The following is a 72,089-nucleotide window of genomic DNA, read 5'->3' as shown; positions in this document are numbered from 1 at the left end:
CAGGCTGCAAAAAAGACTGAGGATGAGTCTGATATCCTGCTTAATTTGAAACAGGTACCTTAATACAGGCTTCTGATTTTAAGTTTATCGTTTACTGTACTGATTGCTGAACATTCAAAGCCAATCTTTGTGTAGCCTCATTCAGTTTAAGAGAAATCATGCGCATGTACCTGATGACACAATAGAACTGATTCTTTTGCCAAATGAAAAACAGCTGATTTCACTGATCACACTAAAGTCCAAACAGTGAAAACATTTAAGTTATTGATGGTTGGTGTTTTCTACTAGGCCTAATATTAATATTTGGTACCGAGTTACTTCCTATGGTACAGGAACGAAACTCTCTTTGTGGCCAGTGAGAACGGTATGCACAGATCTGGAGAGGAGATGTGGAAATGAAAGCCTTATTATCTTAATTCTGTTTCTCATTTTTTACTTTTCTAAAAGTACTCAGAGAAAATTGAATTATGCTAAATAAACTTGCCTTTTCAATAAGGGAAGGTGTGCTTTCCATTGCTCTAGCTTGAGCTTTCCATTGCTCTAACTCAGAGAAAGGATCATTGCAGCTGTCAGTGGTCTTGAGACAACTCACTTCCTTAAGCTTTTGAAACTGTGATTCCACCTTCTTGAGACAGGAGACAAAAAAATCCAGTAGCTAATTGAAAATAGTCTTTTCCAAAACACTGAACAAGACCAGTTCTTTATTTCTTTTAAAGATATAGCTAATCTTTAAAAATATAAACATTCCAAAGACTCCAAGTCTCACAGTGGGTATTAGTCAAAGAGCCAAAAATAATTTCTACTCAAAGTTTAAGAACTTTTTTTGTATTTTTTGCCTTATTAATGTTTACATGTTCATCTCACAGATGTATTCATGTGGTCACCTCATTTGTAGGTTTGAATGGGTTTTACTTGTTCTTACTGTCCAAAGCCTTTGCAGTTCTATAGCAACAGGCACATCAGGTTGTGCACTGATTTAGTACTTGGAAACCTCCACTTGCCCTCAGTTGTAGCATTTATCCAAGTACAGCACCAAGTAGCAAATTAGCTTCCTGGCTAACATTGAGTAGTTTAGACAGTTCTAAGTAAATTGTTTTTGTTGAGCTGATTGTTTTAAAATTAAGCCTCCAAGCACCAAAAGAATCAGCAATGCCAAAGGAGACTCAGAGCCTGTCTTCAAAGTTATGACAAGTCAGGCAGTTGGCAGTTTTCACAATGACCTATATTTTAATATGGGCTATTGGATTATTTCTAAAGAGGCTTCTTAGCCATAAAAGAATTATGCTCATTGGCTGGGCTGTGGCAAAAATACAATTGAATTAAGGATTGAAATAATTTAGGATCCAGCTGGACAAGTTGTCCCTGCGGCTGAGCAGTAACAGATGTATTAAGCATTGGAAATTGCACAGAAAAAAAGGTATAATTGATCTAAGGTAACCTCACTACTTTATATTAAATAAATCAATGCTGATAAGCTGAAAGGTTAGAAGCAAGAGGCTGAATTGAAGGAAGGTGGACCTGGGAAAAAGCAACTCTAGGTAAAACAAGTTAACTTTTAGGTCCTAAATATGGTAGGGATTATGGACTTTTGATTTCTCTCAGTACAGTGGCTACAAGTTTCCAAAGCAGCAAAACCCTGGGGAGTGTTGGGGGAGGAGGAAGGAAGGGATGAATTTTCTAAGTGAGAAACAGATAATTATAATTAACCACCTCTGTATTAATTTGTGCATCTGCAGCCATTCATTACTGGAAGCCATAGGTGGCCCACAACACTTGCTCTCTCACCCATATGTAGTTGTACCTATCACTGATTTTCAGCTTAGGGATTCCAAGGGAAGGCTACGCTATAACAACCACTTTAACAAAGCAGCTGATGTTTTTGGAGTGCAGTCTGGGTGTACACGTATGTTAAAAGAAGCAGGTAAGCCCAAAATGTTGGCCAGTAATGTAGGAGACAGTAAATTCCTTCAGGAGATATCCAGTGCCTACACACTAGCAAATGGAGAGGTACTAGAGGGGGAGGCTATAAAATGAAGAAAAAAAATACTTTTCTATTTATATGTGTTCCTTGTAAAGTCAGGGTCAAACTTTACAAGGTGAGAGCAACTTCAAATAAACTTGCGTATGTATTTAAGGTAGCTGGAAATACTGCAGGGTAGTAGAAGACAAGATTTCCCTGTTGTTACTCCCTTCTAATTCCTCCTCTGCATTTCCAGACAAAGCACGAACAGTTTCATAGGAATTAACCCTGTTTTGCAAAGAATGAAATGATACATAAAAAACAAATATTTGCGGTATTGCTCTGAGTGTACCTGCAGTGAGGTTAAACCTGCCTGCCTGTCCCAGCTCTGGGCGTGCCTGTTGGAGCGAACACAAAGGGCTCTGCCGAGGCTGAGGAAGGGGACACACGAGCTGGCAGAGGCAGCGGTGCCCCGGGCCGGCTGCTGAGGCCGGGTGTGCTCCGTGTGTCCCGCCGGGCAGATGCAGCAGGTGCCCGGGTGGAGCTGTGTTCGTGCAGACTGTCCAGCTCCTTGGCGAGCTGGCCAGAAGGATGACAGCGCTCGGGCTTTGGCTCTGAGCGGCTCCGCTCCTCTGGCGTGGCCGGCTGGGGGGATGCGGTGAGGAGCAACTTTCTCATCAATGCTGTGTCTTTTTGGATAACACTGAAGCTCCACCTGCTGGCTGTCCTGTCCTCCAGCCTCGGGAATGAACGGGAGCTCCGGCCTGCGGGCAGCAGGGTGCGCAGCAGCTGGGCTTTGTCCGGCTGCTGGACGTGGGACTGCAGAGAAGTCCTTTAAGGGACGCTGGGTCTTGGCTTATGGTCCTCTTCTGTCATTCCTGTCTACTGTAGACCTCTGAACAGACTCGAGCTCGGTAGTTTTCTACAGAAATTAAAGATATAAGGAAGGTCCAAACTTCCTTAATGATGCAGCAAATATGCTGATTTAAAGCATGAATTTGAGACATTGTGAATGACAACGTTAAAAGCCAGTCCTGCATGCAAAGTCAAGCAATCAAAGTTTAGGAAATGTTTTTAAGATAATGTTTTATTTAAGATTTTGCTGTGACATAAACAAAAAGAAGAGCTGGTATTAGAGCGTGGCTGTGCCTTTGACGTTCCTCTGACCACCCCTCTCACATGCCAGACATCTTCTGCCATTTTGAGGAATTGAAATTTTTATGGAATTCTAATTCCATGGAGGTCTCCTGAAGCTAACACCAAATTTTGCTTGATTGTGCCTTGTCCTCAGCAGGCAAGAGTCTTTAATGTAAAAGCAAGGAGAGTGAAAATTCTGATTTTGAAGTCAGACATAGATTTGAAGAATCAGTTGTTTCTTACTTCATTTCAAATAAACGAGCTGAGATGTAACCAGCAGGTAAACATGTAGTCATCCCTCCTTGCTGTGATTATTTAGTTTTCAAAGTGCTCTTAATCAAAGTATGTTTCTTGCATCTCAGCAAAACATAAGCATAAAATGGTTAAACGTAAAATTATGTAATTAAAAATATAATGATTCCTTGCCAAGCTAAATCTTCAGTTTTTATTCATGTACTGAAACCAGTAGATTAACCAGAAGGTTAATCAACATGAGAGATTTTTGGTGAGACATTACACTCTGAAGGGAAGATGGAACACTCAGGTGTACCCTCAATATTGAACAATATCTCTTTGCTTTCTGAAGATTTGCATATTGCAATCTCTCAGTGTCCAAGTTATGACAAGAGAGTGTATAATTCCTTGTGGTCAAGGTCAAAAATTATCCTTCACTGGGAAAGTATGATTGAGAGGTTGAATATACTCAGCTCTATACTGTCATTAACAAATTTTGTACTGTTTCTGAGAGAATATTGTGACTTGTTTGAAAGTAGCATCTAGAACCCTGTTGTAATAGCAAATCTACAATGGACTTTATCCTGTGCTCATGCCCTGTTAGAGACAGGGACAGAAAACTATGGTGGCAACAGATTAGAGGAAGAGGAGAAGATATATATATATATAAATATATACAGTGCCTCAGACTATACTATAGAAAAGACCATCTGCCAGACGATGAACAGAATCAGACCCTCTCACTGTAAATTCTTATCTTTTCTCTAGACTGAGGATACATCTACAGGCTATACAGTCTCTATACTGCTGTTCTGCTGAAATGCACCTCCTGGGCAGTTTGATATTGGGATAACTTCTTTTCTGATACAGATTAGAATACACAGATTTTAGCATTCCCAGGAGGGATCATGGTGAAAGCATGGTAAAAGTGGGTGATTGCAGTCCCATTGCACTTCATGAGAACTCACCCTGATAAAAATAGCTGACAGTTATGCTCCTTTGCTTTCTTAGTGAATACCTGCATTTGCAGGCTCCCTATTCTCTGTCCCACTTGTGGTCACTCATATCCCTTCACAGATCATGGTGATTAGCTGATTAGTCCCTGTAGCATCAGCAAAAGAATATTCTTCCTACCTTCCCTGTGTTTGCAATATGGATTTTTCCAATTTGGGCATAGACAATGTGTCTGTGCACTGGGAAGGCAAACACAGCTTCTCTCCAAGCACGGCAGAACATTTTGCCGTGTACCCGCCTACCCTTCATCTGTGCTTTTGTCTCTGGTGAACAGTGGCCACTGCTCTTTTAGGATTTGGGTACAGAAAGGGAACCCAAATAGCACCATTTTACTCCTGTTTTAAGTGACACCATTCTTACACTAAGGGCAGTGCAGCAGGAGAGGGATGGGACCTGGGCCTGCTTTCACTGTGCAAGGGGAGAAACTGGATGATACAACAACAGTCACGCTTCCGAGCACAGAGATGAACCCAGACAAATGAGCACGGGGTGGAACAGCAGAGCATGCTCTGAAAGGATCTACAGCAGGAGGAAATCAGGAAATCTCTTTTAAAAGAGACTCTGAGAGAGTGCCAGCCTCAGGGAGTGCCTGGCAGCGAGACTGAGTTGGAACAGAGCTGGGGAGGGCTGGTAGATGGTGTGGCCTGGTGCAGATGGACAGCTATACCACAGCTCCCCAGGGATCCTCTGTCTTTGTGGGTGGCCCCAGGGCTGCCAAGGTGCCCAACCCTTACAATATTTAGGGTATTTTCATGAAGTCCCATCTTTTGTTTTCACGTGATTCTATCTAGCTTCCGTTTGAGGAAGAGAAGTTACGTTTCTAGCTCACATTTTCAGATGTGAACCATAAGGGCTCAAAAGTGAAAGGATAATAAAATTAAATGCCTCACTTTTTTTGTTGAAGAAAAACAAAGATTGATTTGTGAGGGTTTTTTACTATGATTTTTAATGGCACTTACCAGAGGGAGACCACTTGAACCTCTTTCTGTGCATTCAGGGAGACATCTCAGAACGTTTTTAAGATGCTTCTCATTCTGCAGGTCTGTCATAGAGATAGGAACAAAAATGGGATCAGGCCCCAAGTTCATAATGCTCCACTCAGTTGTGCTGTCATGCACATGTATAGTGCTGAAACTCTCTGCACAAGGGAGCACAAAGAGATTTTAAAAATAAAAATTTTAAAAAGGGAGGGGGAAGTGTGAGCTGAACGCGTGTGAAAGGATGTCAAACCAAAAGCAGACTACAGAAAATCAGGATACACTAGAATAAATGGTATGAGCTACTGAGCAGCATAAAACAATGAGTTATACACCATCACTCCTAATTCTTCAGAGAAGCTGTTAGGTTAATGGCAGGCTGCTGTTAAATATTAGTTTGGGCAATGATCGGCGTGAGCTTCCATGCGTACTGCAGAAGGAAATCAAAGGGCCTGTCTCATTCCCAGCTTCTGCATCTCATTAGTTTGTGGATTTTCTGGAGAAGGGAATGTTGTATTCAGTACCCCTTTATGAAAGGCTCAGACTCCTGCTGGGCCACACAACAGAGTGGTTTGCCTTGAGTTCAGCTCCAACCAGGAGCTGAGAGTCCTTCCAGCGAGGGCTCTGAGCTAAAGCAGTCTGATGCAGATCGGTTGAGTTAGACTCAAAACTTTCAGAGGAAGTTGAGAAATGTGGTTCTCCTTTTTTCTTTTTTTTTTTTTTTTCCCATTATAAAAGAGAAAAAAAAGGAAAAAATAAGATAGGGATAGGTACTGCTTGGCTAGGACTTGTATATGCTGGCAGCTAAGAGCTGGCTTGTTTATTTAGGCTGCAAGAAGGAATAGGCCAGTGTATTTGCTGGACTCTGATCCTCTGATCTCTGGTTAGCACAGGAGCCCTTTCAATAAATTAACAAGTAGGGAGGAAATTATGAGAGAGTTTGAGGATGGGAGGTTGAGTTGATTGAAAGAGGGAAGCTTCTTCCTACATCTTTTTTTTTTTCATCAGTGCTGTGTCCTAGTAGACCCTAGGTCAAATTTAAAGGCAAACTCTACATCAAAGAAATATTGTGTACGCAGTTATGCCTGTATATGCTGACTTAGAAAGACTAGAAGAGAAAAAAAAAAAAAGATAGAACCAAATGAAGTTGGTATAGTCAATAATTTCATTAAGGACAAGAGTACTGAAGGCAAAACTACCCATATTTTACTACATCTAGATCAGTTACTGGTTTCTCTGCTTTTTCTTTTGATACGAAATTGCTGCAGTTGTCTTCAACATCTCCCTTTCCTATGGGCTTCAACTCCTGAAACTCTTGATCTGTGTGTCTATAAGGAGGCATAAGCAGGGCTTAATGCAGCAACAGCATTTCATTATTCTCTTTCTCAATCAATTAATAATTAACATTGGCCACTGATGACTCCCATATTTCTTAATTTACACTTTTCTCTATTTTCTCTTACCCTCATTCTTTTTTTTCCTCTCCTCAGTTGATCTCAGTGAAACTTTGTTCCAGACCCTACAGGGAGAAGAAGAAAGTGGGTCAGAGCTATAGAGGCAGCAGCAGGGCACAGTCTTCTTACTGGAACGAGTCTGAGGCCAGGAACAGAGAAGTGCTGGAAGCTTCGTGCTGTGTTTCTGTGGTATAATAACACAGCTCTGATGGCAAACTAATTCAGTTTTTTTACTTTTAGGAACCACTAAGGCATTATTGATGCTTCCTTAACTGTGCTGGTTCATTATCATACAATGTAATTATCTGATTCTGGTATACAGTTTGTAGGATCTATTTTCTGGGTTCTGTTTCTTGGCAGATCTACCTGATAACGCAGTTTCCAAAAATGTTCATGAAAAGGTCAGATTTCTGGGCTGAATAAATTATTTGTGTTTTTGTGGTATTTTGGGCCCTATTGTTATAGGCTCTATAAAAAGCTTAACATAAAGGCCAGTCCAAACCCTAAAAAATTCAGGTTAAAAAAAATAATAAATCAGATAAGACTGTGTAATAAGCTCACTTCAAAATCCTAAGCTTTTGGGAGGAATTTGGATGTAAATGGGACCTTGGAAGCTCTGGATGATTTATAATTAATAATGCCAAATAAAGCTCTGGTAGAAGTCTTACCATGTCGCTGCTGGCATTAACACTGGGCTGCCTTACTGGGAGTGATAGACTCTTTCTTCTTTCTTGTTTATTAATATATTTCCTCTCGGAGGAAGACTGTGGTAGTAAAACTCAGCAAAGCCAACAATGTGTCTCATAAACAAATGAATTTCCTTCTTCAAACATTGTTTCATTCAAGAGCAATACATTCAAAATTCCTTTTAGTGCTGGGTCTTTAATTGGTTCCTTTTGTAGAGGAGTGAAGCAGTCATTCTTTGAATCTCCCTTGAAGTTTGTGGAATTTGTTAAAATCTGCTATGTTATCTCGTGTTGGGAATGCAGCCTTTACTGAATAGCAGTAAGGCAATGATCTTGATAACATACTTTATGTATGACTTTATTTGAAGCTTCTTAGGGAAAAGCCCACTTATCTCACATGGTGAGCATTTGCCTGTTGTACATAAAGAAAAAAAATCACCCTTAACTTTTCCTTCGAGGGATGCAGTTGAGTTTCAGGTTTGCTTAATGATATCTGAACCAAACAAATGAGGGATACCTGTTCCTGGAGCAACGAGATCTTGTTCCTTCTGTCTCTGAGAAAGCCTCAGTTGCTCTGTTTCTCCCAGAAACTTATTTAGTAAGGCCCAAGGAAGGGGTAATAGGGCACTCTCATGTGTTTAGTGTTAGGCATAGCTTTTGCTGCATTTCTTTATTCGTTCAGTGTTTGGTTGTCACACACTGCTGTGATGTACAGGTGTTATTTGAATACAGGGTTTTTTGTTGAGACTATAGAGTCTGTTTGCCTCCAGTTAGTAAGTGTACTTATTTGAAATGCAAATGTGTCTGTGTTACTTCCAATGTTTAATGTTCTGTACCAAAGACACAGGAAAGGAGAGAGGGAAGGTGAAGGAGAATCTATATGATCGAAGTTATTTTGTGGCTTAAAACTGAGTGCTGATTATATCTCGGAGGAATAAGCACCCATTTGGGAAAGTGTTTCAGCCATTAAAAGGAGTAAGTTCAGTTTATTTTATTTGGTAGGGACAAATTAAATTCAGATTACTAGTTGCCAGACGTTGATCGAAATAGTTATGCAAGTAAGGTTACCTTGATTTTAGCATTAATATTGCTGGAAGAGCATTAATATTTCCTGGAAGGTTGTGGTTTGGATTAGTGGTTTGTAGTTCCTCTTTTTTGGGAGGGGATGGTCTGGGATCTTTTAAAATATTTTTATCCAACCAAGGAGCAGGGGAAACAGCATGTGATTGCAGCTATGTAGCAAGGCTGGTAAGTAAGGCTTAAGCTGGGGAAGACTGTCTGTGGTGTGACCCAGGGCTGAATGTATTCAATTAAAGCTATTCATTAGATGTTCTCTCATGATGAGTGGATTCAGGGATCAGCAGCACTGGCTTTTGAACCATTTATCAATTAATGAGAATTTGTTGTAATGAGTACAGTGATGAACATGGACTAGTTACAGTAGAAGCCTGTAAGCAAGAGGTCAAAGCAAAATATGGCACAGTGGCACTGTTCCCTCACCCAGCCTTGAATAATGAAAGAATTGAACAGAAGTTGCTATTGTTGGAAAAAAAGCCAACACACACGGATCTGCTTCGTGAGCCAACATGGGCTTTCTGTAGCAATAACTAACTCTGTGCTGCTGTGCCATATGAACCAGAGGAGCTTCCTCCTGCCTGAATGAGGCTTTCAGCAAAGAAAATACACTGGGTGTGTTGCACCGGATGCCAGACACCTTCCATTATCCCCATAGCAGTGCTGACTGGAAATTACTGTAAGCCAAGAAGTCTGTGTTGTGCTGCTGCTGTGCCTCTGGTTTTAGCTGCCTAATTACCAGGATGAGAGTTGTTCTTCCACCACTACTGTGAGTGCTGCCCTGGCTTCTCATCAGTCTTTGTTTGCTCTAAGAAAGCAATGGAGGAAGAGTGGTTTGGACTTTTTTACCAGTCCTGTGCTTAGGTCCTCCAGAAAGCTTATTTTCCCAATTGAAATAGAGTTATTATGGAATTTCTTCTCTTCTATCCCCACCATCTTTGTGCCCTGTGCTTACCTGGGCTGTGTTTTCTGAAGAAAGACTGAAAATGTATGTTAATGATACTTAGTCCTCTAACTTTTGGAACATGGTACCTTAGGCACAGAGGCACCTTTGACCTTTAAGCAATACGACCTCCTGTCTCTGGATACTTCCACACAGCATTTGTCTAGAGATGGAGGTAAACTTTTACCTATCTGAGATGCTTCCTCTGAAGTAACTGCTTCTGAAAAAAAACAAAAATAAAAGCTCTTGATTTTTTTTTTAATCATTCCCCACTGTTTGAAAGTGGGTACCACCAGTGGGTTACTGGCATCTGTCCAGTGGCAAACTTCTAACCCAAAGTGAGTTTTCTCTTTTGTTGGTTCATTTCACCACTAAGAACCTGAGCTATGGAGTTCTAGTAACTGAATACTCCACAACTGTAGGTGTTTTGTTCCTTAGAGTTTGGGTGACCTGATTGCAAAGCACTCATTTTAGGAGAGAAGAGATGCTAACCTTATCATCCTGGCTTTATTACAGATAAGATTGCATCTGAAACAATGGCCAAGGCAGTTTCTTTACTTTTGTTTTTAGTTAGGAGGCATCAAAATAAATTGGGTTCAGTTTTGCTGTATCAGTATCATTTATTATGGAGAGCATGGTGAGCTGAAATATCCTGATGTAGGATCAGACTAGGATTAGCATATATTTTTCATCTAAGAAAAGTGTGGTAGTTTTCAATATTTTAAACAAAGGGGTGAAATACTTAATATTTATTGCACTTATAGAACAAATTACTTTCAGAGAAACATCCAGTGTTTAGGAATGATTCAGACTTGATGAATTACCCTGCCATATGAAGTGATATAGCTAAAGGACACTTCCAGCTGGCTTTGTTCTTTATGACCAGTGTGATATATTCCCAAGAGACTGAAGCACTTTCTAAGGAGGGAATACATTGTCCTGGTTGCATCAACAGTCCTTTCTTGGGTACATTGTGACATCCTTTTTGTGGGATGTGTTTTGTCACTGTGCTGTATGAGAGGTGTGTGCGTAATGAATCCACTGGAAATAAACAGTATTTTCCCCCCTATGAATATTTGATCTATGATTTATTTATCCACCCAGCCTTAGACTAATAACATGTCAAATGCTGCCTGTTTGTTTTCCTGTTGACATATTTCTATCAGCAGTGTCTTCTGTATTATGGATAGGAAGAATATTAGGAGACTTATAAAACAATGGCATAACGAGACCAGTTCTTTGATGTAAGCTAGATGGACTCCACTTGGGGACAATAATAAGAGATTAAGTGGTGGGGAGGGGTTTTTTGTCTACTGTGAAATTGTTTGCATTAAGCTGGAAGAAGAGTAATTGAGACTGACTGACTCCAGCAGAAGGTCAGACACTGCCCAGTGCTGGCAGGCTGGTGTCTGCTAGGGCAGAGCTTGCTGGTGTCCCCCTGTGTAACTGAATAGAGACCTGACATCTCTTCCTTTTTCACCTTGGCATGCACTGAGTCATGGTGGAAAGAATCAGACTTGGTGTCATGAAAATGCCTAGTGACAGCAAGCAAGACAGAGATAGCTGCAGGTAAGTATTTTGATAGGGGAAAAAGATGCTAGAAGAGTCTAAATGCACCATCTTGCCATAAATTACCAAATCTGTTCAATCTGTGCTTTTCATGGTATAATGCTGAGTTCTCCTTCTTGCATCTAAAAAAAAAAATAATTAGTGGGAGTGTTAAAGGAAAGAATGTCAAATTGGACTATGGGATTTGAGACACCACGAGTACCCATGGGTAATTCATGTAATCAGGAGCCAGAACTCTTGTATTTCTATGTCTGCTATGCTGGTACCCTCCTGGGTAATTTTTGGTGTGGTAGGTGCTTTCCTTTTGTCTTTCTCTTTATAAACTGTTAAATATCAGGAACAGTAGAAATTCCTACTATGCACTTCATAAAATACTTTGTTCAATGTTGTTTCTTCTCCTAGAGCCACAAAGTCCACTGTAATAAAATGAGTAATATTGGAGAGTTTTGTCAAAGGTATCTCCTAGTACTTGTTGTTGTCCAAGGGGCTGCTTCTCTTTGGTCCACAAAGTATATTTCTACTAAAAGAGAAATTTCCACTATATAAAGCATAGACTTTTCCCTCTAAAATTGGCAACAGCAAATCCTGCTTGTTTTATTTCAAAGGTTGTTTTAGGTTTAGTGCAGCTTTGAGTTAAACCTGCACTCAAACTGTAAAGGTGAAAATGCCACTGGTTTCTCTCTCCCTGGTGTACAGTAGCAGTAAAATTTTCTACTTACAAGAGATGGGCTGTCAAAGACATGCAATTAAACAACATTATGGAGGTTGGCATGCTTTCATTTGAAAGGCCAATGTACAAAATGTAAACATTTTAAATGATTTCTGCTTTGAATGGCTGCTGCAGTTCATGGCTGGTTATCTCCCGTTTCAAAGACTTCCGGCATTGAGGAAAACAGCTTTTCCAAAAGCTGCTGACAGTTCTGGTGTGACTCCTTCTAGTCTCCTACACTTTTTCCTGTTCGTTTCTTTTTTACGTTTTAAGAAAGCACTTTGAATTTTCCTGCAATCTTTGATATCAGGAGATATGAGCAGAAACACAGACTTGTGTATCTAATTGTGCACTTGGCCTTATCTTTGTCTGCAAGGCTGATGTTTACCTTTGAAAAGGAAATTATTCTTTTTGAACAATTATAGCCTCTAAGCTTTCATCATGTCTCTCTAATCTGTAGTGCTTTGCTTCTAGTGCACTGTCTGATGCTTAGTGAAGTTTTAGGAAGATAATATCCTTAACAAAAAGGATATAAAGGCATTCTTTTAAGTCAGAAAGCTCTTTTTAACAATAATTTAAGCTGATCAAAATGTTCTTGATAAATTGGTCTTTTAAATTCAGTAAGGATAAAGCTAAGATACTGTAGTAGGTAGGAATGAGCAGTTGTAGGAAGAGAGAAAGGGGGAAGCTGGTTACAGAACAGTTTTTTAGACTGGACATGTCTCTATAGTTGGCAATGCTGGGTGTGTATGAGCAGGAATATTGACTGCAAAAGAGTCTGCTGAGATTTGGAGCTGAAGTTCTCTCTCCAGAGAATCTAAGTGAAAACAACCAGTAGCATAGAAAGTACAACCTATGAGTAAAAAAAGAAACAGGTTTTGGTTTTTGACTTAAGAAAGGTAGGCTGGGAGATGCAAGAGTGAAACAGGTGTGATGATAAACTCTGGATAGAGGTATGTGCAGATATAAATAGTTACTCTGCAGAGAAATAGAAACAAATCAGTTCTCCTTGAGCAAGGTGAACACAAGACTTCAGCTGCAGAAGTATTCAGGCTAGACCAGGAGAAAAACTTTCTAACAGTAGAAATTGTTAAGCAATGGTCTGATTGTCTGGAAAGGCTGTGCAGTCTCTCTCTGCAGAGGCCTTTAATGGCAGGTTTAATCTAGTGAATTCTTACTGCTACAAACAAATGCTCTTCTTACCTATGCCCAGTTTGGAACAAAGCAATGCATGTGCAGGTGTAGCTTTAGAGATGAGCCTCACCAGAACCTCATTTTAACACACAAAAGAAGATTTTAAATAGACTATTTTCTAGAACAAAAAAGTTAACTGATGAAAAAATTTGTTTGATTTAGTATAAGTACAGTAAAACATGTAATAGCACGAAAACCTAGAATAATCATGATGTGAGAATGGGGGGGAAGGGGGCATATATTTACCTTTGACCTGTTGCAGCAGGAAGAGGCTTAAAAAGTAGTGCCTATCTAAGGTAATGAAGTATTTGCCATTACAACATTGTCATGTGTCTCTGAAGTCTTACCAGTCCAGTTGTTACAAAATATCCTAAAATAAGAAGATGGCACAATAAATAAAATTTAATCAGTTGTGATATTTTGTTTCTTGGTGAGGGTGATGCAATTCTTACCACTGTTCCAATAACCAGCCATGGAAATTTTTTCTGTTTTCTTATTATTAGTATTGTTGTCTGCTTTTAATAAGTACAAAGTATCTGGTTGATACCTACAGGATTAAGCATACACTTAAGTGCTTAGCAGAAGTTAGGTCCTTAAATGACCCTTCTGTATTTCCTTTGTCATGGCACTAAACCTGCTGTGCTTCTTGAACTTTATCTGAGTAAGTGCTGCATACTGTATTTATATCAGACACATTTTATTGTTTGCATTTTGGCTTTATGAAATGTCAGAATCAATCTTATACTAATGAAATGTTCAAATTTCATCTCAGCTATGAACATAGCTGCTAATCCTATAAGATGTTTACTTTCTGCCACTCTGGCTATGTATAGTAACAGAGAGTCTGCCAACTTAAGCACTGCTGACAAACGTCTCCCTACTGCTTCTCAGTCTAATAAATGTTATTTCATTGAGCAAAGATTTAAAATTCATTAATTCAATGTCATTAAAATCCCTTGCAACCTTTGACAAGTTTACTCTTACTGCAGGCCAGTACAAGTAGTTACCTGAATAAGCATGTGCCCCCAAAACCCACCCAATTCAGTAATTTTTATATTTTAATCTTACAATTTAACTTTAATCATTGTGGAATACAACTTCTAATGGCAGTAGCTATGTTTTAGGTGGAAATGTGGAAGGAGAAAGTAGAGAGAAAGGTAGGCTGTTCAAATGATGAAAAACTGATAGGGAAGAGGTAAGCCAAAGGGCACTCACCAGAGTCCAACCTTCCTAGGAAATGATAGAGCGTAGGAAGGGAAGTAAGAACTTCCCAAGCCCTTCTTTAAAATTAATTTTAAAATTTCTCCTATGGCATTCTCCAAGTGAGAGCTGTGTGATTCCCCCCATGAAATCTCAGGCTGCATTTCTTGTTGAAGGCTGTTGTCAAACAGTTCACAGCAGACTGTCCAGAGCGTTGGTGTGTTTGTGTGCACAGGGACATTTTTCACTTTTAGTTTCTAAGCTTCAGGCCCCGATTTTCCACATCCATGGCTCCTGAGTAGCTCTTGGCACCTATGCAAACACCACCAAAAGCGTGCTCAGGCAGAATGGTGTATTTATTTGCTCTGGCATAGTGCCCGAGGAATTACCCAAGAATAGGGCCCTGGTGTGCTGACCACCATAGAAAAAAGATCTCAACAAATGTTTCTCAGACTTCTGATGCCCAGGGAATACTTTGTTTTAGATGGGAATTGCTAGGGAGATGACAGATGGGGCCAAGCAGGCCTTACCCTGTGCAGCAGTCCTATGAATGGTCATTAGACCTGTCACAAAACATGATCCTTCATTGGACTCGCAGGGCTCTTAGTCCTGACAGGATCCTGAGTGGGATTGAACAGGTTGAACAGCACACAACTGCCTTGCAAAATTTCCCTTGCAAACCATTTAGGAATCACTGAACTTTCCCCCCCTCCCCATCCCCATGCTAGGGAGCACGTTGATGAGGAAGAGGATGTAACACTCACAGGAACATTGTGGGAATATGATTTGGCACCTATCTTGTCCTGATGCAGATGAGAACAAAAGCTCAGAAGCAGCAGCCACTACATGACTCGGTGCCTCTGACTGGTGCTGCACAGCTATTGACTGTGAAAAGAGGAGACCCATTTTCAGATGCTTTCCATAGAAGAGTCACTATTCCTCACAGTTCTACTGAGGGACAGCAACCAGCCAGGAATTATGTGATTTTTGCAGTTTAGGACCAGATTATAGCAGTATGATCTGATGTGAAACCTGGATGTGTTATATCTATTTCTGCACTTACTTAGGCAGTGACACTGACGCAGCAAAAGTACAAACATATTTTTAATTTTCTTGGATTTGAAGATCTTCGTCTCAGAAACCAACCTCTGGTGTGGCCAGTGGAGACCCTGTTAATTCACCTCCCTTAAACTGATCAGGATTTACAGTATTTGTGTCTTCCTTGTTCCAGGGTGAACAAGGAAGGTTCACTTTTCTAGGTGACCCTACACTGCCTTTCATGTTTTCAGAAAGAGGAGCCTAGATTTAAAAAATGTGAGATTTATTCATAGTGTATGTCCACAGTTATCAAACTCCATGAATAACAGCAGCCCATGGACCTGTGTTCCTGTGAATTAGTTGTGTTTTCCTCTTGTGATAGACTTGTCCTCATCTGATTCTCACCCCTGTTGAGACTGGTGGAGTTTCTATAAACTTTAAAGTGTCTTATTTTGGTATCCCTGAAGGATTTATCATCAAATCCATGTCAAAGCATGACAGAGAAGTGCTGATCAAGTAAATGATGTTTCCTGTGATGACATGGGACCAAATATACCTTTCTACTCTGCAGAACTCAAAATGATCCTTAAGCAGCCCGTAGACTTATGAACTCATACCTCAGGGTCTCAGGCAGAAAGGTGTCATCCCTCAATGCCCAATTGAGATCCATTTTCTGTTTAGCATTTTTAACCTTCTCCTTCTGTTTAGTTCCTGCTCTGCCACTTAATGTAATGCCTGTTTATTGCAGACTGCTTTTAGTTTGGTCCTTTTAAAAGCTCCCTGAGGCACGATGAAGCCTAGAAATTAATGTATTCCCTTCCTGCACATCAAGCAGATGTGTGTATATTGAGTTAGTGTCTCTAGTGTTTAGCTAATTCCTTTTCAGAGCATAGTTGAATCACTGCTACATACCAAACCCATTTGTGGCCTTTCCTCAAACTATTGGGCTAGGTAGATTTATGTACACAGTATTTTTAGCTTTAACCGCAAAGCACTTGTGTGACTTGCAGATTTTTATAAAATCACTAGTCCTAAATATGCTACAGTACTGGACAGCAGTGCTCCAGGTGCTGAATGTGGCTGGATTCAACAGGAGTGTGCATAAGGCAGCCTTTGCATTCCGAGACCTTGAAGGGGTTTTCTCTGTCATCTTTGCCCACCCATCTTTTTCTCACTTGTTAGAATGGAAGTTGTCTTTGAAAAGATTATTGCTGGTTGAAAAGCTGAGGACTTTGGTTAAGCATCCTTGCCAAGGAACTAACATGTATTCCAGCTAACTGTACAGCCAGGTTAGGGTAACTCTTCTTTCTCCTTCTCTAAGTGAAAGAAAATACTCTCCTAACGTTTACACTACACAAAGCCAAGATTGTTACTTCTAAACTGTGGTTGAGGTCACTCATTTTACCTCTAAATGGCAATGCCTTATTTTCCATCAGAAAATGGAAGTCTCTCTCCACATACCTGCAGATCTTCTTTGTATCAGATCCCCTTTTGCTGAGGCAGTCACCAGAAGTAACTCTTTGGAAGAGCATTAGTCATGTCCTACTCCTCCAGCCTTACCATAAAGCAAAGTGCCATCATATGCAGAACTTAAAACACCAACTTCAGGTTTCATTGTGTTTATCAAGGTAAGACATCACAAGCACAATTTCCTGAAAATCCCCCTTGTGGTAGACAAAGTACCCTTTCCTACTGTACCAAAAAGACTCAGCTGTTCAAGTAAAGTCTTTTAAAAAATATAGATTTATTTTAAGCACATGAAACATAAAGATAGGCACAATTATATACAGAGAAAGATTAAACATGGCAATGAGCTTATGGCCAGATAATGCAAGCAATACTTAGAGGCAGAGGTTATCATTTCACATATGAAAACCTGCTGAAAACTGGTTATTATTGGTACTGGACTCTCTAAGCTTTGCTCATCTCTGTTTTAATTTGAAAATATCTTGTCTTTTCATACCTTCCAAATTTTTATTTAGAAGTATTTGCAGAACTACCTATATATTTTAAATACTGTATAAAGTGCATTCAGATGAAGGATGGAAAAAGGTAAAGAAAGGCCCAATTTCCAGTGCACTAGAGATGACTGAGGCAAAACATACTCAAATCATTGACTGGAAAGAGCTTGGTTTTGAACCAAACCCTAAAAACACACTGAGTAATGGCACAGTAATGCAAACATGGTTTCTAGGAGACAACTTTAGAGTAGATACTAAGTAATAGAACTATGGCTTGACAGCATATTTGCCTTTTAAATTTTGCAGAGCAAGGTCACATTCCTCTCTTGATAATTGCTAGAAGAAAAAATATTCTGGAGTTTGAAATGTTCCTCCTACTGTGATCCTGAACAGTTGTTACTGTAAACAACATTCTATTTATTTTGAAATAGTCCATTAATTCTTAGGTCTTACTGTCTGCATTTTCCTGTAGACTGAGCTGCTATCTTGGAAATCCAATTAGTTTTCTGTTGTTAGAAGTGCAGCCATTTCCACCTTTACCTAGCCTTTAAGCCTAAAGTTGTTTCTGCTAACATCAGTGAATCAGCATGTCTCGTTCGGAAGCTTAAGTTTGCCGGTTCACAAGTAGTTAAGGGAAATCTAAGGACGGCCAAAACCCACCAGCTTCAGCTCTCAGCTTCCTGTAATTCATTTCTGTATCTCAGAAACCTGAGAAAGGCTAATGGATATTGCAAATTAAAACACTCTGGCATAATTTTTTTCCCTTAAGTCATACTGGGTACGTAGAGGAATTGAGCAGCACCAAAAATTCCACTTGTTTTTAGACAAGTGGACTCCTCAGTCTCCATTCTGAGAGGCCACTGCAGTGCTGGAGCTTCTTACCCCCCTTAGCACAGCTGTTACTTTTGTGGAAGTGTGAACTTGGAAGACACTGAACAACATTGCCAGTGTTGTGATATGGACATTAAGGATAGAACAGTGGTTTTTCCCTTACACTCAAACAGGAATAACTCCTCCTGATATGAAAGTAAAAAAAGAAACTTTTTTTTTTTTTTAAACTGTAACTTCCATCTCTATTTTACATCAATTGTGCTTATGAACAGCTAGGGAAAAAATCTTGTAGAATTCAAAAGCTGAATTCAGTCATCCTTTTTGTCAGAGGTACTTGAGCTATCCTCTTCATTGCCTTCAGGACAGACTTTATTTCTTGCAGTTGGTGTTATTTCTGAGACCAGGGTTGTGCTCCTGACTGGGTTGTGTTTGCTTTCGAGTGACTCACTGTCCTGCTCATCTGACAGATCTACCTGGTGTCTCTGTAGATCCAGGTATGTAGTAAACAATGAGGCATATTCTGGATGCTTGAGTGCAAAACTCTTGAACTCATCTGAAAAACATTTAAAAATTAGATCGTACAGTGTAGAATCAGAGAAAATTTCAGTGCCTGCTTCTTTTACTGAAGCTGATCTCCAGTTTGTTTCCTCTGAAGAATCTCATGAGTATCACACAAGTATCCAGGTCTGTGCTTCAACAGTTCTCCCCGGGAACAAGGTATGAGACCATCAGAGAATTCCAGGGAGGAAGAAAAGGAAACTCACTATCAAAGTATTCTCCATTACAAAAGGGCTTAACTTACCATAGGACAACTTCCCGGTTTCATCTGCATCTATCTCTTTAAAGAGCACAGAAACATCAAGCTCAGGCAGCCCCAGTGCTGACTGAATGATAGAAGCAAACTCCTTTTCCGTTATAGTGCCATCGTCATCCATGTCAAAGAGCTGGAAAAGACACAAGGTGTACAAATACTTCAGCATCAGTTTGCCTGTGCACATCAGCCACCCACACTGGCTTTCCAGTATTCAAGAGGTTATCTGTAAACAATGCCTGGGATTTCAGGAGACCTGCTGCATCCCTGCTACTTTCTCTTCCAAAAGATTTTACGTGTTTTCTCTGGAACAAGATTAAGCAGACACTTAGCAGAGCAATATTCATGCTACAGCTGGGATTTGAACATTCTGCAAAAACAAACAAACCTCACAGCATTAGTTCAGTGATAAAACTAATACAAAACTGATAAAAAATAAGCAAAGGTTTATGTTTATGGTCACCATGAGCTATGCTAAGGTTCCACTGGATTCAGCCTCTCTATACTGGAATATCTTGGGTTTTAGTCCTCATTTTCATTAGGTTATGGCACATCCCTTATCAGATTAAACTTACCATAGTTTATGTTCTGACATAAAATACCTAAAATTTACTATATGTGATTGGTCACCCACTAAGGAATTATTGTAGTTAACAAGGAATTTTGGTTCCTGGAATGCAGGCAGTGGATGCACGCTGATCATCCCATCCTTCCCAGCACAGTGACAGCAAACATCTGCTATGAATCACCCCTTGAGAAACACAAGGGATGGATGGCTGTAATTCTCAAGTACTTGCTACAGGCAAACTTCCCCATTGTGAAGGAAAGAACATTTAATGGCAAAGAAAAAAAAGTAGCAAAAGGAAACCCATAGTTCCATCTCAGACTGAAACAGGCTTTTACCAGCTGAACCAGTTGCTTCCTGCTGAAACTGGATATTAAAACAAATTACTAATTTTATAATCGGTGCACCTGTTAAGATACTGGACAGTATAGTCTGGAGTCTGGAAAACAAAACAATGAAACAGCAATAATAGCTGCTATTCCTGCAATAATTTCTTCTTCATAGGAATCTGTACTGATAAAACATCCCTAAAAAAGCATAAATCACTTTTAACAGTTGTAGTGCTTATCTAAAAAGAAGCCAGTGGATATAATGGATTGCCATAAAAATTCTAGTACTTCCCAAGTACACATCAATGCTAAAAAGTGCCCAGTTTAAGATGAACATGACCCATATCTCAATATATTGCTCCATATGGTTCATAAGACCAGATTAATGGGTAAAGTAATTGAATCTGTGTCAAAGAGCTACTAAAAAATAAGGCAAGGATGCACAGCCTGGCCATCCCTGGTCATGTATTGCCTCCCTGTACCTGAGATGTGAAAGGAGCTATTGCACCATGTCAAGACACCATAGTACAAGCCACCAGTTCTGAGATGCAGCTCAATTTTGGATGTGCCAGTCCCGAATTTTTTTTTTCCTTGATTTTTTTTCCCTCCTCTTTGTTAAGAATAACGACTCTAGTGAGGCTTGACCCACAAGAGGATATTACTCCATCTATTGTGACTTTGAAGAATCACAGGAGAAAAAAACCTCAGGCAAAAAAACCACAAGTGCTGCTGAATCATTTTTGGAGTTAGGCTGCCAAGTTACATATTCATTAGTGCCTTCACACGGCTTTTGAAACCCTTTTCTATGATGCCTGCAATTCTTCCCCTCTCCTTTACACTCTAAATGTCAATTGGTTTAAGAGTATTACTCACATTTGCATAACAGATTGAAGCTATAAACTTATGATTTGAAAGGTAACAGACTTACAGTCAGTCTTGATTTGTCAGGTTTGCAGATTTACACTAAATTGAACTTACCTTAAATGCCATCTGAATAGTCTCCTCTGTGTTGGCTGGGTTACAAAGAATAGACAAACCAATTACATATTCTCTGAAGTCAATGGTGCCATCTCCATTCTGTAACCAAAACATGCATGGCAGTAGTTACAGTTAATACTGCAAATCCCTTTGAAAGCTGTTGTGTAAATCAAATATACAACATGCACCAATACAGTTTACAACACCCACCAGAGGTATTTGCTCTTCCTGGAAAAAATACTAACAGCTCACTGAATACGTAATACTAAGGCTGGAGGGGCAATATATTTATTTTCAGTAGCTAGAAATTGGGTATCCATTTCTATCTTATAAACATACAAACAAAAAAAAAATGAAATCAACTCAAAAGTTTTTCTTCACCATATGACCCTTCAGGAAGGCTCTAGGATGAACTGGAATACATGTGTTTAAGGTGACTGTAAGAGTGCATGCAACACTTGCACTTGCTGAAGTTCAGAGACCAATGCAACGTCTCAGAATAAACAGGCCAACAGTGAGGCTGTTGTTTTGAGTTCAAACCTTCAGCAATAACATATATGCCAGTGAAAGGACAAACAAATCTACTTGGTCTACCTTAAACTTTTCTTTGAAGCAAATGCACTGCCCCACATGCTATTTTGAAGCCAATAAACTCTCCTACCTTTTAAGCCAGAAAGGCAAGGAATTCATTGGAACAGCTTCTCTGATAATTCCAGTTTTGATGTGGATGAACATTTCAATGTGATAACTACAAAGCTACATCAACAGAACATTTGAAGTTTGCTTTGATGGGATTTGTGAATAATTTTATGTAAGCTGCATTATATTTGCAAATAGGGAAAATGGCAGATGCCTGTTGAAATCTCTGCATATGTCAGTAGTGTTCCTGTCACCACACTGAAAGTTTCTTGAGTGTTTTGGGAAACATCTGTCTGGGGAAAAGCCATCTATAAGTGTTACATGGTGGGACACAGAGCAGTTAATGACAGCATAGCAGAGATGACTTGTAGCTCATCATTTGGAACCTTCACAATAAGGGCATTCATGAAAAACGTTTTAAAAGCAAACTGAAGTATAAAGCAGAGTTCCCTTTGTGGATAATGTGCTGTGCACTTCAAGAGGAAAAACATTTTTTTAAAAAGTGGAGTCCCTACGTCTGAGAACAGCACAGAACTTTTTTAGCCAAGTGAGAGAGGGGTGGTCTCCTGGGTAAATCTGTAGCAAACAGCCAGATCTGGATTCTATTTCTGGCTCTCCTACCAACTTCTAATGCCCACTTGAGCATACCAACCTTAACCTTTCTGTTCTGGGTTTCCTGCTGCTGGCAGTGCAATGTGCCAGGGGAGAATACTAAGGCTGCTCTGTAGAGTGCTTTGAAAATCCTGGGTGCTATGAAACAGGGATTTTAGTAATTGAATTTAGCTTTTAAGATAGTTCTTCATTAACAAAATACGTGTAATTTTCATCATCAAGCTGTACATTTAACAGGATTTAAAACTGCTAAGGTACAATTTTATTTAGTCTTCAAAACCAATGCAAGACTTTTGCACAGACAACTGTTATCTTCTTTATACTGATGATCTTACCAATCTTTGAACATCTTGTACTTTAAAAACCTCTGAATTTCAAGGAAACTTTTTAGCAAACATATGAATAAGATATGAACTTTTAAGTTACTTGCATATGTGTCTACAGGATATAATTTTGACAGTTTTTAATCATTAGAAAGGACAATGTTCTCTCATAAATGCCATTTTATTTACAGATCTGCTGTCATTGTGGTGCAGAGCTGGACTTTAAGTATTTTGGCTACATTGTAGTTCTCAGAGATAACAGATCTAACTTTAAAGTGTAACATTACAAACATAAACTTTTAAAACAACTGAAGAAAGAGTGTAAATAATAATTGTTCAGAGTTCCATAGAATATTATTTTTGGACAGTTTTGTAGAATGTATTCTTAGCAAAGGATTGTTTGATGTGACTAGAATTTTTTTTGAAATTTATTTTTAAAGTTAAGGATATGTATCACAGGAAAAGAATGGGGAAGTAGACTTTAACTAAAATAATCTAATTAAAAACAACTTCTGAAAGAAATTAGCACAGCTGTGGCTCTACATGGAAAAATGACATGAAAAATGACAAAATAAGGATTATATTACTTTCATTAAAGTGCTAAAACCCAATAATCAAAACTGAGTGCAGTTTGACGCATAGAACTCAGCCATTTTAGTAGGAAATAAAGTTACTACGCTTGCAAGATCATGTTGTGACTAGCTTTACTAAGCCCTAGGATGCTGGCTAACTCCCAAATGCTCTGGCATTTTGGTTAAGGAGAAATGATGGGGTTGTAGCTCGTAAAAAGGGATGGGAGTTGAACTGAAAATGCAGGAAAACCTTCAGTGCTTGTGGAACACCACAGCAAAAAAGCACTTGCAACTGTCTTTCTACACACATCTAGTAGCTGTGTTTGCAGCCTATGTACCCAAGAATATGTTAAGGAAGCAACACGAGAGCTGAGCTCCAATTCTCTGAATGGCAAAGTGGAACATCAGAATTTAGGTATTTGTATTTATGTTACATAAAATAATCAAAACATAGAGTAATCTTAACAACTCTTGTTTTTTTTAAGTAAACTAGTTTCCTGCTACTCTTTTCACTATAGCATGCTATGGTAACTAGGATTTTGTTGTTGTGTTTTTATATAATACAGTAAATCTAAGAAAAACAAGGAAGTTGCATTGTCATAAGCATATTCCACTTAGTTCTGCACAAGGACTGCAAGACAGATACAGTACAAAGTACTACTGCATCAATACTTTTTTCTCTCCTGTGTAAGGCAACAGGAAAAATCAAGTATGTATTGTGTGTGTGCCTGCCATTCATGGCAGGTAAATAAATTATTAGGTAAATAAACCCTCAGTCACTTACAGGGTTACCACAGAGAAGCTAAAACTAACTGGACCATTTGGGGAGGAACTGCAGATGCAGCTCTTGTGTTCATATCCAGGTTCATCATGTAAGAGGCTATTGCTGTAACTTCCATATTTCCACCACCTGTTGCTACTTGTAAGTTCTAACCAGTCAGAAAGGGAAATTCTGAAACCAACCTGGTAGGATGGTGCTCACCTGGAGGTATCACACTTTACCTCGTGCTCACTTTTCTATTATTCAGAGCCCAAATGGCACTATGTGTTTTTCCACTGGATAACTGGGAGTGGGGTGAATGCCATTAGGAAGGAACTGACCTCTTTCATCACAGCTTGGGCCAATATCAATCTTTTTCTTTTACCCAGCTTGCTATTAAACAAAGTGCAGGAGGAAAAGAAGTCTGGGCAAAAATTGTAAGTTATTTTCTCCTAAGTTTCAAGTAAAAGGCTTCTCTAAGTAGACCAGGGAAGACATCATCAATCTGGAAAATACTATTTGCTAAGTGTAACTGCAAGATTTAGAAATCAAAGCTAAGGAAGTTTCCAAACAAAACCAAACCACATACTCCATTAACATGCAGATGCCCTGCAGGTTTTGTGTGGTGTTTCTCAGTGAGTCACCCCAGACAATTTTCATTTAAAGCAGCAGTGCCTGCTGAGAAATTTTCCTTGTGCAAGAGCTGTTTTGATCAACTGTGTAATCCTTAATTCAAAGAAATGTATCTTTGAGAGTTCATGTTATTCCATTTTTTTTTCTCAAAAGTTGACATCTTAGCCAGAACTACATAACAAGAAAGAGTGGGATGCTGTACCCTGATGAAATTTAACTTGGATAGCCAGAGGTTGATTTGGGCTAGCTGTCTGCTATGTCACTGCATCATTACAGCAAATTTCTCTAAATATAAATGTAGTACTTTAAGTTGTTTGCATTATAACTATAGCTTGAAGGAAAGACAGAAAAGACTAGTTTCTAGAATTGTAGGAAGGAGAAAATTGTTGTAAAAGTAGCCTCAGACAAGCTTTCAATTTTGCCCTGGCCAGCAGGTAGAACTGACAATACAACTCAGGTTTTGCTTCAGCAGCCAAGCATGAAAAGCAGCAGTAGGAAGGAAATTAAATGATTATGTAAATTCCCTGGTCATTACAGTTATTGCAGCTCTAATGTTTTTTCCCCAGTAGAAATAACTACATGACTCTACCACTGATTGCCTTCAGGCAAACAGACTTTTATTCAAGCTTAGTGACTGCTGACAAATCAGAACAGCAACATCAACACCAAATTTAGGAGCTTTTTATATAATAGTTATATTCATACACAAGCCACTTTACGTAAAGAAATAGCGAAGCTTTGATTCTTTCAATATATTCCCTCACTTTAAAAGTCCAGAGTTAGTTTTCTGAGACAGGCTTATGCCCAGATGACAACTTACACAAACCCTTCAGAAAAGCAGAGTAATGCATGCACAAGAGGAATCACAACACTTGAAGCTGAGCCATCTACCACTAGCTCCATCTGCCTTAGAACAAGGAAAAGACTATAGTTCTGCAGCCCAGGATTGTAGCCTTCCCTGTGTATCTCCCAGACGAAGCTTGTTCTTCTCTGCTATGCCTTCAGGAATACATGGTCAGCTGCAGCCAGTCCTCAATGGTCACCTGGATCTGCCCACTTCCATCTCGGTCCAGGGACTTGAAGGTGCGGAACATGCCGTCCAGCCGCACCAGGCAGCTGATGAAGCTGTTGAAGTCCATGCTGCCGTCCTCGTCGGCGTATCTGCGCACGATCACCCGGAGGAGTTCTTCTTTCAGGTGGAACCCTGCAGCCTTCAAGGCGTTTGGCAGCTGAGCTCTCCCAAGAGTGCCTGACTGATCGGTGTCATACTGCTTGTACACACACTGCCATTTCTTGATGTTGTTCCACAGGTACTTAAACTCTTCAAAGCCCAGTTTGCCGTTTGTGTCACAGTCCATGACGGCTACCATGCTACGGCACGTGTCTAAGCTGAAGCCATCTGTCTTCAAGTCTTGATGTCTGGAAAGAACTTTGTTCAGGATGTTCCTCAGCTCTGTGGCACACACTTCCATATCATCTCCAGCCAGCTGGGCAAAAAGGCGACGGAACTGCCTGATCTCGTCGCTCTCATAAGCTTCCACATTTGTAAAGTGATTGCGAGGAGGTGGAGGTGGCTCTGGATTGTACTGAGCTGCTGCTTCACTTATAAGATTGACAATACCTCCGACGAGTCCTCCAATATTCCCTCCATGTCCACCACCTCCTGTTAGGAGACCTCCAAGGCCACGTGCAAGGCTCCCTCCACGACCACTGCCACTTCCTCCGCTCAGCAAAGCTTTAGCAAGGAACATCGTCAAGATTTACTGAAGGGAGTCAGAGATCCAGGGCTTCTGTAACTCTCCGAAGCTGTATCGTGTCTGACTTGGGCGTGGGCAAAACACAGCTTATCTGCAGGCTTAGACTTCACCAGGTCTGTGCATGTCTCTGGCTGCCAGTTAGGTTTCGTTGGTTTCTGTCAGGTGATGATACACCTGTTTTTCTTCTTTTCTTCTTTGCATGGTTAGCTTTATATGATTTAAGGAATCATTTTAGAGAAAAGAATGATGAGGCTGAAAGCCACAGAGCGGAAGTCTCAAAATGCCTGTGCTCATACCTGAAGCAATTTGAAAGGAGTCCTGCAACATGAGCGTGACTGATCCTCAGGTACACTGATCTCCTTAAAGATGAATGCAGCCTTGCACCTGTCCTTGCAATCTTTCATCCCTTCAACTTTTTAGTGAATTGAGCCTTACTTTGTTAGTTCTAGTCACTGGTGCTGTTGTGCCACATAAGGAAAATGAAGGGAGTCTTCTTTGCTCTTATTCTGGTTGCCACACCACATTTCTGATGTATGTACTGTCCTTCAGGCCTCCAACTACAGGCTCAAAGGAGCCAATGGTCCAAGATGAGGAGGCAAGGATGATGAAAAGATGAGGACTCAGCTCTGCTAGAGCTTCAATGCACTCAGCAATTCAGGAAATATTTGACTCTTCCCTATTTTAGAGCTTGTAAAAACTTTCTATCTGGAAAAATCCTGAAACGGTTTTAATGGGCATTTACAACACAATGACCTGCTAAGGACAGGTGTGCTGCTAAAGGTAACTTGATCAGCAAGAGTGATGCTGAGTTGGGAAAGCTCCTATGGTAAGAGAAAACCCCCAGTTCATAAGTGCTTGCAGGACAACATGCTGCTTGCACTGCAGCACATGCTGGGTGCCTAGAAGATGAATTCTGTGCCTGCTCTGGTCACTGATGCTTCTGGTATAGTCAGAAGGGCATCCACAGAGCAATTTTTGTCATCCTCAGAGAGAAGCAGAAAATGGGAGAGATTGGCACTGACCATGGGAGAAAGCCTAAATGATCACATTAATGCACGGCCCCCTTTATGGCTGCAGGAGGCCACAGGAGTTAGACTCTTTAGGCAAGAGGAGTCCCTCTGAACTCTAACAGCACCCTTCACAAAAACAGCAGGAACACTAGTGTTCTAGTTAACACTGTAGTTAGATTCACTCTGCCTTAAATTATCTACTTACAACTATACAGTTAATTAAACTGTCATAAGTACATAACTACACACATGAATACGTAAGCTCAAAATCTGGGCTAGGCAAAAAGAAATATTCAGCCACTACCAGCATGGAGATTATTGTCTGATACTGGTGCAGCAACTTGGTCCAAGAGATGGTTGCCATGTCCCAAGATACAAACTGACCACTGTTTTTACATCAAAACTTACGAAGGAAACTCTAAGAGTCACCTATCTTGCCTAAAGGAACTGTTAACCAAGAAGCATTTACTGGACATAGTGAATTAAATATCCTTTTGGGATGTGATTTCTAACAAAATATTGTCAACAAGTCAGTTAACCAGCTACTCACCCTGTCAAAGAGTAGAAACAGCTCTTTGAGGACATCTGTAACAGGCAGCTTCAAGTAGTCCGCGAACTCTTCAATTCCAATTCTTCCCCCTTTGGAAGCACTTGCAATAGCAGCAAAAGTATCCAACTGCTCTCTGACATGTTTCCATTTTAGGCTATGCAAACATGAGGGAGAGAAGATATTTCTATACAGCAGTTCTCGGACAGATGGAATTTCAGTAGGAGTGATCACAGTGTTCAAAGACAAAAGACTGCCAAACAGAGCATGTGTGCACTGCATCTCTAATGCTGCACTTCAGACTGGATATTTTATATTAAATCAGCAATTAAGGAGTGATCCCCCTGGTTATTAATATTAAAAGCAAGCAGTTCTATGATTGGATATGTCAGACTTCCATAAACTTCCCAAACCTAGAATCATCTGTTCAATTACTGGGCTACTCTAGCAGAGAGCTTTTCATTACCATAAATTCAGGCGTAGCATCACTTTGCAGCATCATGCTCTAGGGGGAGTATTTCCCTAAGAGGAAGCAGATCTCAGCTCTATTAGCAGACTCTCTACCCTAACACCAGCATCACAACAGCCTCAGAAGTATCTGGTCTCTGCAGAAATACACCACTGCACCTCAGTAAGAATGATTAGTATTGCCAAGTAACTCTCCCAAACAGTTTGACATTATTTATGATTTAGCACATAAATAGTAAGTCAAGATTCACTGCACTCATAATTCAGATTTGCCCACAGCCATGCCAGGTTATTTGATGGAGTTACTGTATGGTTATGTGGTTCAGCCCTCAAATTCCACTGTATCCAGTCAGAAAAAGTTGACATCACTAGTGACACATGGCTGCACAATACAACTAAGAGCAGTAAACCACTGGTTGAAACCTCAGGCTGGAGAGGGTTTTTACTTCCTGCCACATGCTGCCAGTGCCTCTCCACTAAAGCAATTTAAATTTGCATCAAGTGCTTCAAATAGGTACTGCTCTACCTTCCTCACCCTCTGGTGAGATAATTCCATAAAAGATTAGAAAAATGTATTTTTCCTCTTGCTACATTGCCCACAAAAATTACTTGGGATTAATTCTTACTGGGATTTTTCTCATCTCTGATTGCCACGTAATTTATATATGTAAATGTATATATGTATGCATAAATACACAATATTACACAAGGCCAAGTCAGTTGTCAGGTAATTTATCCTTTTGTTGATACCTGCAGCACTGTAGTAATTATCTGCAGTAATTAGCTGCTACCAACAGCTAAACTTCCCTTACTTGAGTTTCTTGCTAATTTTGGTGAACTCCACCAGCCCAGCTTCCATGGGTAAAGTCAGCTGTCCTGCTGAAATCATCAGTCTGCAATCTTCAAAAGTGTGATCAGTGACTGGCACATTCAAAGCACTGAAACAAAATTCAGGAAAAAGAAAAATCAATTTCTTCAACGAAGATAACTTTTTGTCAACTGCTTCCCTTCTCTAACATGCAAAACAAATGATAATTCATTCTTTCACTGCTTCAAGTAGGACAAAGCAATACATCCTATTCTGTGTAACTGTGAAACCGAGTTATGGCAGTGTCATGATGTTTTATGATTTACAACCTTGTAAATGCAGCCCTGTAACCTTGAAGAACGAACCACCTACTTAGTCTTACCAAGCAAAAACAGAGAAATTTATTCCAGTTTTCTATGAATTGAACATACTCTGTTTCAATGTAAGACAACCTCCCTTATGCTCCATGTAAAAACGATCAGGTTGTTCTAGTATAGAAATTTGACACCTTTTAGTGAAAATCTAAAGCAATTTCTACATATAGTACCTGGGCCTTGAATAAATTTCACTTTATGGCTAGGATATATATGGAATTTCTGGATATAAAGGAACAATTCTCAGAGATTTAACCGATGACTGCTTACGTTGCCATGGTTTGTCGGACTCTGTAGGCAAAAAGAATGGGATCGTTCTTTTCTTCCTCAGTAGGAACGTGAACAGGCAGAAACTGAAAGGGATGAGTTATCCAATCAATTCAATAGTCCCCACTTTATTAGCAACATGAACATTTTCATATGATTGTTTGATGGGGGAAAAACAGGAGAAAAAAAATTAGCCATGCAATGAAGGAACTGGGCACTAGAGGTCTCAGCCGCCTTAGGAACTGCTCTGGCTCTTCCACCCTCACCACACAAATGAGATTTAGTCCAAAACTACCTCTAAAGGATTGGTAGGAGTTTCTTAAATATGAAAAATCAACCCCCCAGGGAAGTAAAGTATAATAAATGCATACTTTGTTAGAAGACTAAATGATGCACTGGTAAGAATGTGAGTTTGAAATACTACCACTCCTTTTCAAAGATCTTTTGTAAGTGATATTATATTGCAGAGTTACATACACTGCAATAGTGCATGTAAGAGTTTTAACGTTTTTAAATACACACTGCAGTCCCACCTCGTACCTGTTAATTGTATCTGTCAGCATGTGACTGACAAGTTTCCTGTACATTTTTCCTCCATGACAAAAACGTTAAGGAATCATAGTTCTGAGTTGTAAGGAGCAAATTAAATGGATGTAATACTGTAAAATTTCATAACTCCAAGCAGAGAGTAAAAAATCCCAACCACCTTCTCTCCTCCTACATCTAGAAAACACCCCAGATATCTAAGTGGCAGCATGTTTACTGTTCAGGATTTATTCAATATTAATATGTAAGAAGTTCAAGTACCTTTTCACTAAATTATCCTGTAGAAGAACGACTATCTATTGCAGTGTGAACCAGCATCTGTTTGCTAAGCAGTGTGTGTGGAGGAGTATTTTGCTCTTTCTACTTCAGTCTAAAGTGTTTGCTCACAGCTCTGTTTACTGTGCCTCTTCTCAGCTATGGTTATCATTTATCTGAGTTCTGCTGCTCCCCACCCTGCAGTCTTACCCTGAATTCCTAGAATACAGCAATTCCAAAATTAGATGTTGCTCATGAATCACTGGAAGACACAACTGCCAATTATGTGTCAATATGTTTCTTCAGTTATATTGCAGCTGCTTGTGATGTACTAATGTAGTGGTAACTGTCCCATATAAATGCAGGCTATCCTGAACAGCCTTTTAATGTTTGTTTTTAAGGAATGCTTCCTCTTCCTGATTAAAACCAGTAAGTCTATGGAATTGGTTATCTGTCAAATAGCCATAACAATTTTCTGTTTATACTTAAAAGTTGTCTCCCCTGTAAGGAAAGCAGGGCTCCTGCTGTTCACATGAATGCTTGAGATTTCATTCCTTCTGCAAGCAGTTGCCAGCTCTGTTCAAGCTCTGACACAGGTCCCTGCTTATCACAATTCCCCTTCAGAAGTCACATAACTCTTAAATTGTGAAGGCACAGGCACAATGTACAGACACAAAAAACTGTTGTCACTGGGTGAGATGAAGTCAACTCTAAGAAGTTTATGCAACTGTGGGTCACGGTCTTGAAAGTGGTCATTACATCACTTGAGGCTGAGGTCTTGCTCAGAGAGCAATGTAACTTTCTGGCAGGTTAAACACCACCTCCATCCCCTTCAGAAAACCCACCTACAATTATTCACAAAACCTGTTTGCCAGAAACCACAGCTGGGGAGGAAGAATTTTGCTTCTTGACGTCCTGTGGTGGCATGATCTCACACACACACCCAGTTGCTTATCTGCTGAGGAGTAGTAAGTAAACCTTCCCTGTCAAATCACAGTCCTGTAAGAAAAATTCCTCACAGCTCTTTCAGGAGCACAAATACTTCTCTGATCTGCTTTTGAACTAGTCTCTCTTGCTATAGAATTTGCTAAATGCTGTATCTTCTGCAGACCAAAAACTCACTGCCAGGTTCACTGCTTGATTTTCAATATCTACAGTTTGTTAGTTTGACTAAACATGCAAACACACACACCTCTGGACTGCAGGAGTCCATCACTGCTTATGCACAGCAGGTAGAGGCAGTGCAAGACTGCTGGGAGTGGAGAAGCTACTTCCTCACAGCATGGGACAGCAACAGAAATGTCCACTCCTAAAAGGAGTAGTTGGATTCCCTCCTTCCCCAGGAAAATCTGCCCCTTCTCCTTTTAGAAACTGAAAGACTTTTGCACTGATGCCAGGGAATCAGTTCCACTTTGGGGACACATGTTCTGTGAAAGCTGCAATTCCTTAAATGTTTCATTTTTTGGAACACGAAATTTATTTTCTAACAGACAAGTTTGAGTTCTGAAGTAGGGGAAAATGTAGCCCTTCCTTCTACTGGAAGGGCTACATTAACTATTTCTTGCTCCCGCATATATAAATTATGTTCTTCTGTACAAAATTATCAGGAGAATGATCTCCTTACTACAACTTCTAAAAATATGTGTCTATTGCACATATTATACAGTAACAAGATGTTCCCTTACAATGAATTTCATTTTTTCACAACACAGACTATATGGCTAATTGTTAGTAGTAACAACACTGCTTGTATTCACAAGGCTTTGGACAACTTTGCTAAATTCTGTGCTTTGCAAATAAACAGCAAAACCTATCAATTTCTCCCCTTCCTTTAGGTCCCTAAACCAACTTAGTCCACACTGACAATCCTTTTGGTCTGGTAAGGAATGTGAAATACACACTTAACTGAGGTTTGAACAATTCACCTGGCTCCTCACTACTGTGTTTTGAATGTTGCCTCTCTGACAGGGAGCAGGTTGAGTGTGTGTGCCCATGTTATGAAGTGTGTGTGCTGTTTCAGTGGGCATTCATCTGCCATCCTGTGCTGTGCAGCAGATTTTAATGATCAAGGGAACTGGTTCATTATACAAGGCTCATACAAGTAGGTGAGTCCTTAAGTAAGCTCTTAGTTGAAGAAAACTGTAAGAGTTCAGTCTGGGAAGATGGTGAGGAAGACGAGGATACTTTGAAGGGATCAGAGAAATAAGAAGGTGGGGAAAAGAAGCTGTTACCTTTAACAGAATGTGCTCTAATTCTTAGTTTTAACATCTGTAAAATGCACGTGGTGATAATTAACAATGATTTTACAATGCTATAAAGACATTTCTGACAATTTTCTTTTACAAGCTCATCAGTTTCTAACAGAAAATAGAGTTTCTAACTCAACAGTTTCCAACATACACGTGGACAACAAATTAAATTTATTACCCCCTGTGATTCTTTTTCTTGTTTCTAAGATATTTGTTTATTGTTCACCAATGGTGACTAATAATGTGAATAATGCATTTATATTTAAGCAGAAATTCCCTGCTTGCTGCATCTTAGTACAAAAATATTTCCAGTTCTTACCTCAACTTCTACTCTTGTGAAGAGCTGACACATTGTCAGTAAGCACAGCACTTTACTGCAGGCAAAGAGGAAGAAAAACACATTTTACTTATTTACAACCAAAGCATTTGCATGTCAGTAGATGAAACTTTTTAAAGCACAGAAAAAGCAAAGCCAATATTGGGCAAGATTTTTAAATACCTTGCAGCGAAGTCCCCTGAAAAGTTGTTTTTGACAATTTTTCTACAGGACTTCTGAATACACCTGCTGCTTGCTCACTGAGGGGGCAACTTGTTGTGGGCTGTCATGCACATTTACCATTCTGTACAGCTCCTTGGCCATGTCCTCTCTCTTTAAAGAGGTGAACACATACTGGATTTTAAGCTTTAAGAGCTTTGATTCTGAGAAGTAGCTTTAATTTATCTCTTATTCTCTCAGCTGCAAAATGAGACAAGTAACTTCCTTATGCGGAACTGAAGTAAGGATTTATTAGTATTTGCTAGTAATTTTGCAAATAACAGCAGTGTTTACACAGATGGGTTAATGAAGTGTCAGTATGTTTGGGGCCTTCAGTGCTTTTAGAAAAAGTCACAAATTTTAGCATCAACAGGTAGAGTAGGGGGAGGAAGAAACTGCTAAAGCACATAATCATTCTACTTCTGAGTTGTTCTTTTCACTATGATTTTTAAGCAGAAATTCATATTTGCTCCTTACTTTCCATCAGGTACATTATAATAGAAAAACTTCAAGCAGTTTTCTGTTCTTTTTTTGGACAAAAAAAAAAGGATAAGAATCCTTTCAACCTTCTGCAGGAATCCATTCGTAATGCTTGATTTTCTAACACATAAGATCAGGTATTCCTCCCAGTAAGGCCCAAAAGTAAGAAAGAAGTAGTAAGTGAAAGCAGAACTGGGTCAGCAGGTTTTTGAGAAGGAGACTGGTACTGTCCCATCCTGGCTGCAACATCCAGGAAGTTTTACAAAGAGTGTGACAGTTCTGCATTTTGTGATCTGCAGGTTTGTAGGGGGGGGTGTTCTTCTCCTTGCTCCAGTTATTTTTGTTAAGAATCTCTAGATTCTTCTCCATCCACCCATTCCCCTCCCATGGGTTTGCCAAGCAGTTCCTTTCATCTTCTCACAGGTCTCAATTTGAGCCTTCACCATCCAGCCCCCAGGCTTAGAGAATTCCTCAGTTCTGAGTGACTGGGCAGCCTCCTCCCTCCCACAGGAATACCTCGGACTACATTTTTCCTTCACCCATTCCTACACCATCTCTCATAGCTGAAGACACAGCTCCATTTAAACTTCCAGTGTAAATCCTTTATAAAGGAAATCTGTAGTATGTCCTGTATTTGCAGTGTTCATTACTCTCAGTATGCTGATAAATATAACAGCAGTAATAATAACAGCAAAAGATTCTTGGGAAACTGAAATGAACATTTTCATCGTGTCCATTCTGGAAGTGTGCAGCTGTTAGGATTAACTAATGATAGCTTAAAAGGTGCTTGTGGTCTACTCCACTAGTTCAGACATGTTTCAGAATTAGTTGCCTTAAAAATGTTACTCACTTAGTAAATCAGTACTACTGTACTTAGATATATTACATATTCCACATGAAAATTTGGTATATGGATACTGCAAATGCACATTTGAATGAATGTTTGTAAGGTGAAAAGTAATTCCCAAACATATTTTCAGTACAGTTGTGAAGTTTTTTTAATACTTTAGTAGTTTTTTAGCATATTAGAAGGCCACCTGTGTTGAGAAATAAACACAGATCCACTGCCTGATTTATTAAAGTATTTTTCATTATTTGAATGTCAAATAATATACACAGAGCCTTTTCACTGAGATCTTAAAACAATTGCTTTTCTTGAGTCTGTCAAAAATAAAAGTCTGAAGAGGAATCCTTGATGTTTCAATGGGGAATTATGGGGAAAATGAATACTTATTTTGCCCATCTTCATTTACTCTCATATGACAGCAAATGATATGGAGGAATGAATAAACTGAAATAACATTTATTTTTTCTTGTTTGTATACCATATAGGAATCTGTAAGCACCTATGGGTTTTGATGACTATGAGTGTTTCCCAAAGAAAAAAAAGAATTTAAATCTTTTGCTCCAGTGCAACATGCAAAACAGGAGAAAATTAGAAAAAAAAGGTTGTCAGAGCAGGAAATAATGCTTTCCTTTGCAAACCCTTTCCCTGGCCATTCAGATATGAAACCTACTGCATGAGAGCATTATCCCCAAGTATTTCCCCCTCATAAAAACAGGTCTAGAAGAACATGTGTCTCAGCTCAGCAGAATCTGTTTGGCAGAATGTTTAGGAACAGGAGCAAAAATTCTGTATGTAATTTTCAATAGGATTAAGAAACTTACAATGAATAGCCCTGCCATGTCCAGGTCACAGTATCCTAAGGAAAAAACAAACCACAGAAACGTATGACAGAACCAGATGCAAGTTAGAGAGCAGATAAGTTACAATTTAAAACAGGTACGAGTTTAGTAAAAGCGGATGATGGTTTCATAGTCCTGTAGTGAAAATAAATACAGGTGTTATGGCAAATAGGATTCCTTGCTTTAAAAATTTGGAAATAAGCATGGCAGACTTTTATCAACAATTGGGAATAACGTTTACACAGTTACTTAGATATTGTAAATCATTCACTCTGATCCAAACAGCAGAAAGTGGGAAACAAAAACACTGGTAAGACTTTTTAAGTGAGCTTCACCAGTCCCTTTAGAAAGGCACCCTCATTAATATGTCTGATTTAGGTTTTAAGGACATTTCTGCATAATCTATCATGCTTTTTCTTTGCTTTTTTTGCTTTCCTTTTTTTTTCTCACTCTATTACTTTTATACATAATTTTTACAATATATACTGTCAGAACCTTAAATCCTATCAGTGAATGTGGTACCAATCCCCTCGAGTGGTTTACTTTTGAAATTCATTTGTAAAAGTATTATACAAAGGAATTTTCATAACTAACAATAACAGCAATTATGTTTTTAATCCTAAAAAACATTATGAATTAAAAGTTTGGTCTTTTCTGGATTGGTTGGATGACCAGATAATTAAAAAAAAGTTAAAAAGGTCCCAGACTTACACATGTCAGTGAAGCAGAGCCACACAAGGACTGCTGCATGAAAAGAAAATCTGCAAAGCTGCCCTCCTGAGGTACCTGAAGGAAGGGTGTTGGATGTTCAGGGATCAGCTTTGCTCTTGTTCAGAAACTTTGAAAGTCCCTTTGCAGTAAGACTATCTTGAGCTTAAACAAAAAGGATGACTAGTAGGGAAATTGTGTCCATTTTAGACCGCGAAGTACAGACTCTGTGGCACTGCAGGAAGTTTCTAACTTCTGCTGCAATACTTTCCTGCCTTCCCTCTCCCTTCAGCTGAGAAGCCCAGCAGTAAGTGGTTCACACTCAGAACAGCAACTACACCATGGGGACACTCGGGAAGCCTGGCTGCTTTCAGGAGCTCTTCAATGCTAAAGCTCAGGACAATACATTCTTAGTGACAATGCAAAACATTTATCATGTAAAGTACCATGTAAGTCAGGATTTTGACTTCTGTATTACTGGTTAGTGACAGAAGAATGTTCTGCTTACCAGCTTGTTGGGGTATCGGAGTAACACAGGTTGTACAGGGACTCGTGAAACAAAGGCACCTGCAGCCACAAATTAGAACTGATTGTTATGACTGAGCTTAATGCAGCAATTGAGAGTCTTAAGTGGTTCATTTTAGACCTAGTATCTAGCAGAAGACATTTTTAAAAAGGCAAGGAGAATGAGAAGTATTATTATTCTGGTTTAGGGTTTTTTTTCATTGTTGTTTGGTTTGATTTTTTGTTTGTTTATTTGTTTTTAGATCAGCAGCACAACTAGCAAGGTGTCAGGACAGAAAAGGGTTAGGCTCCATTTCAAGGAGAAAGCTGCCTAAGATTCCTGGATTGTTCAAAGTAATTTTCTGTGTATTATCTCCCCATTGACTGGCATTCATTTCAAAGGATTAGATGCTCACAAGGCTGTTGAGCATTTCCTGACTCCTTCTCTGTTCTGTTATGTTCATAAGTGACAGGGATCTGAGCACACAGCAGTGGTTTGTAACTTTGCTACCTAAACAGTTAAGAAAGGAGAGCAACATGGCTCTAACTGTGCAGCACAACAATCTAGTGATCACTGATGCCATTTTTAACACCTTCCTATGTTAAAAATCTATTGTCCTGGCTCACTGAGCACTAGGCAAAGACATTTCATAACCTGATTGCATGGCAAAATTTACAGGAATCTAAGATTGCACAACTGTAAGCTGAGTTCATACATTCATTTCATAATAATCACAGTTACCTTTATGGGTAAATAAATTAGATGAAAACTGTACCCATGAAAAACCCCAACCAACTAATTATATATGTCATAGATATTTTGCATCCTATACAAATCAGAAAAGTAAGCTGTCTAGTATAAAAGAGGGGGTTTAGTGCTACTGAAACTTTAATAATGTAAGGGATTACTATAGTGCTGTTGTGGATGATGTACCTGCAGAAGTACATCCTTACTACAACTACAAACTAATAATCACAGATTATTTTCCAACAACAATGTGACAAAATATCTCACCTTGTTTAAATGTGATCAGGCAAGATCGGTTTGTGCAGGTGCCTTCTGGGAAAATCAGTATCTTGGATTTAAAGAGAGAGAAATATATATATATATACATCCACATATTTCATGAAAAGATTACACTTTAGCTTCTGTTATGCACAGGCTGACTTTATGCAAGCTCTGTGACCTGTTGTACTGTATCACAAGAATATCATCACTGTTTCAAAAGGAAATGAACAAATAAATGAAGGATGATCACAATATTATTAACCTGGCCCATCTTAATTTGAAAAAAAATGCTTTATAGGAGAGGGGAATGGCCTTTGTCGTACAAAAGACTTTAAGTGTTTCACTTGAAATTTTAGTGTTGGTAATGATAGGAGAATTGCTCCTCTCCTGCTGCCAGCAGCTACTTATATAACTGGGCTGACAGGAAGTGCATGAGGTACTTGAGCATTTACAGGCACAGATGCCATCAACACCAGTGAGATTCCAGCTGGGATGAGATGTCAGCTTGAGCAGCAGCAGCAAAAGGCACAGAGAGTATGTGTGTGTGTCAGTGAGGCAGAGCTCTGGAGGCATCACACCCCACAGCAGCCTCTGAACCTGAATGACTCACACACCCCAGTACCCAGAAGGTTTCTGAACTAGTGCACACGAGGTGCACTGTGAGCTGCAGTGGGACACACTGAATCCAGTCCCCTGTGGAATATGGGAAAGCTCTGTATTTCTCATATCACTACTGGATCATGAGCAGCATTCCAAAAACACCTCAGGACAAAAACTGGTCTGGATTGAGAATGTTCAAGGTGTGCTTCCAATTCAGTCCAAATGAACAGGTCAAGGCTAGATGAGAAAGGGCCTCAGTAGGTCACACCCAAGAGACACAGACTGTTCTAAGGTTATGACAGAGGTAGCTGCACACACTGATTTACAATTAGTCCTCTAGAGATTCTGTCATCAGAAATCATTCACTGGGGCTATGGACACAAACATAGGTATGATTCTGCTTAGCCTATGTCCTAATCCCCAGAAAACAGGTTAGTGACTGATCAAAGAGTAAGTAATCGTTCCCTCCTTCCTCTTTGTTGTGGTACAGGGTTGGAGAAGCCCTAATCAGAACCTCATGCTATTAATAAGGGTGCCTAGCCTTTTGTGTTTGGGTTTTAAGAGGAGGGAAGAGGGAATCCAGCTGCTCTTTCTTTTCTATCATGCTAAGAGAATGCAGCCCAGGCACGCTGAAGATGGTATGACAGACATCATCTTGTGGTCACGTTTCTCAAGAAAAAGAGAAAAAAAAAGAATAGGAGGAAGGTGTGGCCAGGGTACAGGACTAGGAATTACCCAGTGACACCCTCAGTTGTACTGCTGACTCTGTCCTGGAGATTCCCAGATTACTTGACTCATGGACTATTTATGCCATAATATATATGTAGGTTTTATCCCAAGTGCAGCACTGGTGTGGAGCCCATTTCCCTTTCCTCCCCATTCTGCTTTCAGCAAAGATTAGGTCTACCAGGGCATTCATCCATAACAGTTTAGCAAATCTTAAGCATCAGTGTAGTTTGTAAGCACAGTATTAAAAAAAAAAAAAAAAGTCTTCTTAGCTTTGACATGTGAATATTTAAAATCCTCCATATAACTGACAAATTGAAAAAGATAATGGAGGCTCAAACAGTATTTACAGCAGCTTAGAAAAATGCATTTATGAGTCAAATTAATGTAGCCAAAATGCTAAAAAGCTTTTTGTAAGGTGTTTATGAAGTGTCTAAACAATGCCATTACAAAAAAAAACTGGCAAGTGTTGGTCTTCCCTACTTGAATGGTCTCTGTTTCTGGAGACTGTTCAGAAAGTAGAGCAGCAGACAGCAGGTCTAGCTGTCACAGAGATACCTGCTACTGACATCTATTATTTTCACTTGCATCTTTTACTTTTCTTCAAAAGCCGTTCAGTGGAACAACAGTGAAGGAAAAGTTAACATTTCTTACTTAGTCATTTAGGAGGTATCCAGCTATGACTAAAGACACCTTGTGACTTTAGCTACTGAACCAGTCACTTTCAGTTTTTATTTTAAGGAAGTTAACCCTCAAGAAATCAAGAACTAATTCAAAACACAGAGCATGACTTTATACACAAATATGCAGAGGATATCTTTGGAGAAAGGCCTTGTGTCAATGACTATATTTTTTCAGCAGCTTGGCATGACAGTGTATTTGTAGGTTTAGAGCATTATTAACCTAAAGAGCAAACTGAGCTCCACCTCAGCTATTCTCTATGTGAAGAACTGCTGTTTTGAGCTGTCTGTGCTGGAGCTTGGACAGTCTGGGTTACCCATTTCACCAACTGCTCGTCTCCTGACTGTTGTGAGCACAGCTTTCCAACCTGGCTTCTCACCCGTGAGTTGCCTTCAGAATACTGACTCACATCCACCAAGGCAGGTCACCTGCTGTTTATTTATTACCTGTGGCCACTGGCCCCTGGATAATGCCCGTTTAGTTATCTCAGCAACCGTGTTCTTCCGGGAATCAGGGTCTTGACGAGAAACTGCTACAGGCTGAAGGGAACTCAAAATTGCTGGGAAAGAGATAAAAAATATGTGTCTTAAACTGGTGTTGAGAAAACACATGGGTTCAAGGCTTCCTTGTAGCAAAAACTTGTTCTTGTACTAGGAGACAGACTCCACATAAACAACTTTTAGACTAAACTGATAAGAGTATTATTATTCTCCTCCTTCTGTAAAATGGGAAGTAAGACACAGAAGACACAGCTACACTGCCAGCTGAGGAGCTTTACAGTAATTATAAACATCTGAAATTCAGCCAAACACATTCTAATAATATTGCTGTTATTTTTCACTGAGCATTTCCACACAATTCTAAGAGAGGGACCTGACAGGGTCTCTACTCATGGGCCACACTCAGGCCTAACTCATGCAGACTGCACCCAACAAGTAGTTTGAGCCTTCCATTTTCAGTTACATAGTATGCACAACTTCTGTGTTAATTACAGAAAAAACCCCCCTCATTTAATCAGCAGTCTGCATCATAATGAGTGGATCTACTAAAATGTGATGAGACCTGATGAAGAATTATTTTCTATGTCCCAGTCCTGTGCTTTTAAGCTAAAATCCATATATTATCTGTTAGCTAATTTTTTACAAAGACACTTTGCTATGTTGCCTGCTGAGTTTAGTTCTGGGTTACTGTATAGCCAGCAAAAAGTCTACAGCTGATTCCAGCAATAATGCAAACAGAGATTCTTTTTGTGCCAAAAGGAGGAGAAAATAATAGAAGCATGAGTCATCTGATCTTTTCCATTCTCTGCATTTCCTTTTTGAGTAACTCCTCTCTTCTTCCTTCCTGGTCTTGCTCCCATTAAAAAAATCCATAACAGTGCCTGCAAGTTTAAACTTATAAATGTGGTATTTTCCAGATTGCTGTAGTTTGGGTCTATTTTTGAAATAACCTTCACCAATTTGTGTTCTACATTTATGGGCCACACTGTTAAAAGACAGCAGTCAAAAATTTCTTGAGCTACCTACTGGGAGAACTAAAGAGAAAGCTTCTAGCCTGAGTAGTTGTAAAACATGCTTTCAGTATAAAGTCAAGTTTAAAGTGATATTAGATTTCATACCTGAAAAGAAACAGCACACTTCTAGACATATTTACCAATTCAGAAAGATAACGTCACAGGAATTTCACTGGAAATAATTTGTCAGTATCTTTGGAATCTAAGGACTTTAAAGTCTGCCTCTAAATCACTTTAAGAGGTTAAATTTTTGGCCCAGTGTCAAGTTGCTGACTTGTAACTTTTTTGTTTTGCTTTGTTTTTTTCATAAATACTTACTGCCAAATACCGGAGTGGACAGGTTCTCTGCTCTAGACACTATTGATGGCATTCCAGTTAGGGCACAAACAATGGCATCAAAAAAGCTTGAATGAGGAGCTGCAACAAAGATTGGGGCTTCTGGGAGACTTGCTACTTTCCCTTTTACTTTAACCTGGAAACCCATTATGAAGAAGGCGGTTCGAGTTAGGCCTGACAGGGTTGTCCGGATCATCCTCCTTGTAAACAGAAACACAAAAATATCATCCATCTTACAGTCAGTATTTCTTCTGCACTTTAAAAGAAAAGCCCATAACAGATTTCCTAGTTCTAACCAGCACTGGGGCCTGACACAGGGCAGCAGGAAATGCAGGGCTAAAGGGGAAGTAGGGAAGGGAACATCACCTTTTCCTGATGAAACACAAGGCAACGTGCAGCACCTTGTGAAATCCTCCTCCCAGGTACACTATTTCTCTTGCCATACATATCATTGCAGCATAACATTATTGTGAGGGGAGTAATTAGCAGATTCAGTGGGGTTTTTTTGTAAGAACTTAGGTAACTGATATGGTTCTTTTACCAACCATTTTAAACACGTAAGATTAAATGACAGTGTTCCCTTACTGGAACATGTTCCCACCCCAAGGGACATGTTCCTTTCATGGGACTCTCTGTAATCTCTTGGACTTGTAAGAATTCATTTCCTGTGTCTCCTCCTCCTCCTGCAGCTACAGTGCACTGTACCTAAAGGAGAACTTCATTACTCTGAGGTCATAAGCTGAGTGACTGAAACCCAGAACCCACAGAAGCAGCTGTAAAATACCACTTCAAGGGCAATGCAGCTAGCAGAGGAGCTGTCAAAGCTAATTTTGTCATAGCAGAAATTACAAAAGCTACACAGAAACTCAACCCACATAATGTTACCAAATACTTTTCTTAATGAGTTTCTTTTCTCAAATATTTCTATTACTATTATTAGTAAAATAAGTTCTGGCTTACAAACAGCCTATAAAGATTTTTATACAAATCTCTTTTTAGCCTCAAGACAACTGAAAATCTACCTATTTAAAAAGCTCCACTATTGTTGTAAAATACACTCATTAAAAAGCTGCTTCATCTAAACGGGTAAAACTGAGATGTCATTGAGGAATCCTCTTTAATCAAAAGAAGGAGTGAGAGGGAAGAATGCTTTAGACCTTTTACCTTCTCCATCCTTTCAGTGGCACAGATCCTCTTCCACGCTGACAGAACATTGCAATTGATGCAAACAGCCAGGCTAGCAGTAAAATGAATGTGATGCATGTGGCACGGAGGGGTAACAAAATAATCCCCTGCAGAACACTCTGGAAAAGGAGAGGGGAAAAATCTTAAGAAATGGTATCAGCAGGAATGACACTATTTTCTGTGTAGTTACTTTATAAGGACTTTAAAATACTGACATTATTGCTACGTGATTCAGTAAGGAAAGCATTAAAGATTAAAGGTTCTTATGGGAAGTAATTTTTGGTATTTCATTTTCACTTTTGAGTTCCCATTTCAGGTAGAACTGGAATACCTGAGTATTTAGGTTTTTGGCTTGGATGTTGTTAGACACAAAGGGTAAACAACATTTGTTGGCTCTAGTTTATGTTTGGTCTCAGTCTGCAGCACACAACCAGCTTGGATGAGCCTGCCCAGCTGACACATATCTCCACTCCAGAGTCTTCTGCCACTAGCTGCCTGTCTAGAAGCCAAGTGGGATTGTTAAGATGACTAAATTGTATTCTTGCCCTTTCAAATGACAAATCTCATGTTGAGTCACAATATTGCTGAAAGTGATCCTCACTACTGCTTCTGGGAGCTGTGCACACACAACACAACATCATTTCCCCTAGCTGGGACTTAAGCAAAATGGAGTTTTCAGCTGCCCTGGTTGCAAATAATCCTCAAATATCACACTCAGCACCTCTCAAAGGAATTTTTAGCTTGCATTTTTTCATGCACAGCTCCAGAAAACAGGTGTACTGGCACAATGTTGCACCACAGGCAGCTCTGGTGCAGGGAGAAATTCTTAATTGTTTTATCCCAGCACATTAGGTTAGAAACTATATCCTGAAGGTTGGCTTTTATGGTGCAACACATCACTGTGCAGATTGAGCAAGCCCAGGTCTCTGGGAGGCAGGTGAGCTGTGTTAGCAGGTGCAAGTCATAGCTGAGCATTCCTGGTAAACCAGTAAAGGGTTCAACTCCCTTTGGCACCTAATCCAGCTCAGCTCCCACTCACTGATGAGGACCAGCTCGTGTGCAAACATATGCACAAAACAATACATACCCAAACAGAACTGTAATAGTGATTTTTTTTTTTAAATTTATTTGGGCTATGTTTCTAAAAGTCCCCCAAAACTTGCATGAGAGTGTATCATTGGTCACAGACTGACAGCTCTACCATTTCAGATATATGGGAGAAGTTACTGAAGGAGAGTTATGTGAGTTTAACTTCTGCTTGTGAGCTTATGATTTTTTATGCTTTACTATTTTTTAAGAAAGTCTACAACTGAACAACAGTGTTACTTTCTCAAAATCAGACTTTCTAGTCAGCTCTTTAACAATGGCCTCTTACTCTAGAGAAAAAACAAGGTTTTCAATAAGTCAGTTTTACAAAACATTTTGCAACTTCCTAGAGTTGTGATTAATAAGCAACACATTGGATTTTAATTTACATATTTTCTTTAAAAAGGAACAAGTGTTTGTAGTATATTTGGAGAATAAGCATCTTAGTGTATTATTTATCCAATTCCTTGATTTAGTCAGTTGCTTCCAATTTTCCTTTCACCAGCATGATCCTTTCCCTCCCCACCAAATCCCTTCCACCTTCATGTAACATCCTCTTATTGTCCTCTTGTCAATATTCAGGAGAGGCTTTGCCATCTGGCTCTAAACCCTCTGACAAGGATGAGGATTAAAATGAATTTAGGCCCTTGGGACTCAGTTCTGTGACAACAGACCAAACAAGACAGGGGGTACATGTGGATAAGCATGTGAAGCAGGTACACTTTATGTTCTGCAAGCACTGCCATATCATGTGTTTCCAGGAGAGATATGAACACTCAGGTGTGGTTATTTCCTTCTTTTATATAACAGTTGTATATAGCTAGCTATGGAATTTTAACCATAACTTAATGGACAAAAGGAAAAGGACTGCTCTGGATCACGAAATGGGTTTGATAGCTGGGCATAACAGATGTGACCCTGGAGATCTATTGCTCCCACTTGCTCTGGTGCCAGTTGTGGTGAATCTGAAAAAGTCAGGTAGGAAGTTAAACCAACCAAGACTCCTTGCTTCCCTCCCAAAATTAGATGTGTCTTTTTTTCTCTACATGCATCTTCCTGTACTATGATCTATAGTCCCAGTTCAACATTTCAGCTGCATTCAGTTATCCAAAATGGGCAGCATAAGCATAAATCTGTGTGTTTTGAATTAAAGTAACTTTTTTCTTTATGGAAAAAAGAATATATATGCACTGAACTACAGTGAAAAATAAAGGATGCAATAGCAAAAGCAAAACAATTCCTTCCTCAAAACTTTAATAAATTCATTAATCTAGTTCAGGCAGATGCACAGGTGGTACTGATTTGCTGATGCAAGCTATTGGCTTTCTAGGTCAGTGAAATGAGGCAGAGTTGGTTTCTGCTTCATCAGCTACAGACTAGGGTAAGAAAAGGACAGAAAAGAGAAAGGTCAAGGTAGGCTAGAAAAGAGAAAGCATAGGAGAAAAACATACAAAAGAAAATACAGAGTTTAGTAACTACTAAGTAAGATCGGAGCCACTCCAGTTTCTGTGTACAGTAATCACAGAGAGTAATTCTGAGTCATTCAAAGAACCTCTTCCTGCATATTGAATCACCTGTGTACTTTCTGTTTACTGTGTCTGCAGTAACTGCATATCCTGTCACTGCAATTCTTGCAGACAGTCCTGGCAGCCCAGGTCCCACTCCCATAGCTGACTAACCCTTGATCAATACATGGGATTATGCTGTCACTGATGGCAGGAACCTGGGAAGGGGAAAAGCAGGTCTACCAGAAAGCCACAGAATTCAGTTTGAAATTCAGCTGCTGTCAAGTTGTCTAGGAAGCAGCAGCAGAGCAGGTTGGGGACCAGAACAAAGCCCAACTCCAACTGAACTCCTCTGACATCTGTGGTCATATGGACAGTCCCCCACTGCAGCATATGCAGAGCTAGGCAGGGTCTTCTGTGAGTGCCCAGAGGATGTCACAGCTCTCAGGCAGTCTAGCTGCTTGCTTCCAAGCATGGGGTTAAAAATACTGCTTTTAGGATGCTGGTTGTGCCATTACATAGTTGCAGAAATCCACTGAGCATCTCTTCAGAATAAAGCGGAATCCAGTAATGACTTAACTAGAATTTGTGCTTTGCAGTCGCAGTTCAGAAGTTAGGATGGCACGTGAACAATCAGGATGAACAGAACTAAAACTAAAAACCAGAAAAAAATCTCAATGATGAATTGCAGACAACTTCAGTCAGAGGATGGAGACCAGAAGTCTTTGAACAACTGTTTTAAGATCTTGTTTGGCACATGTAGATGTTTAGCACAGCAAAACTGATCTTTGCTTTGCATATTCCAAAGAATGGCAGAAGTCTCCTTGGTTGGTAAACTATCAGCAGTTCAGGGACTGGCAAGAAATTGTAAAATATTCTCACTCCACTTTTCAGTCTGGCTACAACATTTGAAGCTGAATGAAATGCAAACAGCTAGCCTGTCTCACTTTCAAGCACTGTTCCTCAGCCACACAACAGCCTTCACACTGAAGGAGTTCACCAATGTATGGAAATCCTGTTTTGGGGTCCCATAGAGGGTTTTGAAATGGTATGTTTTCATTGGTATATGTTAAAGGAATAGTATAGAATAGGGAGGATATAACTGTCCTTTAACATGCAAGAATGGAGAAACACTACACTTGACATAAATGGAAAGAGAAGGGACACTTCCCTTTTTCGGAATTTATAGTAACACTCTGGTAAAGCCCTGACTCCCAGCTGGTCTGACTGACACTGCTGGGCAGTAGAGAAGCAGACAGGACAAAGCAGTCAGTAGGAAGTATCCCAGTCTTTATGACTGTAGGGGGGAAAGAACAGAAGGGAGCAACCCACAACATGAGAAGGTTCTCTGTCTTGTGATTTTCTGCTTTGCAATTCTGTGACTACTACAGTTTTGCTCCTAAGCTGACTAGCACCAGGCCCTGACCCAGCCAGGTCCTTTTCCTTCCAGGTGCATTATGGAGCTCTGTATGGAATGCATCTTGCTTGAAGACATAATTATATTTTTCAACCCAACCTCCTGAAGGAAAAAAGTAGAATATATTTATTACAGCTAAAACGGTAATTGTAGCTTAAAAATGCAAGCTTTCGAAAGTAGTCTGTGCATCCTCTAGAAAGAACAGCCAGTATGGAAAGCTGTCCATGTCTGGAACCTCATTAAGAAACTGGTTTCCTTACCTCAGGGTTCATGCCTAAAGCTACTGATTCAGATGCACTTGAAGTGTGTTCCAGGCTGCTAGTAAAACATAGGGGATAAAAGGATTTGAAATTGTTTTCCTGGTTTCTCACATTTCCTCCACCCAGTTACCTTCAGGGCAAACATTGTTTATAACTTGAAGAGCTATATGAAACATAAAATATTTAGTTGTACATCAGCCTCAGATATTTACAAGGATCAGCAGAAAATGCTGCAATTCCACTTACATGTTGATGTCCTCATTGTCCTCACTGATATGTCAGTTTATGTTTGGTTCATCAGCTAATTTTTAGAGTCTGTTTTTAAAAATTAAAGCCCAGGAATACTTTCTGCTTTCTTAATTGCATGAGTATCCTGTAAGTCTTGTGTGTGCTTGTACACAAGCCATACTGGGACAGCATTCAGGTCAGATCACCCAATTATGCCAGTCAGTAACCCAGCGGAATTTGTGGACCCTTTTTAGTTGTACAATATATGTATGGAACCAACCTCCCCAACCCCAAATCAGCCTAAAGAAAGCTAAGCATCTGAAACGGGATGACTGAAAAAAAGTTACTTTCTATTTTCATATCAGAGAGAAGTTATCATCTTTATTCTAGAGCTGAAGCACCTGATGTGATGGACTGATGGACAGTATTTCATTCTTGAAACAGGACTCCTGTTTTCTCTAGGAATGATGTTTATTGGCAACGACTGCGCAAATATTTTCAAAAGCTTGTTGTAAATCATGTGCCAAAAGTTTTAAGTCAATCAGCCTCTGCGTGTGTGTGTCGAGCAAGCATTCAGTTTGTGGACTCTGGAGAGTGCTGGCTTGAAGAACTTAATTTCAAAAAACAGTGACTTTTTTTACAAAAGCGCATCTTCGACCGTTTACAAAACTTCTTCATGTATGTGCTCTCTATCTCTAGACTAGATCAGGAAGCAAACTAGAGGGGAAGGAAGTATTCTTAGTCGCTGTCTGCTCGCGGCCAAGCCAGGAGCGGTAGATGTGTGACAGTGTCGGGGTTGCTGCCCTTCCCTGCGGGCTCGGGGGTCGCGGCGGCGCCGGGCCCCGGCAGCGGGACTTCCAAACCGCGACCGCTCACACGGCCGCGTCCTCCCCTCGCAAGGGCGGCTTTGTACGGCGGACAGTGGCCCCCACCCCGTGGAGTGACCTGCACCCCGTGGAGTGACCTCCACCCCGCACCGGGGACAGCCCCGCGATGGGTCGGAGCGCGGAACGCGCCGCTGGTTTAGAGCCGCGCCCGGGCAGCACTGCCGGGGGTGACAGCACGGCCAGGGGTGACCGCACTGCCGGGGGTGCCAGCACTGCCGGGGGGGTGCGGGCACGGCCGGGGGTGACAGCCACTGCCGGGGGTGACAGCACTGCCGGGGGTGACAGCACGGCCGGGGGTGCCAGCACTGCCGGGGGTGACAGCACTCCCGGGGGTGCCGGCACTGCCGGTGTTGCGCGGCACTGCCGGTGTTGCGGGCACTGGCCGAGGCTGACAGCACTGCCGGGGGTGCCAGCACTGCCGGGGGTGACAGCACCGCCGGAGGTGCCGTGCCCGCCCCGCCCGCCGCGCTCCGTTCGCTCAGATGCGCATCCCAGCCCCGGGCAGTCCCGGCCCGGCCCGGAGGCCCTTCCCGCCCGCGCCGCCAGCCTTACCCGCAGCTTGTCGCCGGCGCCGAGGCGGCCCGGGTGCACGAAGGGTTGGGGACGGTGGGCGGGCCGAAGCTCTGCTGCCTGGGCAGCGGCAGCACCCGCGGCGCCATTCTCCGCCGCCATCCCGGGCGGCTGCGCATGAGCCGCCGGCGGCGCCCGGGCCGGCCCTGCCCACGGGCCGCGGGAGCCCGCCTCGGCAGGTGAGCCCGGGCGGGCCGGGACCGGCTGCTCTGCGGGACCGCGGGGCACCCTCGGCTCAGGCGGGGCTGCCCGGCGATCTCTGCCCGCCCCCTGCCCCTGCCCGAGCCCGGTGTGCGGTGCGGTGTCGCTCGGGGATGTTCATAAACACTGGGATCTACGCGAGAGAGGAGAGGGGCGAGCGCAGTCACGGCGCGGGACAGACAGAGGTCGTTTCTAGGAGAATGGTGCATTTCCAGCACTGCATAGGGCTGGTACAGAGCTTGTGGTCCGGAGTAGCTGAGGGCTGTAGATCCGCTGCAGCCGTGCCCTTGCCATCTCTTGCTGCACGCCTGCCCTTAGGGCTGCCACACGAACAGCCTCCGCAGGGCTCGCAGTGCCATAAAACACCGCCCCCGGCGCCTTCTGACAGCCAGCCCGGCAGGGTAAATGCCGCTGCTGCTGGTTTCAGCCCAAAAGGAAGTTCCAGCCTGGCTATATTTAGGAAACAGGCTTTTGGGTTCTCACGGACATCCGCTTCAGTGGTGGGGCTGAGCCACCGGTCTGTGCGTGCAGAGCGCGCTGGTCTAAGAGCTCCGGCCTCCTGCGTGACATTGGTTCAAACACTTTTTGAACCAGAAGAGAAGGAACCAAAGGAGAAAGGTGTTTTTCCCTTTCTCCTTCACACAAAAGTATTAGTACTTCCGGACACAACATTATTCTGCATGTTGCTGGACTATTCATACTACTGTAACAAAAATAATTATAAATGTCTCATAGTTCAGTTCCCACTTTGACGTGTCTGCTTCCACAAAGACATCATCAGCATTAATAAAACTTAATTATGATAAAATTATTATTTGTGTTTTGCAACTGCAGGTGCTTAAGGAGTAATCATGGTGATATATTTTGGCTCACTGAACCCTTGCCTATAATGGAAGCTTGATGAGTGTAGGATTTCCCTTGGCTGGTTTCCAGGGTCTCCCTCTGATTGCCTGTCCTTGCAACCAGCACTGTCCTCTCTAAAACCAGAGAGCTGTGTAAGAACCAGATCAGCACAATTGTCACAGAGAGTAAGGCTAGGGAGTGCTCCAAAGGAGAAAGATCAATTCTACCTCCATCACTCTTGATAGATGATTGTACAAGCTCTTTTTAAAACCCCATGACTTCCCTAGCTGATCCATTCCAGCACTTCTCAAATAATGCCTTTCTCTGTTATAAACAGACACAGCCTTTTTAAAAGTGTATGCAGCTTTATAGTTTTTAACATAAATTATATATATACAATTTAGAACAGACTAAGACCTTTGCCTCATCATAGCTGCCTTTGGGACAGTTTACTCTCTTCCTGTGTTTTGTAAAAATATACTCCAAATTATCTTCTTATCATAATGATTTTAATGTTTATAGTAATTTCAAAGTAATTCTATTAGATATCAACTCTGTAAAATGTGGGGTAGGCAAAATCATATACTGCAGAATATGAAATCTTTGCAAACTTTTTTTAACTCTTCCATCAGTAATTCCGAATCTGAACGAGAAGCTAAAAGAAGTTGCCCTTTTTAACATTTACCTATTCAGTTTTTCTGATTAGGGCTGGTTTTTTACTTTTAAAAAGCACACATACAAAGGCATTTTTGATATAGAAATTGAAAACCTGCTTGTGTTTGACTTGCTCCCTGCTGGCGTCTGACAAAAATCCGCCATCTCCTGGCACAGCCGTGTAGTGCTGCTGCACGCAGCAGGTAGGGCAGCACTGGAGTTTTCATTTAACGTTAAACAGAACTGAAACACCCCTAAATCTAACCTTTCTCCTGGGTATTCCTAAATATTTTCTATTACAGACATTACTTTCTCTGTCTCTTTCCCTTCTTCCCTAAATATTAGACTTTCTGTGTTAGTGTTATATCCCTTATATTGATACACATAAGGTTCACAGTGTTTGCCTGGTAAGTTTTCAGTTTGAGAGTTGTTTCTAGCTGTTTTTAACAGAGAGAATTGCCGTCCCCAGGCTGTTAAGCATCCCAGCCCATAGACGCAGGTCAAGTAGTCCTAGCATGCTGCACCAAAGAAGGAAACCTCATGCTGAGAGTTCCCTGAAGCTTATTCTGCTTAATTCCTTTCCCTGGGCACTGCTTAATGGACATGAGGCAAGTAAAATCAGAGGCAAGATCCTAATCACTTCATTTAGCAAATCATGCCTGATAACGACCTCCGCAAAGGGAGGCACTTCAGTAAGTGCTTGGCTTGCACGGTGTTACAGTCTCAGTGGAGTAAGCAGGACTTGGTTAAATTTTCGGTCCTAGACAGGCAGACAGATTGCTGAGCCAGCTCTGTTAACAACTCATGAGAAAATAGCATTGGCTCTTGCTGATGCTGAGTGAAAATAAAGGTAGGATTATCTCAGGGAGTCCATTGGGTATGTCCCCTTGGAGAATCCTCCTTCCTCACCTGAGCTGGCTGCAGAACTAGACAACTTGACAAGAATTTCTGTTCTGCTCCTCTGAAAGCTCTTGACTGATGATGGGGGATCTCCAACTCCCAGTGCTCTCAAACTGGCACCTTACCTGATTATTGAATCCACTTGAAAACAAAAGAAAAAAGTAGACTTACAAGAAAAAGAGAGACTCCAGTGATTTGTGTGAGAATGAGATATAAAATTAACCGTTGTTTTTTTTTTCCTTTGAACTGAACCCAGGAGCCTCAGTAAAGTTTACCCTATTTAAAGCATTAATTAGGGAGCTGACTGTACATAAAGATAAAACAGAACTCTTAAAAAAGTCTCCAGGGACTCCAAAAAACCCAGGTTTGTCTACATGAGGCAAAAGGATTTTAATTAGCAGCAACTGAATTGAAGTGAACTGATATGAGCAACAAAAAGAGAATTTATCCCACAATGTATTCAGAGAACATAATTGAATGTTCATTAGCTAAGAGTTATATACTGACTGTTAATGAGCAGAAATGAATATGTATTATTTCTTATTAAGCTGGAAATGTATGGAACTAATTGCATTTAAATATAGCAGCTATAAAGCTGTGTTTATTAAGAGTCACTACTAAGAACAGGAAAGACATAGGTGAATTTGTATTCTTTACTGCAGTATCATTTTAAATATTTATTATGCTAAGTGGTATTAATACATAGCTTTTCAGGGAAATGGTTATTATGTTGTGCTAGAAGGACTCAGTGATGCCTTCGTTTGGGCAGGATTTATGCTTTATTTATTATAAATTAGGGAAGGCAGCACATTCAAGACAGAAACTCTTGGATTCCTCTAAGACAGTGTTATTCTTGCTTCTCAGAGTGAGGGTCCTCTGTTACTCATGATCAAATGGCACTTGGCTTCTTGATATTATGTCTTGATACTAATCTCAGGAGAGAGTTTTGGTAAGGTTTCCTTGTTGCAGATGTACAGGAGAGAGCCACCTTGTTATTAGATGTGGTAACAGAACAGAATGAATTTGTGTTAACACAGTCAATATTCTGTGCACACACCCAGGAAGGGCCCGAGCCAGCCTGGGTAATCCTATGGGTCTGTCACAGGCTGAGCCTGAGAGGAAACTGGTGGGGGATTGTGGGCACTCTGTCTGATGAGGGAACATAGAGAAGTGTGTGGGAGTGAGCAATAGCAGAGTTATTTAGGTTGGAAACGTTCCCTTTAGATCATTTAGTTGGTTAAAGGGTGCATGAAGAAGGGCAAAGCAGAGGGAAGGGATGATGTAGCTGCCCAGACTTAGTTTTGTCAGATGGGGGGGGGTGGCTTTGCCTGAATATTTTATGACTTTTACCATGATTTCAGTGGTCTCTTGGGAAAGGAGAGGGATGGTAGACAGAGAAGGAGAAGGGAAGGAGCAGCAAACCCTGAGTGGGTGCAGAGCAGAAGGGAAGAAAGAAATGCTACAAAGAGGAAGATCCTTAAAAATAACTCAGTAGAGGTCCAATGGCTTCCCAGTGCTGAGTTAGCCTGTTTTCTTCTGGAGCTGCAGTGGAGTGCTGGACCAAGACACCTCCTGACGGTGAACTTCACAAAAAAAATTTGCACTTAGGCCCACGATTATTTATTGCAGCTGAAAGGCCATATGTTCTGCATGGCAAAAACCGATGTTTTCATCTTCCTGCTCACTTTGACTTTGAAGGATGTTTTGGGGTTGCAGCCAGGGAGGGTTAGCACACCTTCGAGCTAGTCTATGCCGTTTGACATCAGTGCTTTAGGCAGTGATTTTGTGGAATTTAGATTGCTGTCTTCCTGTTTAAATGGAAAAAGATCTTGCTTGGTCTGATTCGATTTGAATTCTTTTCTGTTTTGCAATTTATCCTTTTCTGATAAAATTATTATAGATTATTGCAGTAATCAGTGGTCCTACCTTTAGTAAGGATTTCTGTTTATTAGTTGCACAGATGTGTTTTTACTACGGGATTCATTAGTAGCAGCAACAATTGCTGCTTTCATTCTTGGAAAGGTTGCAACTTTTTCCCTATTCACAAGAGGGCGATAAATCCCCAGTCATCTTTATCCAGCTTCTATTAAGTGATCAGTACCTCGCTGCAAAATGTCATGAAGAGCAGCTCGCTGCCAGAAAGCTGATATATATATATATATATACTGATCTCTATAAAATATTGTGACACCTTTTGTTTTGGTTTATGGGAAGTTTAGGCTATGCTCTGTTCACTTCATCCCTCTGTAGATCCTCCTGTTGGTAGAAACTAGTTCTGGAAAAGTTATTTGTAATATCCCCCATTCACACTACAAGTGCAAGTGTTTTCTTTATGGTACACAAACAATTATTAAATTTAGATGAACGTCAAGTGAATTTTAAAAAAAAAAAAGGCGATTTTTAACATACCATTCAGGAGGATTTCCCATAGCCTAAAGGTTGCTGACTATGTTTATTTCTTCCTCATAGTGAAACCTTCTTTGGTAATCAGAATCTTCTATTTCTTAACTTTAATCCTTTGCTTGAGTTAAAGTATCTTTTCTCTTGAACCTCCTCTTTAAGTACTATGTTATTTCATCTAAATACAAACCTTTTTATGGTGATAATATCAATATGGAAAGCTGTTATTAGCACTGTAATTTCTCTATATGTGTAGACAATTTTGTAGTTTATTAGTACGCTATTATATTTTCAATATTTAGATTTATTCACTTTCACATCCATTGTCTCACTTAAGTAGTTTCTGTTTTACATTGTATAATGAGAATAATCTCAGGAGTTTTACATGGAATAAGAAATAAGGGAAAAAAATAAAACAACTGTTTCAGTGTACTAAATTATTTTATGTCTCTGTTGATGTTATCTGAGTTCGTTCCAGCTCCTGTGTTTGAAGGAGCTGGATTTCTTCCAGCTCTAAAGTTCCGTGACCCAGCCCATGCAATTTTTAAGCTGTCAGTATTAGAACAAATTCTTAATAATTTACATTCTGAAGAATGATTTCACTCTGTGTTGTGATATGAAAAATAAATAAATGCTGAAAGTGTCTAGCAACTCACTAAGGCATTTGCTCGAGGTGTAATACAGTGTCCAGCTGAGTTTAAGAGCCTCAAATGATGTAACTTTCAACATATCCCTTAAATAATAAGACAAGTCCATGACTCCTGAGTTCCCTTCTGCAATCTGAGTGGAGTTCTGGGGCTGTCTCAGATAGCTGAGACAAAAACACCTTTATATGGTCTTTCAACAACTTCAGCTGTCTTTGGTTGCAGCGACTCAGTCTTGCCTGGCCCTTTGCCCAGTCACTGATCACCTCAGGCCCGCGGTGTGGGGGAGCTGTTGGAAAGCAGGGCTGCCAATAGCTTATTTATTTTGATATTATCTCGCCTGTAACAACCTTCACAATTCACCTCCACCTCCTCCTCACCACCCGTGTCTGCAGGGGCTGCACCAGTGCAAGGGCAGCGTTGTCCTTGGCTGTAGCACCAGTTCTTCTGTGCCACTGGCAGCTGTAATGCATGACTGGGCAAGAGGTGGAGCTTGGAAGAGATGCAGATGGGAGTTTTGGGAAAAAAACCTTTATTCTATTTCAGTGAAATTAGAGTCTGCCCCATTCCTTTCCTAATCACCAGACGAGGTCAATGGCCTCGTCACTGGTTTTTCTCAGCTCCAGAGCCAGTGTTTTAATGGGTGTCTTGCCACAGTCATTAATTCCTAAGTTGGAAGCACAACTTTAAACACGAGCTCCTTCACAGAGGTTCTCTCAGTACAGTCAGGCATTTTGGCTATTTTAGTAAAGACCAAAATTATATAACTAACCCATGTGACTGTGTCTGTTGGTTTACTATCAGCTTTCCTCCAGACAGCAGCAGAGTTCTGTGTGCCCCATTAAAGTCTCCTCACTGCCTTGGCAGATGCAGCCCCAGCTCTGCTGTGTGTAGGTGGGTATGAAAGTCTTAACAGGGCACATTCAATTGTAAATATGATATGCCTCACAGTAATGTATAACTCATGTCTTTCCAGCTAAGGAAAACAAACTCCTCTTACCACAACTATGTGCCCTCCAGAACTCCATCCCACATGTCAGAAAGATACGTGAGTCATATTTTTGTCATATTATTTTAAATTTTAAGTACACCACTTAAAAGGGAGAGTAAGTGTGCAGACGGGCCAATTCTTTTTATATATTTTCAAGAAATAAAGAGGAGTTGAGAACGAACAAGCAAGAGCCAGTGAAGCATTTCCAACAGACTCACTAACTGTGACTCACTCTAAAGTGGAAGGCATGCAATAAGCCTTTTCTATCTAACAACTGTAGGAAGATGTTCTCCAACTTTAGATGATTATTTTTTTTTTTTAGTTTATGGGCTTCTTGCAGTGGCTAGGAAAGAAAATCATCAAGAACTTGCTTTAGCAGTAGAAAACTGAAGATTCACTGGTGTCACTGACTGAACAAAACCAGTGGGAAGCCCGGGACACAACATGTGTTGCACCAAACCATGAAGTCCATTTTACCCTATGCATTGATGTGAGTCTGGACACAACCAAAGACTGTCCATTCTGTGGTGTTAACAGCTGTCTGCTTTGCTCAAATCAGTTTCTGGATGCCTTTTTTGTTGCTAACACTGAGGCCATCCTGATGCCGTTAATGTGACAGGTGTGGCTTGTTAGACTGTAATGAGAGCAACAACATTCAGGTGGGTGAGCTCAGCAAAGCTGATATAATCTGCCCCGAGCCACTCTGTCTTTCAAATGCTGCAGGTTTGTTGCCAATGGTGAGCACGTTGGATAACTTAAAGCAAGAACTGTTCTGGCATTCAGGATCCATGAAGATCATGGCAGTCTCTCTTCTGCACAGGTACTCACAGATAAGGTTGATATGACATAGGGACCATCCTAGAATATTGCTATGGAGCACATAGCAGAGATCTCTCATGAGCACTGGGGTACAGGTTAAAAGAAATGTTTTTCTAGAGGAAAAGGGCAGGAAGGGTGGAAACAATGACAGTCTTGCAGAAAAGGAGTGGGTACTAGGAAACAGGCTTGATATAACTTGGCAGTTTTCAGGGATGTGCTGCTAGTTGTGCATGAAGAATAAACATTCTGCTTTTTCTGCTGACTGTAGCCAAATTTTGTGGCCAATGGAAGCTCTGAGGAAGTGGGTGCGTGTAACAGAGACGTTTCAGATGCTCATTACAGGTGCTTTGTTCAAGTGTTTCACTCTTTATTTCAAGAAATGTGCTGTAGGATTAGGAACACTGCTTAAGCTCTACCCAGCTGGCTTGGAGAAGCTTTTGGAAACTGATATGTGAGGCAGGTTCAACAGACTGGGAATGGGCCTTGAACAGTAAAACAACCTCTTTTTCTTCTGTGGAATCAGATCACAGATGTGGATGTTAAGAAAGGATTATGGAGCTGTAGCTCAGTTCTCACGAGGAGAAATGGTGATTAGTCACAGGGCTGTTGCACAGTTGTGAGCTTACTTTCCAGCAGAGGGGCATGGACCCTCAGGGGCCGAGGGTTGGAATGTCACCCATGTTCCACTGGGCAAGAGACAGCAACTCTGTGCTGGTTTTCCAGTCTGGTTTTCCAGTCTCTTACTGGAGGGATTGGAGGGCATAATCACACGTAAAATGTATTGAAACAGAAAGTGCTATCTCAGTGCAAAGTGGTTTTATCTCCTGCTGCACACCCAAAGGATTTACTTTTGAGGTGGAGACACATTTCTTAATGCCTATGATGTGTACTGAAACAATAAAGCCTTGGGTTAGTGGTGTTGGAACCTTGTTCTTATTGAGGTCAGTGGCAATTCCCATATTGATTTCAGGAGAAAGAAGATCAGGCTTCTTTATCAGGAACCATTAGGTGAACACAAGAGTTTCCAAGACTGAGGACCTGGGATTTTTGGAAGGCTAAATTGTGCCATGCCAGTCCTCATCCTGGTATTCCAATGGTACAGTCTAGACAATCCATGTCAACTAATGACTCAGGGATTTATTAACTTGAAATTTTTAGGAAACTGCTATCTTCATTTCTGTCTGCAAACAAAATATGCAGAGTAAAGAATGTCTGAATATCCTAGGCATTTTGGCAGAAAGTGAACATAGGATAAAATATGTTAATTGAACAGAGGACAGTAATTCAAAAGGATGTGTGCCATTAAAATGGATCACTTGATTCATGAACAAACATAAAAATAAATACAGAGCACCCCTGTTATGCAAACTGAAAAGTGACAGTAGATGGGGAGAAAACAACAGAAAAGAAAGAAATAGAAAAAAACTACACAAAAAAAAACAAACAAAAAAAGACCTTGTGGAGATTTACCTTGACATAAATCTGCATGAAAACGTATTGATATTTGGGAGATACCTCTGACAGTTATGAACTTAAACAAGAAGCATAGCTTTTGCTCTGAAGAATTTCAGAGTGTGTAGATCTGCTAACAATTTATATATCAAAGCAGTCACCAAATGGGCTGGAGAGGCAAACCAAAAAATCATTTCCAGAAACTGCCATTATCAGAATTTAGAAGTAATGTTAATCTCAGTGTTGCTACAAAAGTGAATATTAATATCTATATTTTAAATAAAATGTGATTTTGATTTTGGTTTGGGGGCTTAGAACTCCTAGGAATGGATCTTGGAAAACTGTGCTGTAGCCATGTCAGCTAGAGTTTTTTGACGTATAAATGATAGAAATACGGAAAGTTTTCTAAACTACATGTACTATCTTGTTAAATCACAGTGCAGTGTTTCATCTGACCACTGAAGACCTCTACTGTAAGCAGAGCTAACAGACATGTGCACAGGTGACTTTCTTATTAAAAACCAGACTATTTGTCATTTATTTCTGGTGTTTTTCTAAAGGATTTGTGCTTCCAGATGATTTTATGCCTTTACATTCATTTCTTATTTTGGAAAGGAAGATCTTTTAATAATGTTTAGCATCAACCTCTCCCACCTGTGCAATTTACTGCTATGGTAAAAGTGCTGTTTCCCTGCAAAAGCTTATAACATGCTATATGAAATGTCAGGAATGATAAAGCAAAACAAAGAACCTCTGAAAATGTGCTGCCATGAATATCTGAAATCTACTGAACCACTGCTTTATTATACTTAAATTTCAATAAACACTTTTCTTAAGAGCTTGTGTTTCAGTAGGCAGGGAGACGTGTTTCCCGTGTAAATAACAGTGTTTGCCTTTTCTTTAAAAAGTGTATTCCACCTCGGTGGTAAATCCTACAAGCAAGCTAAAACACAGCTTAGGCCATGAGATATGGGACAAAATCTCTGAAACCTCTCTCTGTGCTTGTTGGATTGCTAGTTATGGTCTTAGAGCAAGAATGCCTCAGAGAACCACTTTTCACAATGTTTTTACATGTGTTCAAGTTTCAAAAATAAGAGAGAAGGGAGGAAGCCAAAACCCACAAAAGGGTGCTAATAAGTTCATTTTGCCTCTTTCTTTTTTTATGTCTTGCCCCAGATTTTATAGCTTCACTCTTAACAGAGATGGTATGGCACAGGATTTATTTCTGAGCGCTGATCACTCCTTAGTAGAAAGCATTTGTGTTTTTCCATAAGAATGCTTTCTATTCACATCTTCCTCGATAGCATTTTTATCCACTTTACCCTGAGGCATCACTTAGAGCACTGCTCAGAGGTTGGCAAGGGTTGGTGTAACCACTAGTGCATTGAAGTTGGCTGCTGGAGGTGTTGATGCTTTGCTGGCACTTGTGTTTCAGAGCTGCTATCTCATGTCAAAGGACTTCCTTTCCTAAATGCAAGGCCAGTGCTGTCCTTGTCTGAAGTCTTCCTCAGTAACTCTCCTAACTCCCCTAGTCAACATTTTTGGTTTCCCAAGAAATGAAACTTAGAGCCTAGAAAGTTTGAAGATGTATCTGTAACTGTTTTTGTAAATGTTTGTGAATCTAACTGATTTTCCTTGGTGGTTATTTCAACATGTTTCATTCTCATCTCTTGAGGGCCAATTTAGAACTGAGTGGGAAGCAAATAAAAAGTGTATATTTTAACAGGCCCAGTTTGTGACTCCATCCTTTGCAAAAATCTCTTGAATAATATTTTCAGAATGAAAGGCAGAGCCTCCACTTCAGTTTTATATTCTGCTTATGCTTTTGTCCTGCTTTCTTCCACATGCCATCTGAGAGCTTTTGTGTAGTTGTGTAGTTTTTTAGGCAAGACAACTGTTATCTGCCATGCAGAGCTCTCGCTTTCTCTCCTCCTTCTTTCCAAAGAGGGACATTGTAAATAACATTGTACTGTTATTTACAATAACAGTAGTGCTGCCTGCATTACACTGAATGATGTGGTGATTGTTTAGTTTCACGTTGACTAGAAAAAGGGTGGAGCTGCAGTGTTCTTGAATCTGCTCATGGCTTATTTGGTGAGGTTGAACTGAGTCTCAAGCTGGTTTAGGAGATCTGTTTCTTTGTGGTTAAAGTTGGCAGTTACAATGCTTATCCATGGAAGCAAAGTTTCTTGCACAGGTCTAAGGCACATCTCCCCTGGAGATAATGTCATAGAAAGAAGTATTTTAATGAAGGAGGAATGGAAACATTGGAGAATTCTTTGGGGTTTCTTTTGAAATTTTGTCTTCCTGTTCTCTATCTCAAAGGTAAACATTCTGTCTTTGCATGAGTAAGCTGAATTGGATGTCAAGACCTCTGAATATGTTTGGATAGCTTGGAACCAACAGGCTATGTCATAGCATGGTTGAGCACAAAGTTTGTGGCTGAGTTTAAAAGCTTCTGAGGGGAGAATAAACATGTTTAAGGAACTTCAAGATAAAAGGCCAGGGATTTTAGCATGCACAGTTGTATAACAGTGCTGCAGCTTGTTGTGCTTCATTACAGAGAAAAAGCACACAGTGGTCTAATCAAATGGCTCTGAGCAGATCCTCGGTCCAGCATGGGCTGAAGTCTTACTGAACTAAAGAAAAAGCTAATTGCTGTTGTGGGCCACACTGTTGCACACTGGATTGATTGACTTATGCATTTGGGAATGTTTTTTGTAACATTGAAAACATACTGCCACATGTGCAGAAGTTCCCATCATATTTTCTGGAGAGAAGTCCAGTAAATAATTGTGTAATTTCTATCAATAAGGCTGAATGCTGGGTACTCTGGTCTTTCTGAAAGGGAGGCTGTATTCTGTTGTACCCACACATTCTGCAAAGGCAGATTCTTTAGAGCTGCTGGATTTTGGGCCAGCACTAGTAGTCTACCACTAGCTGCCCGTAATTGCACCAAAATTAAGAAACTCCATAATTATGAGGAGTACAGTCAGGCTTTCTTCTGCTCTGCCCTGCCTGTGGCTTCACTTCCAAGAGGGAAGGATTAGCAGATGCCTGTGGTTGCTCTGCCATCCTTCAGAGAAGGTGACATTCTGGATCTGGTGCCTCTTCTTATGCCAACTCTGCCTCCCCAGCTCCACAACAACCTCCCCAGCTTCCACAAGTGCCCCATGGGTTTATTAGTTCATGTTTATAATGTGCCTTGATTTAGAGAACGTGTTGTTGTTATTACTTAAAGATCTTGAACTACCTCTTGGTATAGAGATATGAGACTAATAGATTTTAATTACAAAAAGTGTGTATCTTGAGAATAACAATCCTATTGTCTGAGTTCCAGTGACTTTTTGTTTGTGGTTTCCTGTTGCCATCCAGTTGACTTTTAAGAACATATGATTTTTAAGTGTTTTTTAAAAATTTAGAGTGGAAGTTGCCTGACATTAAAATATTTAGATTTATTCTGATTTTGTTTTTAATTGCACACGGTGCTGCTTTGATTGAAAATATTTAGGCTGAGGAAACCCGTGCCAGTAGGCTGTATTTGTATTTGTGCTCAGCTCTTCAGGAAATTCCTTGTCTGTCTCTGCTTGGCTATAATGCATTTAATGAAAACAGCTTTTTGTTGTTTTTTTAGAGTAAATCTGGAAAGAAAATGGTGCTGACTTCCCAAATAATTATAAGAAAAAGAAAGGGGAAATCAATTTGTATGTAAGGTGTATTATTTCTCATTCATTGTATTGCTTTTTGTCAGAAGCCTTGGATGGGTTAGAAGTAGGTTTTGCTGTGGTAAAATGAACATGGATTGCTATGGAGTGATTGATAGTCTGTCTGGTTGAAAGTTATGCTTTACCCTGTCTGTCAGTCACATGCAATGCTGTAAGTTGATGAAAATAAGAGCTTCTTTTTCCTTCTTTCTCTAATGAGCAGCCATTTCCTTAACTCTGAGTCTCACTGAGCTTGTCAAGTCCAGACCACATATGTGCCTTTGCATGAAAGGATGGGACACAGTAATGTTGTGGAAACATTTTTTAAAAAGTAAAATTAAATATTAATAGTTGCATTATTTAGTTTGTCTAATTTAACTTCTGAAAATGTGAATTTAACCTTCTCAAATGGTTTGTTTCTAGGAAGACCAAGTAGTTATAGCTTCTGCTTAGGGCACCAGGGTTAGCCTGAGTTAGTAAATATTATAAAACAAAGTTTATCAATGAATTAAAGTGAAGCATGCTTTAAGAAACACATCTGCAGTCAATAATCTTGAAGTGTAAAGAGTGTTATGGACAAATTTGTTGAAAGCATGTTCTCTATTGGATGTGAAATTCTTGTGCATATGTATAAAGAGCATAATTCCTGGGCTCTGGAGGTCTGATACAGGGCTTTGGACAGACACTCAGCTACCAGGGTTTGTATGTTTGCACGTAGTTCGTAAACAGCATGATTTGGAACCCAGTCATGTCCTGTGGTTTCCTCATATCCTTCATGTTGGATGAAAAATAAGCTGTCATTCATGGCATTGTGGAAACTGAACTACTTAAAAAGACAGTCACTGAATGTGGTAAATTTTCTGTTGTTTATAGCCCTTAAATCAAGGGTTGTTGCCTATCTAAAAGTGACTGTGATCGATGTGGTAATCAGTGGTTTGAAATTTGAGGGGACATTTAAGGAGATCAGGCTAAATTATCACAATGTTCCTTCAAGAGTAAAAGCTGCAAAAGCAATACTGAGCATATGCACAGTCAGAGTTTTATGTACCACATTTATGTTGAAATGAGTATCTACTGTTCTGAAGCACTGGGGGCAGGGGGAGCAGGAGGCCTTCACTTTAACCCTCCCTCTCCCAAACTCAGCATGAACACTGAGTTATTTTAAAGTGCCATGCAAATAGGAAGGAAGAAAAGAACATTCCTCCTTTATCCATAATGCAATGTTGTGTTTAATTCCAGGTCGATGTTTTTTTGCCAATAATAATAATATAATCTTGCATTTTGATAAACTGAAAGTGTGTTTATGAATAGCCACCAGTACTGTGACACAGATAAAACCTGTTCATGTTAATAGTACACACCCATCCCATCAGGGAAATGGAGAAGTCTTGCTGGTATAGATTAGATTGTGATGGATATTAGACAGTAAGTGAGAATAGATTAATCTATATAAACGTGAAGTATTTAGTAGTATTCTTCAGCTCCAGATAATAAAATGCCATCGAGGCACAGTTAAATTTCTGTTTATTGACAGGCATCTGCTGCAGTAAAGAGCCTGCCAGGAGCATGGTCTATGTTTTGAATTGATTTTATATCTTGATAACTCTCCATAGTTGTGTGAAACATGCCCAAGTGCTGGAATGGAATTCAGTAGTTCTGTCTCTGGTAATAATTTATCTGTTACCTTGCTTCTGATTATTCTTTTTTTGATGATCCCTTCCGCCTTGAAAATAATAGCAAAAGGAAGACCTATGCTTTGCCCTTCTAATGACTAGGTAGTTTATCGCAGAGTTTTGAGCTGCTGAATATTTATTTTATACTGTCGATACTTTGTTAATGTTTCCATGATGCCTGAAGTTTTTATATCTACCTAACTACAGTAGCAGCTGTAACAGCTGTTTGGTCAAGAAGAATAATAATTTTTTGACTCAAAGTGTAACTTTGTGTTGCTGCCCCTCAGGTTTTGACAGTGAGTGGTGAGTAGGTAGGATGGCAGGGGGAGATGGGGTCAGGGCTGGCTTCCCAAGGGTGAAACAGAGCCGTAATCTCTGAAGATGAACCACATGGTCACTTAGCTCGGATATCCATTTACTCTACCACTTCCCTTGCTCTTTTTCTATGGCCATTCTCACTTGTGTTTTGGTTAATCCTGTGAAGTTACTGGCTGGTAGCTCTGTGGTATCACTGTTAATGTGAGACTGGATTGCACTGCCCTTCCTCCTCGGTTGCTCTCTGCAGTTGTGTGTTAGGGGTGTGAGTGTACAGCATCATCACTCCTAATTAGCAAGATTTCTCACTCTATCTCCTGTGTTCTCAAGCACATAAAGATATTCCAGGCTGTATTTCCACTGTGATGCCAGTGTTGTGCCATACCTTTAATTTATAGAGTCAAGGCCTGCCTAATTTCCAATTCTCTGGGCTGAGAACTTGACATGCCAAAACCTCTAAAAAAACTTACTTTGCAAAGGGAATTTTACAATTAAATAAACAGTTTCATGTGTTGAATTGCAGTGAGAATTGCAATGAGGTGACCTGTTCAAATTACATTCAGGTGGTATCAGTTTAAAGAACAAAGACTTTACCAAAGTCTGTAAAAAACATAGATAATGGGTTGTAATATCCGTGGTGTGTGTCTGAGATAGTGCTGAGACCTGGCCAGAGCAGAGACTCCCTGGCAGCACACTGTGCTGCTATAAAGATGGTATTTGCTCTTCAGACTGGCAGGAATTGCTGTGGGGGACTTACCTCCTACAATGAGGAAATGCCTTGAACTCGGCTCAATCCCTCCCCACCCTGTCCTGGCTGAAGATTGTGCGGCTTTGGATGACTTTTCTCCTTTGGCTTGAGGGGATGGTCACTAAAATGCAGAGCCTGAGGGACAGGGAGAGGAGGGAGGGACAGACAAACTCAGGGAAAAATCTTTCCGTAAGTGAGTACCGAGTATGTATATATAGCACAGTGTATATGAGAGTTGTGGAACATGGTACAATAGTCCTCTCTCTCTGTAAAGAAATGTAAATGAATTTTCACACTCTCAACAAAATATGCTTTACCTCTGATATTTAAATACCCTTATCTTTTTGAATAGCCTGGTATTACCCCAAAATAACTGGCACTAAGAGAACAAAATCCTCCAAGCCTCCTGTTCGGCAGTCCCTTACCGTGCATCGAGGACTCGGAGAGATGCCGCTGTTTTCTGTGCTGCCCTCGGTGCAGGGGCTCGTTCCAGGGCCGCGGTTTCGGGGTGGGTTTGGGCACGGCAGGTCCGTGCAGGGAGTCCCTGCTGCCCGCAGGGGCCGCTGCCGGCCCGGCCACGGCTCCGGGGTCCGGCTTTGGGGGAAACGCACCGAGGGGGAGGAATTCCAGAATAACTCCTCAGATGTTTGCCTGTGACAGCCTGTCTGCTGACTTTGGAGCTAAAATCAAACTAGAAGCAATGCTGTGTCAACTGCAATAACTCTCCCTCGGTTTGCTTTAAACCCATCAATTATTGTAAAGCCACTTCTTGGCTCTGCAGAGGCTTTTCTCTCCTTGAACTTGAGGAACACTTCTAGTTTACACCCACATTTTATAAATGCCCTTCTGAATAAGCTGCCTACCTTGGGATTGTATGTAGGGGTTTGGCAAGGATGCAGCCTAGTTCTAAACTTAAGGAGAAAGTAGGACTGTGGAAGGCTGAACTTTCATTGTATTATTTCCACCACTATTTTTGCAGACTCCTTTGACCTGTTCACAGTGTGCTGTGTGGTGTATCAGTTCATGACATAGTTATTCAGGTCATATTCCATTATTTAAGTATAATTCTTAAGAATTTTATCATTGGCAAGCAAGGGACCATATCTTATACAGAGATACAGGTGTTAAAATATTAAAGCAGTTTCTAGGAACTTTCTCTGCAGCAGTTGATTTTACTCATGTGTCTCCTCAACAAGAAAATGGAATAGAAATTCTGAATAGAATAGACATTCCAGATATACCTGCAAACAACAGTGCATTTCCCATTGGTCCATTTTGAGTGATTTCGAAAAACTTGAATGAATTTCCACAAAGAGTGTGAAATCCAAGAGGACCTATTTTCTCATGAAATTTTGATTAGGAAATGTGGGAAGGTGGGTTCTCCTATGGGGCTGTATTATGCTGTTGAAGGCATATGTAGCTGTGAGTCTGGATTCTTTTATGGTTTTGACAAATCTTTGCACTTACATAGCAAGATATAGTTAGTATTCACGGTACACTTGCAGACAAAGTCATTATCTTTAATTTTTTAAGTAGAGAAACCAGGGCCAGTTCAACACATGAAAAAAGGCTGAAGTTATTTTCAAAAATGAGCAATCAAATGGGTGTTGTAATGTGTGTTTTTAAGCCCTTCAGGTTCCATAGAGCATAGCCTTTGCCAGCAGTGATTAAAATACTAATGAGAAAGAATGAAATATTCTGAAGAGAGATGAAGAAGGTGAATTAGGCTTGATGTTTACCTATAAAGTTTAAAAATGTGAGAAAGGACGTGTTCCCTTGACTCCAGGCCACTTCAACTTCATTAAAGAAAAATTACCAATAAATTCAGGACTTTCTGTATAGGATAACTTCTGAATAGACAGTTTTCTCACAAATACTTAAAGCTACCAGTGTGCTGTAGAAGCAGAGTATACGTTAGCAATATTTATTATGATGTTACTTTTATTTTTCAGAGACCACATTCAGTTTTGCATTGCCAGAATTTCTGGAGCAGGACTTGTCAAGGACTAGAATTATTAAAAAAATATTTTCATTTTTCACACCCAGAGGCCTTGTGAGGTTTTAGAATCTACACAGCTTTCAATTGTAGCAACACTCTTTCCTGCGTTTTCAGGTACTTTTCACATTTGTGAATCTAGTTATGGCATTTCCCCCTGATTGAATCCAGGCTTAAATTCTGGAGTCACTTGTTCTGTCAATCAGTGTAAATGAGTTCTCTGAACTCACTTAGTGGGTGCAAATAGTTTTATTGAGTACTATCTGTAGGACTCTGTCTCCAGTGTATTTTGTCACACTTGGGTAAAGCATGCTGGGAAACTTATATTCTTAAGCTTTCCAAGAAGATCACAGGAGAAAAGCTCTCCATTGGGAAAGATAATTCTTTCAGTATCAGTCAGCAGTCTCACTCACTTGGTATTCCAGGTGCTTTTGGTCAAGCAACAGAATTGATTACACTTTTTTTTTCCTTCAGGTTGCCCATTATGTGGTTCCCTCTCGTCACTGTGGCTCTGTCCATAGTACAGAATTTGCACGCAAAAATGATGAGTGTATATAGAAAAAATACTTGAAATGTTCTTGTTTCCTGGAGTAGTTTTGACCTGATCCTTTACAGGATGACTAACTCCTCTCTGCTAATTTCTTTTGTTTCGATCCAAGCGTCTAATTCTTTATGTAAGAAACAAAGCTGAAAGAACAAGAGTAAGGAGGTGATAAAAGTGGAATGAAACCAAGACAAAATCTGTAAGGGGTGCAAGTGCTTTGATATGTTCTGCACTTCCTCAAAGGACTTGCCTGAAGAAAAAGCCAAAGCAAAACCTGAAAGCAGGTACCCTACCTTCTGGACTGGATACTTACTCCCTTTTAGCTTCAGGATGTTTGCAGATTGAAAAATACTGCATGAAAGTGAGAGGAAGTGGAATTTACCTGTTTGAGCAAGACAGATTGTATACACATAACCAGTGATAAAAGACAAGGAATTGAGAACTGAGACAGTGCTGTGCAGTGCTACATAGGAAGGCATCTAAATGTAAGAATGGATGAAAGGCATTATTCACAAAGCCCTACAAATGAGGGTTCTTGAAGCCTTTTTGACAAGATCAGAAACAACAGAAAAAGGATTTCCAGTGTAGGTCCTCCCACTTCATACTTTTGAGCCGTTGAATGACAGAATTGTCAGTGGCCTTGAAAAGAACATTTTCTTAATGGAAAACCATGAAAATGCAAGAATTTAATGAGCCTTGCCAAGTATTCAACTAGTGAGAAATCGCTCCCCCTCCTTAGAGGGCTGGGTTCAGCAGTTAATACATTGACCAGAGAGAAAGCAGAGCACTTGTCTTCCTTTTGCATGCAAGACTTGCCTCTTGTTAAATTACTTTGACTTGTTTTGCCTTATTCACCAGCCTGCTGCTGTCCTGGGGCAGTGAACTCTGCTGCCATGGGCTTCCCCTGAGCCAGAGCAAGGGAGTTGAAAGGGAGAGCAGTGGGGAGAGGCCATGGCCAGAATTGCCTGTTGTAAGTGCAAGCAGAGAAGAAATAATGTCTCCAGGGCTTAACTAACAGAATGATGTGACAGTAGATGGGAGACCTATGGTTGGATTTCCTAATTCCTTGGCTGGTGGTGATTAGAAACTTTGGGCAGTGGAGGTGCTGGGTCTGCGTCATTGCCTGGCACCCAACTGCAGAGTGTGAAGCTGCTTTCTAGTTTCAGCCCTTTTGGCAACTGTGTTATGCTGTAATAGGCATAGAGAAGGCAGAGGAAAGCTATGAAACAGTCCAAGGTTGAAGCAGTGGTAAAGGCCCACTTGGAGGACTTATAACTTAATATTGTGAATTCCTGTCTTTTAGAAAGGGGAGACCACCTCCAAATAATTCCAGGGACGGACTGCCAAGCTCCAGGGTAATCTAAATTAAAACAATTATCCTCTTACAATTTTAGTTTATTTTGGCAATGCTAGCAAATTCTTAACAGCAGAGCAAGTTATTCTGAGAAGCCCCAGAGGAAAGCACTGGACAGTAACAGACAGCTGAAAGCTCAACAGATTCTGTTTTGTCACCCTCTGGCTCATTGTGCAGAGCATCTGCACCAGGGTTAGCAAGGGGAATGCAGACCTGTAGGGACATGAGACCTTTTATTCTTGTGTCTCTTTTTCAGATTAGCTTGTTGCTTGTCTGGTAGAGTCTGAGCATCTGCATGGTGAATCTGGCTGAGGTTGAACTTTAGAAAAGTCCTGGGAGTTTGGGGATTTCCAAAATGAGGTGAAGGAATGATCCAGTGATGGTATAGGCAGGCAGTGTGGATACAGCTCTCCCAGCCTTGGTCAGGCTGACCAACGTGGTAGTGGTGGCAGCAGCTGCTGTGACCTGTTGAATGGCCTCTTATTCAGCTATTGCAGCTGTGGAGACATTGTCTGAGCAATAAACCAAATTATTGGCTGTTATCTCCAGTAGTGCTGCCAAGGAAGAACACCCCTACAGATTGAATACTTGTACTTTTATCTCACTGTGTTGTCCTTTGCTCAAACTGTGGCATATTTTATGGAGAAGGGAAAAGCTGGTGTGATGTGTTGAGGTCAATTAGCATTCAGACAGGTGGACTTAGATGATTGTTGTAGGTCCCTTGAAACTCAAATATTCTATTCTAATATCTATATTAAATCCTTAATATTAGATAAGATATTGTAATATAGCCATGAGCTATTTCTTTGTGTGCATATTTGCATGTACACTTGCAGGCATACATTAATACAGAATTTAAAAAGCTATCATGTGTACTTAAAATTATAGAAATTAATTTCATAGCTGAAGGCAGGCCAAGACTAGAAGAAACCATTGGTCCACTTAATCCACTCCCTATTTGTTCCAGGCCAGGAAGTTTTTTTTCCAAATATGCTGTATTAACACCAGAAATAAAATGTCTGATGAAGGATATTTTACAAAAAGGCAGGGAGTTTTGGATGTGAAGACAGAAAAACCTCAACACAAACAAGCAAAACGAATGCCCTTCGCTTCTTTTGGTAGCGTGATATACAGATTTATTGTTTTTACCACTAATAAAGTGTGAATTTTTTCAGGTTCTGTTATCCTCTAGGCTACGGCTCTTGCCAAGTCTTTCTCCCTTAGATTAAGTTCTGAGATAATAACAGGGTTTCTTAATATTTGTCTTAAGAAAAAAAACTGATCAGAGATATTATTAAAAAACACTTTTAAACTATGAGAATGAATGAATGTTTTTGAATTGTCTTGTTCACACTGAATATCATATCCCTGGAAGAGCTGAGCCCATATTTTCTGCAGGTAAACACTTGCTGTTGCAGTTGGGATGGGGGAAGCCACGTTCCCACCTTCCTGGCTAGTTGTGTGTGGAATCGTGGCTGTTTGTGTGCAAGTATAAATCTCAGAACTGGACAATTTACCTTAAGATGTGATTCTGTGTTAAAAGGCAATGCCAGAAGGAGTTGGATTTCAAACAGCAGGATGTGCCTCTGACAGGCTGGGTGTGCAGGCTGGGTGTGCAGAAACCTGGCAGATTTCGAGATGCCTTCAGTTATGCCCTGACTGTGCTATTTCTCTGACAGGGTCTCAGAGTTGTTGGTTTTGTTGTTTTAGGGAGTTGTTCTGGTTTTGTTTTTGTTCTTACTGGAGTTCCCAACCTGGAAATACCTTAATACTTTTGAGTGTCTTACATAACCTGTCTGTAAAAAGTCAGTTTCCCCTTGCACGTACAAATGTCTGTGTTTGCAGTGATCCCACAGAGCCCAGTGCCTGCTCATTTGCTGGCTCCAGCTCTTTCAAAAGCAGAAGAATGTTCGTTCACCTAGTCTTTGCTGCTAAAAACATGCATGTCTGACTTCATAAATAGAAATAATTTCTCCAAAATGGGCCCAAAGGACCTACTTCCTCCTGATTTAAAAAACAGCACAGTTACGGTCAATTGCTTAAATTTATGGGTAACTGCTGCTTAGTAAAATCATGACAGAGTAGCAGGAAGAAAATGTATTTTTAACAAATACAGAGTGTTAGTGAGACACAAACTCTTAAGCATGATTCACAGTTCAGGCTGCTCTGTCTATTAAGTGTTTAAACTATGGCATTTCATTATAGCCTTGGCTGCTTTCTATGTATTGTGACAGAGGGGTTACTAAACCACTGCCCTTTGCTCTATGGACTGCAGCTGCCCTGCTGGGTGCCTGCAGCCTGTCCTGCTCATAACTGGTAGAAAATTTCTTTCAGTTCAAGGAGAAAGTGTATCTGAGCCCTCTCCTTGTTGCAACAAGCCCCTGTGCAGACTCAGGCGTGTGAGCGACTCTACCCTGACACCAAAAAGTCCTAAGTGAACCTGACTTCAGTTTAACAAAACTCTAGAAGTAGAACAAGTTACATATAAGTTTGATAGAGTTTTGTGCTGGGTTTTACATGGCCTTGAGATAAATAGTTATGCTTCTGGCCTTTGTTTCTTCTTGTGTAAAGAAGGTAGGTAAAAACCTTGCCTCATTCTAAAAATGTCTTGGGACAAGCATGTTGAGGGCAGGGAAGGCAAGGGCAGTGGCCTCAGTGACAAGGGCACAGTCTCAAAGTGCCCAAGAGAGGTGAAAAGAGAGGCCTGGAGAGGGTAATCTGGTTTAACCATAAGTCTAGAGATCAAAAAAGTCCACAGCATCGGGACAGACCCAAAGTTAAACAGGGAAGCACATCATGGGACATGGACAGGTACAGGCAGAGCTGCAGTGCTGCTCAGGAAAGGACTTTGCATCTCATGGTTAACTTATTACAAACAGGAAAGGGAGGGAGGTTTTACAAGTGGCTATCAGTAAGTGAAATTAGACCCAAAGTGTTTTTCAGGACGCATTCTGTGACTTAGTGTTTCACAGGTCAGATGTGAAAGGTTAATGAGAAGGGTCAGTATACTCCTACAGCTTGTCTGATGTATGTAGGTGATAACCTGGCAAATGTTACAGCTGATGAACAGAAACAGATGTATTTAAAAATGACCTGTGTTAATCTTTAAAAGTTGCCAGTCTGAAACTGAACTGTGCTTTGGTTTAAGGATAGAAAATTTATTTCTGGTTTTGTGCCAATGATTTAGTCATTGAAGAATGGGTTTACATAAGCAAGAACAAAAGGAGAAGCTGAGCAGAATTCCTTAAACCCACCAGATGTGCAGAGTTTTGTAGGATTATGGTGTTATTATTGCAGAACGTAGGATGGTAGATTTGCCAATGTTGCAAAACATGCGTAAGTTGTAGAGGAAAAGGAAACTATTTCAGTCATCAGTAGAAATGTGATTTAGCAAGTTCAGAGCTGAAAGGCCCAGTGCAAATGTTCCTCTAGTATTTCTATGTTTCAAAACCCTTGCATATTAAATACAGATGCTAGAGCATGCACTTTGGGGCAATATTGACACAAGAACATAACAATCTTTAAGGGATGGTTACTGAGGGGTCTTAAGACAGAGCTTAAATTATTGCAACACTCAAAAAGAATGCCTGGCAGTCATTAAAGCTGGACAATATTTTCAACACTGGTACGGGAAGATGTTTATGGTCAGGACAGACCATACGTCCCTGAAATGTCTCAATAGATCCTGCAATCCTGAGAAGGCTGCCAGGTGTTTGTAAAAACTGCAACACTAACATTTTGCAATTACAGCTGCTTTGTTTTGTGCCTTATTTTGTTGGCTCTGGTGCGGGACTAATTGGGAAGGTGATTAATGGTTTGTGAAGAGAATGAGGATTCTGAGAAGGAGACAAGCCATCTTTTCTTTTGGCACAAGTAAAAATAGTCCTGGTTCATCCAGGTGAGGATTGTCTGTAGTAACCAACAGCTCCCCAAAGGGGGAGTTACATCTGAATAGGATGCCATGGAAAGATTATTTGGTGAGTGCAACCACATTAGAAATTGGATCTTTTCAGGGTATCATAGTGAAAAACCCTCTGCTTAGAACAGGAAAGCACTGAGTGTAAACATGAAGTTGTAGAGGAGTGAGAAGAAACAAATGGATCATTGGCTCAGATGTTGGTTCTAGGCAGTTCTGTGAATCATGGACTCAGTGTGAGAGATCTGTTGAGAAGGACCTGGGCTGACCACTTGCATGATGCAGCCCAAGGAGGCTCATGAAGTGTGTCATGTGCATGGAGCTGGATAAGATCCTTGGCCAGATGGTGTCTGCTCTCATGGGCAGGATTAAGGGTTTACATCTCTCTTTCTCAAGCTTACATCCCTATAGGATACATGTACTATCATGTCTGTGATGTCTCTTCCTGCCTGGGTTGTGCTGAGGCAACCTGCTGATAAGCAGGAAGAGCATGGATAACAGACAGGCATTTGAACTGTTCAGAGAAGGCAGTGGC

At 40.5% G+C, this 72,089-nt stretch overlaps 2 protein-coding genes across 2 annotated transcripts; both read right to left on the bottom strand.

The window, feature by feature from the left end:
* Positions 1–16,914: 16,914 nt before the first annotated feature.
* Positions 16,915–48,489, bottom strand: LPCAT2 (lysophosphatidylcholine acyltransferase 2). The gene is given in 15 exon segments (XM_018085071.2): positions 16,915–18,534; positions 18,784–18,925; positions 20,665–20,763; positions 27,521–27,674; positions 28,798–28,923; positions 29,438–29,520; positions 32,804–32,858; positions 35,168–35,202; positions 36,402–36,460; positions 37,413–37,473; positions 39,860–39,972; positions 41,245–41,462; positions 42,427–42,566; positions 48,383–48,429; positions 48,432–48,489. Coding segments are annotated over 15 exon segments (1,635 nt in total). The 3' UTR covers positions 16,915–18,289.
* Positions 24,600–26,483, bottom strand: CAPNS2 (calpain small subunit 2). Its single transcript, XM_018085079.2, has one exon. It carries the CDS (start codon positions 25,952–25,954, stop codon positions 25,205–25,207), a length of 750 nt encoding a protein of 249 aa, XP_017940568.1. The 5' UTR covers positions 25,955–26,483; the 3' UTR covers positions 24,600–25,204.
* Positions 48,490–72,089: the final 23,600 nt, after the last annotated feature.

The sequence above is a fragment of the Manacus vitellinus genome, unplaced genomic scaffold, assembly GCF_001715985.3.
Source record: "Manacus vitellinus isolate BGI_N305 unplaced genomic scaffold, ASM171598v3 scaffold_10_pilon, whole genome shotgun sequence".
NCBI classification, from domain to species: domain Eukaryota; kingdom Metazoa; phylum Chordata; class Aves; order Passeriformes; family Pipridae; genus Manacus; species Manacus vitellinus.
The sequence above is the reverse complement of the archived record's forward strand: the minus strand, read 5'-3'. Positions and strand labels throughout refer to the sequence as shown.

Coding starts and splice junctions, on each gene's coding strand:
- CAPNS2 (XM_018085079.2), bottom strand. CDS start 25,954: ATGTTCCTTGCTAAAGCTTTGCTGAGCGGAGGAAGTGGCAGTGGTCGT.